At 46.0% G+C, this 71,764-nt stretch overlaps 1 protein-coding gene and 1 pseudogene across 7 annotated transcripts; one reads left to right on the top strand and one right to left on the bottom strand.

Annotated features, from left to right (window-relative positions):
* Nucleotides 1-5,406: 5,406 nt before the first annotated feature.
* SMARCAL1 (SWI/SNF related, matrix associated, actin dependent regulator of chromatin, subfamily a like 1) lies at nt 5,407-55,308 on the bottom strand. Of its 7 annotated transcripts, none has more exons than XM_057745480.1 (18): nt 55,122-55,308; nt 53,996-54,032; nt 52,757-53,625; nt 52,159-52,209; nt 49,070-49,318; nt 46,728-46,778; nt 41,734-41,920; nt 37,663-37,813; nt 35,879-36,037; nt 33,972-34,037; nt 26,524-26,664; nt 21,649-21,867; nt 16,072-16,142; nt 12,721-12,823; nt 10,817-10,999; nt 9,682-9,782; nt 8,638-8,734; nt 5,407-5,674 (listed from the first exon to the last, which is right to left on the bottom strand). In XM_057745480.1, exons 3-18 carry the CDS (start codon nt 53,565-53,567, stop codon nt 5,456-5,458), a joined length of 2,859 nt encoding a protein of 952 aa, XP_057601463.1. In that variant the 5' UTR covers nt 53,568-53,625; nt 53,996-54,032; nt 55,122-55,308; the 3' UTR covers nt 5,407-5,455. The 7 variants fall into 7 exon arrangements, with proteins under 7 accessions (XP_057601463.1, XP_057601465.1, XP_057601466.1 ...); XM_057745482.1 differs by having other exon boundaries at nt 55,046-55,308; XM_057745483.1 differs by lacking the exon at nt 55,122-55,308 and adding an exon at nt 54,995-55,024.
* On the top strand, nt 22,291-25,284 carry LOC130858364 (tetratricopeptide repeat protein 23-like; annotated as a pseudogene).
* Nucleotides 55,309-71,764: the final 16,456 nt, after the last annotated feature.

Here is a 71,764-nt window from a genome sequence, read left to right on the forward strand (position 1 = left end):
TCATTAACTTATCATTACACAGGAGCTGTGTAATAATTACACATTTTTTAGCTTGTGAAATACCAGGCCTAACAATATTAACTATGATTAGTTCAGTTCTCTGAATAGTCTGTGAATTGTTTGGTTAGTCTGTCTGTCTGTCTGTCTATCTCTCTTTCTTTTCTTTTTCGGTCACACCATGCAGCTTGTGGGATCTTAGTTCCCCGATCAGGGATCGAGCACGTGCCCTCTGCAGTGGAAAACACGGAGTCCTAACCACTGGACTGCCAGGGAATTCCCCCTTTTTTTTTTCTTTTTCTTTTTTAGTTTTAAATTTTTTTCAAGACTATAATTTTGCACATAACTTTCGAACTGTCTTGAATGTACTATTCCTCCCTTAACCCATCATTATGAACATTTCTTAAGCATCCTTTACGTTTTAAAGTAGAAAACAGGGGCTTCCCTGGTGGCACAGTGGTTAAGAATTTGCCTGCCAATGCAGGGGTCACGGGTTCATGCCCTGGTCCGGGAAGATCCCACATGCCATGCAGCAACTAAGCCCATGTGCCACAACTACTGAAGCCTGCACACCTAGAGCCTGTGCTCCACAACAAGAAAAGTCACTGCAATGAGAAGCCCGCGCACTGCAATGAAGAGTAGCCCCCAATCGCCGTAATTAGAGAAAGTCCACACGCAGCAACAAAGACCCAATGCAGCCAAAATAAATAAAATAAAATAAAAATAAATTAAATAAAAATTTTTTTAAAAAGTAGAAAATAGAAAAAAAAAATGGACATGCACCACATTTTTTATTACAAATCTCTGGGGTTTGGGGTAAGGTAGGAGTTGACAAACTTAGAGCCAAATCAAGCTGGCTACATGTTTTTGTAAATAAAAGTTTACTGGGCCAGAAAAAAAACGGGGATGTCCACTCCTCAAGCTGCATGATGTAGGCGCGTGGAGCAGAGGCTCTGGAGAGGCACTGGGGCCGGCCCAGAAGAAATACTCCTTTCTAAAACTCTCTCAGGATCTGTGGTCCAAAACCTTTCTGCTTCTTGGCCCTTAACGCATTCCTAACGATTTTTCCCTAATGAAGTGACTCTCTTGTTTCCACTAATGAACCCCCAAGACTGCGAAAATCACATGGGCAAAGCTGATATAGGATTGCCAGCATTTCTTTTTGCATAGGTTCTGTCCCTTGGGCCACCTCCCAGCAGGCCATCCAGTGCACAAGTGACTGTGTCCTTCTCCATATCTGCATTGCTTACCGTGTCCACTGCAGGTTATGAAACTCCAAGGCCAACAGCCATGAAGTGGTGATGTAATTGGCTTTTCAGAGCTCCCACTCAGGAAGGGACTTAATACAGCTTATTTGATGAAACAGCAGCTGTATGTTAATCACTCTTAGGAAAATATTTAAGTTCCTATATAGGGGGAAATTGTAGTAAAATTTAGATAGACCATCCTTTGTCCTCTGGAAGCTTCCAACAAGACTAGTCATTGTTCTAGACAAACGTGTTGAGCTAGGACAACTCACAAAATTAAAAAATAAAATACAGAACCGGGAGTGAGATGGTGTGAAACAACTTCTGGCGGCCCAAAGGAGAGCCCAGATGAGAGTTCTCTCCCAGGCTTTCGGCCTTGGATTTTCTCCAGACAACCATGGGTCGTTCTTACGTCGGCAGGTGATAAGGAAACAAAAGTCCTGATTATTTGTGGAGCTCTGGGGCCCCAGCCGAGCGTCTCACAGCAGGATAAGCCGGCAGATGCAGGCTCAGCTGCTAATCTCCACAATCCTCGGAGAGACAGAAGAAGCAACTCACACCCCCTTCGACTTAGGTGTTCAGGCTGGACTTTCTGAAGAGCTCTGACTCTGCGGGAAAGCCAGGAGCAGCAGATCAACACAGTGATTAAGCACTGTCACCAAAGGCCAAATTTGATGGAGGAAAGCAGAAAGGTCAGCATCTTCCCAGTTATTTCCTCAGGTTGGGGTTTACAGAGGACATGACCCCCAGTCCAGGCTGTGCTGAGAGGTCAGTAAGCCTGAACAGCGGTGAGGGGGTTGGGGGGCCCCCAAAGATCCCCTCTCTCAACTGGAGCTGTCTGGGAGCCCAGGAAAGGGCACTCAAAGGGATGAGAAAGGGGTGCATTTCAGGGTCTTGTTCTGGTTTGTGGAGCAGAGAGGCAGCCGGGGGTCTGCAGGAGGCCAGTGCAGGTTCAGAGCCAGGGCTGAGCCTCTCGGGAGGGCGGCCGTGTGCCAAACTGTTCACAGCACCTCCCTCCCCTAAAGCACTGTGGGCCTCCTGCCGTGGCAGAATGGCACACCGACACCTAGAGTGGGCGCTGGGGCGGGGGGGGGGGGGGGGGGGGAGGGCGGCGCAGGGTGGGGCCGCCTGGCTGCAGGCTCTGCTCTGCCTCTTCCCAGCTGAGATGCCCTCAGCTCAATTTCTGCATCTGCACAATGAAAATTTACCTTCCCCCGAGGTGGTGTTCACTGTGTCAATACATGATAAACGCTCAACCTGGTCAGTGTCCCGCCATCTCGGACACACTGCAAAACCATCCGGGGCTAACAAACAGTCCACACACCATCACAAGGCAGCTTTTGCTGCCGCCAAGAATACTGGGCTCACTGCAAGCCCTCGCTTACACCTGGCCCCCCCGTCTCCCCACAACACCAATTAAAGCAGCAACTCCTTCGTTTTTGAACACATATATATAAAAAAAAAAAATCCCCTCCTGGACACCCATTCGGGTCTCCTTCTCCTCTTCCCAAGCTTGGCTTTCGGTCACATCTGCTTTTCTCCTGAAGCTACTGGACCCTCAGATGATCTCATCCAGCCCCATGACTACAAACACCATTTATATCAGGTGGAGGCAGAACCGGGAGACTCAGATACCCTACTGCCTACGGAACATCTCCGCTTGGACCTTGCTACAGGCTGGGTTTTCCAGAAACACAGAGATGGAGTTTGGGGTGCAAGATGTTTACTAGAGATCACCTGTGAAAGGAAGGGGGGAAGCAGGGCAGGGCACAGGGCAGTGAGCTGCGAGGCAGGCCTGGCAGAGCCGCCGACAACCCCGCATGGAGGGGGAGCCCTGCGGTGTCCCGCATCAGATCCACCTCTTCAGTCACCGGTGCAGGCTGCCCCGGGAAGGGCGTAACTTCAGACAAAGTGGCTTTCTGCGGCCTGAGACTACCCAGAAGTTGTGGCCAGGTGGAGGCTATTTGCTGACTGCACTTCTGAGGCTGGGCAGCAAGTCCCTCCTCCAAGGGGAAGCTGGGCGGGTGTCTGCAGGGGCTGCCACGGATTGTCCAGTGGCCACCTTAAACTCAGCAAGTCCACAACCAACCCTTGATTTCACCCTGCCTCCCAACTTTTTCTCCCTTTTTTATTTTAATCTCAAAGTGGCCAAGAGCACTATCACTTTGCTGAGGCAAAACACCACGTCTCAAAACTGACTCTTCCTCAAATGCCCATGGGCAATCCAAGTCCTTTCAGCTTCACCTCCAAGACACATCCAGATCCCAGTCACGTCTCACCTCCCGCACACTGCTCCCTTTGGCCCACCCCAGCAGCTCCCCCGCGGTCAGCTGCAAGAGCTCGGTAGCCCCTCCTACCCAACCAGTCCCTCTGCTTATCCTTCCTGATCTCTTTCCTACACACAAACTGGTTGATTTTTTAAAAATATAATCGGATTGCCTCATACCCCTGCTCAAAACCAGTCAGTGGCTTCCACGCATGTTCAGAATGGAATCCAACTCCTTACCAGGACCCAAGAGCACTTCATCATCTGGCCCGTCTCGCTTCCATGTCATTACCTTACTCTTCCCATGTGATACTCTACTCCCCTCACCCCTCTCTAAACCTGCACTGCCAACATAGGCGCCACCAGCCACAAGTGGCCACTGCGCACTTGAAAAGTGGCTAGTCCAAACTGAGGTGTGCTGTTATTGGTGTCAAACACACACTGGATCTTGAAGACTTCCTGTGAAAAAGAGAATAAAATTTTCTCAATAATTGTTTTAATAGTGCTTATGTTGAAATGACAGTATTTTGAATATACTGGGTTAAAATATTACTAATTTGATCCTTCTTTATTTATTTATTTTTATTTATAATTTTTTGGGGGGGTACACCAGGTTCAATCATCTGTCTTTATACACATATCCCCGTATTCCCTCCCTTCCTTGACTCCCCCCCAAGTCCCCCCCACCCTCCCCGCCCCAGTCCTCTAAGGCATCTTCCATCCTCGAGTTGGACTCCCTTTGTTATACAACAACTTCCCACTGACTATCTATTTTACAGTTAGTAGTATATATATGTCTGCGCTACTCTCTCACTTCGTCTCAGCTTCCCCTTCACCCCCCGCCCCCTCCCAAACCTCGAGCTCTCCAGTCCATTTTTCGTATCTGCGTCCTTGCTCTTGTCACTGAGTTCGTCAGTACCATTTTTAGATTCCGTATATGTGAGTTAGCATACAATATTTGTCCTTCTCTTTCTGACTTACTTCACTCTGTATGACAGACTGTAGTTCTATCCACCTCATTACATATAGCTCCATCTCATCCCTTTTTTTTTTGATCCTTCACTTTTAAAAATAAATTTTTATTTTAAATTTAATTTAGGAAATTAAAATCGCATATGTGCCCTGTGTTAGATTTCTATTGCACAGTGCTGCTCTAAACCAGGGGTGAGCAAACTATGGGCCAAATCCTGCCCTCTGCCCGTTTCTGTATGGGCTGTGAGCCAAGTAGGTTTTACATTTTTAAATGGTTGAAAACAAAAAACTAGTCATTTGTGACACATGAGAATTATAAGTTCAAAATTCCATGTCCAGAACAGAGTTCTACTGGAAAAGAGCCACATCACTTGTTTCTGGCTTATCTGATGGTTGACTTTGCACGATAGCAGCAGCGCTGAGTAGTTCCAACCCAGACATCCTGGCCCGTAAAGCCAAAATTAATTACTATCTGGTTATTTACAGCCCTGCTCTAAACCCTTAGCTTACTTTATTTTTCTTCATAGAACACACAGCTATTGCCTCTCCTGTTATATGATAACCTTGGCAAAGGCGTGTACCCTCTTCTTTTGTTTAGTGAATTGCTGCCAACACCTGGAACGGTGCCTGGCACATATTAGGTTCTCTATAAATATTTGTTGAATGAATAAATTTTAAAGACTTAGATTTCAGGGGCTGTGTAGAAAGCGCCTCGTTAATTAAAGAACATGAATCACCTCCACTACAGCCTAATGTCTATTTCTCAGTAGGTTAAGCTAAGGTTAATTAAGACCCAAGCAAACCCGCACATAATGAAAGGAAATGCTGACACTTGGCCTGGTAATCCGCTGGGCTTGGAGACAGAGGTCAACACTGTGGTAATGACAAGAGGACCGACCATAGGCTTTAAAAAAAAAATGGCTTATTTTATTTTAATGAATTCCATGATTTTTAATGCTTTTTTTGGCTGCTCTTACAGAGGAGAGGTAAAGCTGTCCCAGTTATCAAAAAATTCAAATCTCCTCTTTTTCAGTGAACTGCCTGTCAATGTGCTTTCGTCCAGTGTGTCTCCCGTGTCCTGGGAACCACTTCCTGGGTCAAAGGACTCTGCTGCCTCCAGGAGCTCCACATCGTTTCCGCCTTCCTCAAAGGACTTCTGCAATAGGTCATAGATCTTCTGCTGCTTTGGGTCCTTCATCAGAGGAAGGAAAGACAAGACATCAGCACCCAGGCACCAACACTGACTCTCCCGTGTCCAACACTGTGGGACCAGCTCAGCAAACTATTTATCACCCAAGCAGCCTTACTGCCTTCATGTCTGACTTCTTATCTTCTCTGTTGCTTGTTGAGTAAAGACGGGAAAAAAAAAAAAAAGAAATTTATGGTGGGAATGTTTCCTTCCTTCTAACTTTACAAAGCTGTATTTCGATACTGAAATAGCTCCCAAGCCCTCACTTCCTCCAAAGCCTTTCTCCACCGAGAGGTTAGTTAAGCTGTAATTCAACTCCCAAATTGGTGTGTTTAGCCGTGGTTTATACTTAATTTTCAGAGCGGTTATAAAACACACACTTAACATATTGCTAAGTAGATACATGCACCCGTTTCTGACTACCCTAAAGTTACGAATGATCAAAATGCCCTCCGGCTGCATCTATGCATTGACAACGATGGTGTAATACTAAAATCACGCCCAGCAGTTACCACCACGGCACACGATGGGCTTGCTTTCACCCCTTTGCTGATCTCTCCTCTGTCTAAATTCCCAACCTTGACCACCATTCAACCCAGAGGCACATATCTGATATCTCCACTGACCTCCCATACGTCCATAAAACTAAACCTGTCTAAAAACCACATCTCTCATCTCACTCCTACATCCCTGAACCAGCTCCTGTTCCCTAGTTTTGATGGTCTCCCACTATTCTCATAGTTCCCCCAGCTTGCAATCACCAGAGCATCCAGACTCCGCATCGCACACATCAAACCGCATCAGGTTGGCTTCTCCCTCTGCTCCCTCCCAGATACCTCGCAGGCAGGCTCTTTACATGGGCCACATGGCTTTGTGGCTGCCTGGGTCTGCAGTGGCTTCACTGCACTTCCCGCCTCAGGCCTCTTCCCATGTCAGCTGCTCACCAGTCTTTCCCGGGCTGATTTTCCCCTCCAGACTATCCTCTAACGAGATTTTCCTGTCACATCACTGGACACCTGTGTGTCTACGTCATCAAGTCTAATGCCACTTCCCTGGCTTTCCAGGCCCTTCGTAGTCGGGTCTCAACCTAACTGGCCACTATTTCTTTGCTTTCACAGAAGCCCTCCACACTGGTGAAGTTCTTGAAAACTGATCCTGTAAGGACTCTAGATTATTCAGTAACCTGTACCCTACATTCTCCTGCCTTTTAGGATCCCAGCTATTCAGATGGGGAGGGACATTAAAGGTCATTAAGGTCAGCCCCACACCAGCCACGTGTCCTCTACGATATGTCGTCAGCTTCTGTCTGAGCAACTGCAAGGTCAAGGAAATGCCTCCCACGAGGCAGCCTCCTCCAGGTAGAAACAGTGGTCCACACGCACTTGAGAGTGTGATGGCAAAGCTCTGCACTAACGTGGAGTGCGCATAATTAAAGGGAAGCAGGCTCCAAGATCAGACAAATATTTCACTTCCCGCTCAGCACGCGGGCAGACAAGACCGCTTTTGCTTTTGGCTCCTATACAGGAGGTAACATTTTCTTCTCCTAATAGCTGATAAAGTTTTCAGCCCTATTTTAATTTTTTAAAAAGTGATATAATTATTAATCAAAATAAATATTCTTAATTAATTCAAAGCAACTGAGGGTCAGGCCAGTATAAATAAATGAGTTACAAATAAACCTATTCTCATTAGTTGAGAATCCTTTAAAAATAAGGCTCTTTCTTTTCAAAGGGCACATAATAACCAAGGCTCTGTCAAAACAGTCACCCTTCAACTGAATTAAAGAGTTCTTAAAAAAGTTTAAAAATAAGGTTGTTTTAAAATTGGCTTATTAATTTTAAGGATAATTTATACTGTTTAAAAATATGATCTCCCCCGAGTCTTACTTATCCCAATAATAATATTCTGAAGAAAGACTTTAGTTGCAAGTGAATGTAAATGAAAGATTATATCCTCAGACAAGTCTTAGCATCACCTACAAGATTGTGTTGACTTAGCTCCTGACGCTCAGCTATTCCACAGCAAGAAGGCACCTCAGTTTCCTGAAGAGTAAGGCCACCTTTCTGCACAAGGCTCAGATCTCTGTCCAAGCTCTCTCATTAGAAACCATCCCCTCAGGGGTCGCCCTCCAGCAGGCAGGACATCCCAAGTTCTCACCTTCCCTGTCAACCACCTGAGCTGGTGAAAGAAGACCAGCCTTTGGAAGTCTCTGCACCTCTGGCTCCTCTCTACCCTGTTTCACTGAAACGGAGGAGGAAAGGCTGTGGCAGCCAAGGGGCTGGAGAGCTCGGCCAGGGTAGGCCTGCTGGGCCCCGGGCTGCCCTCTCCAGAGGCAAAGGGGCCTCCCCTCAGCACCTCTGACAAGGCCCACCTGGTCACGGAAGGATGCTCACTGGTCTCTTACTCTCCTTGACAATAAGCGAGGCTGTCACATAGGGAATGCTGGCCGAGTCTAGAAGCCTTCTGCCTGGGCTGGCTTCACGTGACCCATGACTACGGGCCAGTCCTACTGCTCTGCAAATCTCTGTTCACTCCTTTATAAAATGGGGAGACACTGAGGATAAAATGCAGCGACAGAGGGGAAAATATGCTACATAAAAGAACACCCTATGTGAAACACCCCCCATTCAGTGCTGGGGACGTGTTCTGGCGGCAGGGCTGCTGTGTACTTTTTGCAACAATTCGACAGTTGCCGTGGGGAGCTGTCTGCCAGTTTCTAATGGCCTGATGAAGGCGGCAGCATCTGGAGGCCCTGGTTTTAGGAGGACCTAGAAGGGCACAGCAGAAGCAGCAGGAGTTAATGCCAGCACTTCTCCGTAAAGGGATGCACACACACGGATTGACCCGAGAAAGACCACAGCTGTCATTTCGGCTCCCGGCTGGAGGAGGTCCCCAGGAGTGAGTCACACCTTCCTGCTCAGGACCTCAGGACGCCCCAGTGGCTGGGAGCCACAGGCTGGTGTTACCTTGTAGACGTAATCTGTGGCTTCTGTCATTTCTGAAAAATTGGTCTCAGAAAGTCCAGCTTGACCCAGAATTTTAATCTTCTCTTGAATCAGGGGCCTGTTGGGGAGAAATGAGCTACAGTGGAAACAACCTGCACAGAACCAGCAGACTGGTTACAACGAGACCACCCCCCTGTTCTCACGGGACACCCTAAGTTTCACATCTCTGCATCTCTCCAGGCACCAACGCCCATCCTGAAATACTGTCCTCCTCTCTACTGTAAACCAACCAATTCAGGGCTCACATCTTCAGGCTCAAAATTCTTTCTACTGGATGTGTAGGAAATAAGTGCTATTACAACAAAATTTTGAACCTGGCACTGTTATGAGCTGCCCAGTTAACAAATCCACTAACAGAGAGGGAAACAGGGGCAACCCACATACAAAATAAAGGTAAGATGCCTTAGTGATAATGCTGGAAACAGAGACAGGGAGTGGAAACTAATGAGATAATCATGAAACTTAATACCAGGAAGGGGGAAATGGACCTGGGGAGGGAGCATTGGGGGAGTCTGTGCTTAAGTAATGGACATGAAACCCCAGAGTTAAGAATTTGACCCCACCTCTGCTAAAGAAGCACCACATGGCACAGGGTGAGCCACTCTTCCCGAAGGCCCAGCCGAAGCACTGTGAGATGTGGCCTTACGGTCGTGAGGGGGCAAAGGGGGCCGTCCCCCTGACTCAGCAAGTGCCTTCACGTCTGGGAACACAATGCTTCACAGACAAAATTCCACCTACATTTCATCCCAATAAGTTCTCCTCCCTTGTCTCAGGTCAGTGGAAAGAAGCCACATCCCCTTATTGTTACAGGATTTCCTCACGCCCCCTGCAGCCGCCAGGAATGCCATGCAGGAGCTCAAACAGGGTCATGACGACAGGGGGAGGGCACTACTAGTGGGGCTTCCGTGTGGATCCCTGGGGGCCTCCCCCAAAGCACAGGCTCTTAGGAAAAAGGAAGTACGTCATCAGTGTCAACCCAACTGCTAGGCCAGCCAGCAGCCTCACCAAAGGTAGTCGTCAGCCGTGCCTCTGGCCACCAGGTAGTGGATGCCTACGGAGCTCGACTGCCCGATGCGGTGCACCCGGTCCTCAGCCTGCATCAGCACCTGCGGGGCGGGGGGATCCAGGTGCCTGCAGGTCAAGGCTGCTCAGCCCACCAGAGCAGGCGGGCTCCTGCCCTCCACAACCCTTCCTCCTCACTGCGTGTCACGTGGCAGGGGGCCTGTGAGCCTCCACTCACAAACAACCTGTCATCTGACAAAGGGCAGAAACAAACACAACGCTGCTCAACAGGGGGCAACTCAATCTGCAGCTGGGTAGCTGTGAATGGCCCTTCGGGGCTGGGCCCTACGAAGGGGGGGCGAGATTCAGCTCTGACACCAGCTGTGACAACGGAGACCCGGCTCACTTCCACTCTTCCTCCACGGAATGAAAAGTTATCTACTAAACAGATAAAAATACTGCACCCAGGGAGAGGCCATATATGATCGGGGGCTAGGGTGGCTTTTTTACATGGTGGTAAATCCTATAATAAATAATGAAAACCAAGAGCATGGTTTCCTATAAAATGCCTTCAGCCTCCAAATCCACCCATCATTATGGCCACTGCTGATGTGTGGTCAATGAGAGCCACTCCGCATCACAACATCGGAAGGGAAAGAACTTCTTTCTGGAGTTGGGCAGAAAACTATGAGTCCATCTGCTGCCACAGCTGATCAGATAAGGCCAGTGGGCACCCTGTGCACATTCAGGGAACACCCGCCGGGGTCACCCTGTTGCAGCCCCATTGGTAGAGCGGCTCCCGGGGGTGGTTGATAAACGGGGCTCAGGCTGGGAAGCCAGAGGCCCGGGGTTGGGGCTGCCACGTGCTCCCCTTAAGAGACAGCTATGCTCTTGAGCTCTCTGCACCCCAATTTCTTCACAGAGAGATGGATCCTGAGGTTCCTTCTAAACCTTGTCTTCCCCATTGATAATAAGATGGAATCGATAACCCTGCAGGTTGTTGTGAAGACCTAATACATGGCCAATGGATGTGAAGACAGAGTTAAGAAGATGACGCTGGCACCAGGAACGGCGCACAGAAGCCCCTCCCACCCCCCAACTCGCTCCCTCCTCCAGCAGCCCGGAGGATGCCCCTCACCCCTGGGTTCCAAAACAGCTCGGCGAACACCACCAGGTCAGCCGAGGAGAAGGTGAGGCCCATGTTGGCAGCAGTGATGGACAGCGCAGCCACGGCAGGCCCCTCCGACAGCTGGAACTGCTGGCACAGGTCCTCGCGGTCGGCCGAGGAGGTAGAGCCATCAATGCGGATGTGCTGCACGCGCTGCGGGAACAGGGGAGGGAAGTGAGGTGGGTGCAGGTGCGGGGCCTTGGTGGCCACACAGCTCCAGCCACAGAGCCCCGCGCTGCTCTGGCTCCAAGCCGGGCAGAGCATCAAGCTCGCCACTCAGTACTGCTTTCTGAGCTTCTTTTCTGGTCTTTCCTTTCCTTTCAAATTGAAACTGGTGTTGACATAATTGTAGATTCACATGTAGTTTAAGCACTAATACAGAAGGATTCCGTGTACGTTTTGCCCAGTTTCCCCCGCTGGTAATATTGGTAAGACTATAGCATAATATCACATCCAGGATACTGACTTTGATATAATCCACTGACCTTATCCAGATTTCCCCAGTTTTACTTAAACTCATGTGTGCGTTCTATACAATTTTTGTTGCTGTTGTTTTTTGAAGAATTGTTTTATTCAGATAAAATTCACATAACCACACAATTCTCTGGTTTAAAGTGTACAACTCAATGGTTTTTAGTGTATTCACAGAGTTGTTCGACCATCACCACAATCACAATTTTATCTCGCATGTGGGTTTTCACGTATCTGCCTTCACTGTCGAGACAGTAAACGGTTCTAACCACACAGGGATGCTCTGTAGCCCTTTTACGGCCCTGCCCATCTCCCTCCTGCTTCCCCCTCACCCAACAGGTGAGTGGATAAAGTGTGGTGTATGTGTACAATGGAATATTACTCAGAAACAGGAAGGAATGAGCTGTTGATATATGCAGTAACGTATGAATCTCACAATATGTTAAATCCGACAAAAAAAAAAAAGAGTACACACTGTATGATTCCACATTTATATATGGGTCTAAAAGTGCAAACTAATCTACAGTGACAGAGAGCAGATCAGTGGTGGCCTGGAGATGGGAGGACAGGGAGAAACGGGGATTACAAAGGACAGGAGGAAACTTCTGGAGCTGACGGATATATTCACTACTGTGTGGCTGTTAGCATGACTGGTGCCATCTTGGGCCCGTTCAGTTCCTCCTGTCCTTCCAGTGACCTCACCTAGGGCCATCCTGTGTAGTAAATCTCTTCTCTGTCATCTAGGGCTTTGTAGCCAATAGATATTGTTTAATGATTCTTAGGTCCAGGCGGCCTCTATGCTCGGTTAGTTTCCAACGACGACAACCTTTGCTGACGCACTCCCGACGCTCACGAGACGAGTAACCCATCACAGACCTTGACTTAGGAACACACTTCCTGTCTCCAGGCACAGACGCCCACACGCTAGTAGGGTGGCTCCTCGGCATCGCGGAGTGCAGCTGCAAGTGCTCTGCGTCCCCGTCCACCCACCTACCCTCCACGGAAGTGACCCTACGATACACGGATCCACTGATCATATGGAGCTGCCTGCCTTGTTTTTAGGTCTCAAGATACCGTCTCAGTTCGGTGGGTACTTTTCGTTCCCTCTGTGCAACAACTATCTCCATTCTTACTCAACTGTATACTTCAAATATGTGCAGCTCATTGCATGGTACTTATACCACAGTGAAGCTATTAAAGGAAAACATTTTTAAAAGATGGGTTAAAACAAACCTGTTCATGGTTCTACAAGCAAGGAAGATCCTTCACTGTGTTCAGCAATGTTTTTGGAAACCTTCATCTCACTTCTTTGCTCAGATCTGACCTCGGCCTGCTCATAACAACTCAGCAGCTGACACGCAAACAAGCAAAGCATCCTGTGCTGAATTTCAAAGGGAGCTTACCTTCCTCTCAAGCTCTTTAGTAATTGCGTCCAGAACCACTTTATGGTGTGCAAACACTAGAAACTTTTCTCTTCCACTTTCCAGTAGGTCCAGGATATATTCACTGCATTTGACAATGACAACACAATAAATTAAAAAGTGACAGCATCAGTAGCAGACACCTTTGGGGTACCTGCCTCTCCAGCCCACCCTCTCCCTCCTCTGAGAGCTGACCTCTCCCCCTTGCCCTCAGCAGCTGTGCGGAAGTCACCTTCTGCCGTAGAGCTGTAGGGAGGAGAGTCACACAGTCAGCAGACCCCAAGGCTTGCCCTGGCACTAGCGCCCTGCGGAGGCTTCCCAATCCCAGTACAGGTCACTGCTCCTGCACAGGCGGCGGGATGGTGAGCTTCCTCGGACAGGACACAAGGAGCCCTTGCCCTGCCTGAGGCCGTCCCCACACATGGGTGTGTCTGGGCAGGGAACAGACATCGATCTCCTTGGAGAAGAACAAATCTCCAAGGTTTCCTATTATAATACAGGCAGGTGGTGGGAAGGTTTAAGTGGACTGTCTTCTAAACATCTAACAATTATTTTCAAACAACATGATGGCCAACCACCGTATGGATTTGAGTTCAATTTGTGAATTGTTGGTACTAATGGAATCTAATTAGTTTGAGACATAAAATTTGCCATGATATAAGCAAAAAAGTTGACTGCTACAGCATCAAAAAGTCACAAGGCCATAAAATCAACTTGGCCAGCTCATAAACACCACGGCCCCCAATTTTCCTAATGCCTCTCTCCCCTCTGCGTCTCAAGACATGGCACTGCTGTTCTGCCCTTCCTGTCCCTGAGCTATCAGACTGGAAATATTGGCTGACCACAATAACCTTGGCTTTTATATTGAAAGATGTCCATGCAAATGAAAATGAACAATAGCAAAAAAGGAAAGAAAAGCAACTATCAGAGGAAATTGGGGTTTTAAGATTTATGATCTAATTTCCACTTACGAGCTGTGTGATTCTGAAGTTTAGAGATTTACATGAGATTTACTCGGTTTCTGCATTTTAACTTATTTTACTGATCTCACAAAGAGGCTGTAAATGTGAAATGAGTTAATAGATGTCAAAACTGTTGGAAACTATAAAGCACTATTATACTTTATCATGGAATTTTGATAAAGCATGTATAAGGTATGTTATGGACTGAATGTTTGTGTCCCTGCCCTCCAATTCATATGTTGAAATTCTAACCTCCAATGTGATAGTACTGGGGGGCAAGGCCTACGGGAGGAGATGGAGTGTTTTTTTTTTTTTTTAATAAATTTATTTATTTATTTATTGGCTGCATTGGGTCTTCATTGCTGCACGCAAGCTTTCTTTAGTTGTGGCGAGCAGGGGCCACTCTTTGTTGTGGTGCGTGGGCTTCTCATTGCAGTGGCTTCTCTTGTTGTGGAGCACAGGCTCTAGGCGCATGGGCTTCAGTAGTTGTGACACGTGGGCTCAGTAGCTGTGGCTCGCCGGCTCTAGAGTGCAGGCTCAGTAGTTGTGGCACACAGGCTTAGCTGCTCTGCAGCATATGGGATCTTCCCGGACCGGGGCTTGAACCCGTGTCCCATGCACTGGCAGGCGGATTCTTAACCACTGTGCTACTAGGGAAGTCTGAGTTAATGTTCTTATAAAGGAGACCCCAGAGGGCACCCTTGCGCCTTCCACCACACCGAGGACACAGCGAGAAGATGGCTGCCTACGAGCCAGGAAAAGAACTGTCACCAGACTCTGAATCTGCCAGCGCCTTGAACTTGGACTTCCAGAAACACATGTTTGTTGTTTAAGGCACACGGCCTATGGTATTTTTGTTAGAGCAGCATGAACATACTAAGTCAAGGTATTTCCAAAGTTTATGTATAAGCTGGAAAAATGGTTAGATTTAAATTTCTAAGGGAAATGGGTGGCTCTGGGCCCAGCACTCAGCGAAGCCTGGATTTTGTAGGTCACACGCTGAGGGAGTGAGGAAAGGGGGCTCACAGCCTTGCCGTCGGCGACTCAGCAGCACATGAGAAACGGGCTGGGGGGGCGATCCAGATTAGTGTCTGAGCGAGAACTTTCCAGGCTATAAAAACCACATCTGGGGTCCGCTGGTCTCGTCGCAGTACCATAAACCAAAGGGCAGTGCCCAGGGGGTGAAGGGGGGCTGTCCGATACTCAGCGGTCTCTGTGGAGGGTCTGCGGTTTGAAAGATGTAGTGAACTCACTCTCCGACCGCATTTAAGGGTGCGGAGGGAGAGGCCGGGGAGGCTGGGAGACGCAGGGGCTGAGCGAGAAGGCGGGCCAAGCTGTGCGTCTCAATCTATCCCCGGATCTCGGTCCCCACAGTCAATCTGGGACCGCTCAACCCACACCGAATTCATTTCACTGTAATTTCATCGCTTGGACCATTACCCTGCCTGAGTCTCGCACGATGTTAAACAATAAAAAATGAGGCTTGTTAGACGTGCTTCAAGTGTCTCTAACAGTGACATGTGAACAGCAGTGGGTTTTTCTCTCTTTAGCAAAGGCAGATGAGTGAGATCTTTTTCAAGTCACTGAATAATTTTAAAAATAGAAATTATTATTTCAGCTTTAGTTTACAAGGTGGAAGGAGAATCAAGTGTGGCTACTCGCCCACATGTTTTTTTAAAAAATTTTATTCATTCATTCATTCATTCATTCATTCATTTATTTAGGTTGCACCAGGTCTTAGGTGTGGCACGCGGGCTTCTTAGTTGCAGCATGCGAGCTTCTTAGTTGCAGCATGCATGTGGGACCTAGTTCCCTGGCCAGGGATGGAACCCAAGCCCCCTGCATTGGGAACACAGAGTCGTACTCACTGGAACACCAGTGAAGTCCCCTTGCCTATGTCTTTTGAATGAATGTTGATATTCACCTTCTTTCTTTTAGGTAAATGACAGCTGAAACATGATGTCTTTGGAGAAGATCAAAGAATCTCCATAAGGTAGCTTCTCAGTCTTCCGTGAAACCCCTAATTTTTTCCTACAGGCAAGTGACCACAGCTCTCCTAGCAAGAGGAAAACTTCCCTTCAGTGTTTGGGTCACCCCACCCTCCTCGTAAGTGGCTGCAGCTTCAGCTCACTTGGGTTAAGACTGGATCTCGCAGGGAACCCAAGCACATCCTGGCAGTGCTCCGGGGACAAGCCTATTTATGCCTCTTGCATGATGAGGCCATGGTGCCCTAAACTTCATATTCAAGGTAACCATCTTTCAAATCTCTAATCATTTCTTACAGAGCAATAAAACCATCCTGATGGACTAAGGTAATAGGTGTTTCTTTTTAAAAAAGAGACAGAGAAGTTGACACTTGGTGACCACTTACATGACAGATGGGATTTTAGCTTCAGCAGTTCTGTTGAAGAATAGAATGAGGGCTTCTTTTTGCTGCTGTTTCTGTGGAGGGAGAAGTCGAGGGTTTAGTCTCCCACTCTGAGAACTCTGTGACACACTGATGTAATCATCGCCACCACGAGCTTTACAAATCCCAACACCAATCTCCAGAGCCAAGGGGCCCTGGCTTACCCGCTCGCTTTAGCCACACCATTGGAACTGTCTGGACTCTGGTTTTGTCCTGGGAGATGTGGCATTATAGCTACTCTGTCATCCTTCGAGAACTGCTGTGAGAATCCAACAAGGCAAGGAACACGCATGCTCTTTGGGCAGTGCTTCACCATCCATACCAAGCTCACGTGCTCAGCTGGAAGGCAGCCGTGCTAGGCGCACCTATTTACTACAGGTATGACAGCCTAGTGACAACTTGCATAGGACACTGGCCCAAGATGTTCCCCCACCCCTTTCCTCCTGCCAAGTTGTGTCCTTACCCAACTGACTAAGGTCAGCTCTAAGACTTAATCAACTCCAACGGATCCCCAATTAGTCGATTCTAGTATCATCTCAAAACTGTTATTCACATGTTTCTGGCCTGTCTCCATATAACGTAACTGACTTTCCTGGACAGGCAACTGATTTTCTTTATAGTTTGCATCTAAATACATTTCAATAAGAATGCTGACACAGGAGGTGCTTAAATAGTTTCATAACAGTATGAGACAACATCTACCATTACTCGGCTTCCCAGAGATGACAGATACTTACCAACCTTGGTAGGGCAGCTATTCCCTTCCACTAGCCAGCATGGGCTGATAGATGCTCCTACATTTTCGGCCTGGGCCCTGTGAGGCCAGTGATTGACATGGAAGCTTCCTCATGGAACACAGAGGTGACCCAAAAGTAATAACACCTATGCCTCTGAACTCATTAATAACTCAGGAAAGCAGCCACAGCTGGCCTGTACCTTAAAGTACAGACACCACAGATGGTGAGAAAAGCTAGGGTCAAAATTGTGTTTTGGCTTTAAAAAGTGTCTCTCCTCTAGGCCTTGACAAGAAAGAAGAAAGAGACCCAGGAACCACAGGAATTCTTGGGGCAGTGACGGGGTAGTGGAACCATTTCATCTCTACATGTGTCATGGCAGTGGTGGCCACCATCCCTTCTATTTTGTGGCAGCAGTTCAATTTAACAACTCAAACTTCCTGGAAACTCACATTGAAGATGTGGTTGTATGTGTGTATATCTTAACTTGTTTCTCAGCCCCAGGTCCAGTCAGGACTCTGGATACACGCACAATTTTGCGAGTGGCCCATGAGCTCACATGGAGTCCACTGTGTCCCTCAAAGGGTCCCCTGCAGCAGGTTAGGCCTCCAACTGAACGCGTCGCTAGTAGCATATGCCGAAGGGAAGTGTCAGGCTCCCATCTGACGACCTCACCCACGGTGTGTACGCCTCACGCAGCCTGCACCCCACCCGTCCTCAATCCACGATCAAACTCCTGTGTCCTTCAGAGACTCTTATCAGGTCCTTCCCTCCCACCCACACTCATTCCACACTTGCTATGAGAAAGGGAGAGGGCAAAACAGAGAGACAGATGGTAAAACACTTTTGGAAATCTTTCCCCAAGATTTAATACGTAGAGCCAATGTGGGTATGAGAAAACAAACATCCTTATTACACATGGCGGGGGGGATGGTATCCAGGGCTAAACCTTTTGGGGCTGATTTATCAATATGTACCAAAAGTCTTCAAAATATGCCCATACCCTGTGATGCAGAAACTCACTCCTAAAATTTATCCTTGGGATAGAATTGGAGGTACACAAATTCAGACTTAAACTGCTTTTTCAGTGTAGTGTTTCTTAAAATAGTGAACAACCAAAATAACTTCAATGTCCAACTACAAATGATTGGCAAAATTATAATACAGCCAGGGGAGAAAACATTATGCAGTCTTCAAATATTATGTTTTAAAAGAATACACAACAACATGGAAAAGTATACAGATATAGTTTTGTAGCTTGCTTTCTTTCCCACTTGATGTATCTTTATAAGATCCCAATGCTGCTTTTAAAACACATATGTTGCTTGCTACGTATGTTAAGTTATATATATTGATATATAAATACTATATATTTTAAAGCAAAATACACATAAATTCTATAGAAAAAATACCCAAATGATACATGCCAAAATTATATAATATAAAAAGATGGGTTAATTTTTTTTTATAATATAGTGATAAAAAACATTTAATAAATGTTACATACTATACTTTTCTTTCTTTAGCAGATTTTATACAATAGATACCTATTGTATTTTTAACGTGGGAGAAATCAATAGTTTTATCTTTAAAAAAAAAAAAAAAGCTCCCCAAACTGAGTAGACATAATACTAGCCCATTAACTACCTTACTTCTTTTGCCAGCCGTGGACTGGGAAATTTTAAGTAACCTGCATTCTTTGTTCCTGCCTCTTAGACTTTTATTAAATCAGATCTGTTGGGCTCTGAATTTATTTTTCTTTGTTGGAAACTGAATGGATTGTTGAACGGCAGAAAGGTGAGCTGAAACTGTCACCAGGAAGTCTGCATGGACCAGTTCCATTTTTCGGTTCCTGGTCTTGCTGATCAAAAAACGGCTTTAGACAAAAGATGATTAGAGTCGGCTTTTCTTAGCCCGCAAAGAGCTAGCTATTATTTCGGCTGAAAATGAGAAAAAGCTTTCGCTGTGCATTATGTTTTATAAATTGGCTGCTTCACCCTGGCTTCTGTGATTTAAAGCTTTTTAAAAAATGTCTTCCTCCAGATGGGAAGGTGTGAGGGAACAAAGAAAGAATCACTTTTTGACAGGTCAGCTTTGCTTTGCTGGAGCTGCCATAATGTGTAAAACTGCAGGGAAACTTGAGGCTATAGAGTCACTGTAAAAATGGTGGTCACGGGGTCCTTTCTGTAGATTCACAGACTAAAACAACAAAACCATGATTCTCTATTTTAACTCTTTCAGTTCAGGATTTCACAGCCAGTCAGGGCTTGGAACACATGTTGATGGCCATCTGGTCCAAGGCCGGGCTGACACTGGCTCCCCTTCCTGGGTTGAGCTGGGAGGGGGAGGTGCTCCCAATTGGATCCAAGGTTTGCAGATGCACCAAATCTGGGGCTTTACAGTAAGAAAGGTTCTGATGTTCTAAAGGGTCATGCACATAAATTCATCTGCTACCTGGATTTTCCATTATAAAAATGAATCTACATTAAAGAACACAAAAGAAAACCAAATTTTCAAGAATTTATCTTATTATCAAAAAGCATTTAGTGTCTGGTTTGAGCAGGACGCTGAAGGCAACCTGTATCTCTTCAATTTCTCTCTCTTAGGGACAAACTTAAATTTCCCAAGACGCCAAGGAAGCACATAGCAATTTGCAAGCACTGGACTGAGAAGAACTCAAGGGCCCTTCTCCACTGGATTCTTAAAGAATTACACTGCAATTTAGGGTTTGTTTTCACAATCTGCAAAACAGTGTTAAGACTCCGGGGAGAAGAAGCAGAAACAACAATCACACAACAGGTGGGACTCAGAGCACTGCCACCAGCCCTTCGTATTTTTCCAGCACCAAGCATATGAGGCTCCCCTTTCAAAGAAGAAAATACCAACAAATCCCAAGGAATTTAAGGGATTTGCCTAGCTTTGGGGAGTTATAAACACCCAATATTCCTGATTTCCAAGGCTCAGCCTAGTCAATTTCACATCACTGCCTATAAACTCAGAACTCAAACTTGCAGGTTACATCTGAAATCATCTTTGGAAAGAGCCACTCACCTAACTATATACATTGGCGGAAAGTTTAAAAAATGCTTTCAAACCTTGCTGCACTAAGTTCAAAATTCCCATATTTTTTCTTTTTGGCCATACGGCACAACTGACAATTGCCTCTTGACCACTTAATGTGACTTTCCTCCTCAGTTAAAATGCCCACAGATCGTTTTGTCAGTTGTCTACACTGGCTGCTCTCTACCTGGCTCAGGAGATGGACTGGGTGCAGGTGAGGGTGTTCTCTGGGGACTCCCACGAAATACTGATAGACTTTCTTCCATCACACACAAGGAAGTAAAACATAGCATTTTATAAACTTTCAGACCTTTGCATCTAAAAATATCATACATTTGAATTTTTTCCATTAATATTACATATGCTATACATGTTCATTGGTTTTCTTGTCTGGTGGAGTTCGTTGGTGGGCAAAAGTTGGTGGACATTGAAGGCTTAAGAAAGTTCTAAGAAAAAACTTAAAACTGAGAAAAAAATTTTATTCATTGAGTTTTTAACTCTAGAAATCAGAAAAAGACCACCAATGCTGATTTTAGCAACAGAACACTCTGGTTCTGCTCATGGTTCCACTAAAATATAATTTGAGAACCACTGGTCTGTATGTCCACATCAATGTTATGGAATTCCATTTGAAAACTCCATGGCAAACAGATTATGCCTGCTCACTTCTTCCAGGCCATCTGATTACTATGTATAATACAGCATAAATTAAATACGGCTAGAGAAGTTACCAGTGCATCCTCTACCCTACACTGTTTCTTAAAAGTTACTAGCCAGTCTTGTTCATCACATGGTAAAATAACATTAAAAAAAATCACACGTTCTGTCTCTTGTCATCTTCTTTATTTTGTACTCTCCCAGAAGGCTGGTATCTCATCTAGATCTAAGTTTCTGTATCCAGGGTAATATCAAGCCCAGATGATGCTTTATGATAATGTCAGAAAATGTCAATGACTGTTACTTTCTTGGGAATGCAAACTGCAATGTTTTAATCCCAAGAGGACAGAAAAGGAGCTGGTATAGATTACTTTACAGCACTTAGCACAGTATGACACTAAAGACAGATATGAAATGAAAGTGTTTTGAAAAGAGAAAGTCACCATAGTGGAGAGAGCCCTAAAATATAGCGCTAACAGGCTTGCTATAGCCTCAGCTCTGCCAAGGAGCAGCCATCAGACCTTGGGCGAATCGCAACCTCTGTGAGCTCCAGCTTCCCTCTCTATAAAATGGAGGTGCCAACTTCTTGCCAACCACAAGTGACTGCAACAAGGATTAAAGGTTAAGAGGGTCTGAAAACTCTTTGTTGCATAAATGTCAATTTGTTACTCCTACTAAAGCAAATGACATGGGATGGTTACAGGGTTAACATACGTAACAAATGCACTTAGGACTAATTTCTAACAACTGTGACTAAAGGAAGTCAAAATATACTAAATATAAACTCCAACTTTCTTCCAGGGATTCAGAATATATATCACCATCCTGTGGCTGCCCTGGGGTTTATTTCTATGACTGCCGGTCAACAGTGATCTACACAAGCAGAAAACTGAAAACTAATGAGAGATTTTGGAAGCAGACTAGGTAGGCTGAGAAATGAAGTGGGCCCACCATCCTGCGCGGGGAGGTAGGCAGAAGCTACGGCAAGACAAGATCAGGGGACTCTGGGTCAGCTCCACAGCGCCCCTCCCGGCAAGGAACAGCTGTGCACACAGGGACTTCCAAATTCCCATCTCCAGCCCCGACTCACAGTTCTGTCTTTGGTGGTCATCTCCTTGGCCGCGGCACTCAGGGCAGCTCTGGTCCTGGCGCTGATCTGGCCGGGGGCGACCACCACCATCTTGCGCTGTTTGGCCGGGAGCTGGGAGAGGACGTCGCCCTTGAGGCGTCGCAGCATGATGGCCTCCTCCAGCAGGAGCTTCAGCTCCCCCAGGTTGGAGGAGCCTGAATAATCCCATCCCCAGGGCAGCTGCGGAGGCAGAACCGAGACATAGCTCGTGAGATTCCCCAGGGCCCAGGAATGGAGCTGTCACCTCTGGGAATGGCCTTCTCACAGCCCTCTCTTCCCTTGGCTTTGTTCAGAGAATTTCAAGTGGCTTTAAGGGATGACTAAAACCTCACAGAATATAAATGAGAAATAGGAAGGAAAAGAAAGTCAGGAATGAGGTGAACCAAAAATGTGTATCATGGCGTCCCACAATTTGGCACTAAGCCTTCCAGCAACAAAGACAAGATGTCAAGTGGTCTGGTGCCTGTTATATTCAAGAACAAATGATACACTCAGCTTGTCAGACTCTTCCCATATACTAAATGCAGAAATAATCCTCCCGAGCGCTTACCCTACAGAGCCTGTTGCACAAGCTGACAGATGATGCTATAATATCTGTATCTGATGGAGTTTACAGGGATTACAAAGCTGTTCCCCCCCAGTGTGGGTTTCACCAGGTGTGACCTGGTGAATGCCATCGCAGAGGCCACGGTGGTGGGGGCTGAAGGGAAGAACCCAGAACACAGGTACTGCAGTCTGGCTGAAATCAGAGGTGGGTGTTAGAGCGCCCAGGCAGTCCTCCATAAAAACGGTTCCTTCATTTAGCAGCTCGCAGGAGGCAGTGAGCAGGAACGTCTACTTCCTACCACACAGCTGGAGAAGGTGCTACCAATTAAAATAAAAACGCCGTCCTTCACTAACAATCTTACTGGCAGCTAACTTCTACGGTCCTGTAGAAAAGCTCTCTTGCGGGGAGCCAGGGGTGTCTGCTGCCTTAGGGTTTCAGCTGCTCATTCTCCCTTGTGCTCCACCCCACCCTGGACTGTGAACCACCGAGGGCAGGGGCTAGGCTTGATCATTTCCGAGGGCCAGTGGACCTAGTGTAATGGTGGAGACGTGGTAGGTGTCCTATAAACCTTTGCTAAATTGAAAGCAGGAAGAGACAGCCAAAGGTGGAGAAATAAAATGATCAAAAACTGCTTCTTCTTTTAAAAAAATACACTCTGAAATAAACTGGAAGTTCTCAGCAAATGCCTTCACCCTATGGGGTCGTAAATGAGCTCGGCATGGGGCATTCTCTTCAGTGGCTTCTCTTAATGCAAGAATCTGGCCACAGTTTAAAAAAAAAAAAAAAAGTAGCCCTGGCCAACCGGCTGCATTATATAAAAATCATGCTAGGAACAAATGGATATCATAATTAATTTAGGTATCATGCTCCTACATTCTCATATTATCAGTTCTTAATCTTGCAGGTTAAAACCCAATAATATCAAAGGTTTTAAATTTAGAATAATTACAATCCAACAAGCTTTTATTGAAAACTCATCATGGAGCAGGCACTGGGCTAGGTGGAAGGAAGGATACAAAGATGGGGAAGGCACTGTCTGTTTTCTTGGGTGCTGGGGCATCAGGAAGAGGAAAAGGGCAAATCTGAGGACGGCGTGGGTGACTGTGGAGATGGTGGCCAGAGACCGGGAACACAGGGAGGGACAGTGTGCCCGTCAAGGCAATGGCTCTGCCTTCAGCCCCCACCACCCCTGGCTAAACATGACGTCATGGGCTCAGACAGCTGGGGAAGAGAAGATCCTTTCCAGAAAGCAAGTTGTTTTGAGGAATCAAGTCAATTATGTACAGTCGAACTTGGACTGATCCATAGGGAAACTTTGTTAAAGGAGTGTATGGCTTTAAATACATTTAATAACAGAAATTTCCTGCCTCAATAACCAGCTAAAATTGGTTTGCCATTAACTTTGCAAAGCACCACAAGTTACATTATAAGTACTTTGTTTGAGTGTAACTGGATATTTTTAAAGTACTTGAACAGTTTTTTTCTTTCCAAAATATGTTAAAATAAGGCAGATGATCTTATTTATATCACAAATTTGCACAGCAAGGCTTTTCTCTCCCAGGTGGCATGGGTGATGAGTGAGGGGCAGCCACTTCTCCAAAGTGTCAGTGCTTTTGATGCAAACAGCAGCTCGACACATTTGTGATTTGATCACAAGACAGGAATCCTTAAGGTCCGAAGTAATAAGGCTTTAGAGTCCAGCTAAAGCCTCCGCACAGGGGCACTGCCCACAGGAAAGAAGCCAGGGTGAGCTGGAGTTGTGGCTTCAAGGTTACAGCAGAACAAGTGGGGAAAAGGAGACGTGATTTGCACTTGAGAGAGGGGCCAACACTTGCCATTCTAACTCAGGGCCACGTGGAACGTCACGGGAACAGAGTTGAGGCGTCTGAGAAGTCTACCTTGCCAGACACAGGATGACTGCTGAAGGATAAATCCATCACCCTAGTCACATTTTTGAACGTAGAGATTAGGAAGAAAAGTGAGTAACTCCCCCTTTCTGGTTTTCAGGTCGTGGATGTTCTAGAGCCTGGATCAGAGAGAGCTACTCGGGGCTCAGGAAGAAGATTCAAACCGGCCCCACCACCTCCCCCCTGTCAGCAGTGACGCCGACTGGGACTCCTGCTCCACCCATCACAGCCAACCAAGGTCCCAACACACCAGCAAACAGATGAGGTAGATCCCACTGGTGGGTCTGGAGACAGTAAAGAGGGCACAGAAGCCAAGAAGGAGGAGAAGGCCACAGACTGTGTCTCTTCCTGAAAAGAGAACAGCCCAGTCCCAGAAGAACACAGCTCAACTGATTATGGAAAAAAAAAAAAAACTCCTAAGTAAACAAGGAGCTAATTCTGTGTGTCATCCTGTCTCAGGTTATCTTGGAGAAGAACACGAGAAATGTGCACAGGCTTTGGCCAACCTGTCTACGGCTGCCGGACACGGAGAGGCCCCCCAGCTCGGGCCAGGAAACATGCTGTGTCCACCAAGAACACGCTGCTGAGCTGCAAGGGAGACACGACCGCAGACAAGGAGAGCCAGGAATCCCCGGCAGCTCTGGTCGTGCTCCACCACGCTCTGGGGGTGGCCCGGCTCCTGCTGGACCAAGGCAGAGAGGCCTGCTTCAACCGGCAGAGGCAGAGGGAACACGACGGAGCTGAAAGAACTACCTAAGGGAGGCGTTTGTGGATTACCAGTCCTGGAGAAGGACCTACTGTTGCTTAGGGTGGGGCCGCCTCGGCCACCCCCAGGTTGAACACAGCTCTGCCATGCTTTGAAAAGGCACTTGGCAATATTACTACTGCCGAGGGTGACAGGACGTCAGATGTGATCAGTCTACAGAGGAACCACACCCAGGCCCGCCAGCACTGGCAGCAGGCCCATTCGACCTGTGTTTCTTTGTTCACTGACTCAGCCCCCAAACCGCAGAGGTGAGCGTGTCACCAGTCGAGGCCTATGCTGTGTCTGGAGGGACCCAGCGCAGGGAATCTCAGCCAAGTTCACCTGCGAAGTGTGGAGATCACACCTGCTATGCGTGGGACCTGCGATGCCTCAGCTGACAAGGAGCTCAGTGAGAAAAGAGAAGAACATGGCCCTCCACCTGTTTCCTCTACCCTCTACCTCCTGACTCTTTTCCTCTGGTTTACAAGAGAGATGGTGGGAGCAGCCAGAATTTTCTTCATCTGTATTCAAAAGTGAGGTACTGGGGGATCTAGAGGAAAGTTCAGTGATGAATTTGTCCTTCAACAGGAGCGCTTTGTCTGGTAAGGTCATCCTTCTGGAAGTGGGTGGCTTTGGCAGAGACACCGAGGCATTGGTGAGGAGGACGTGTCCCATGCTCAGCTGGCTTGGTCAGGCCGATGAACACTAATGGGGTCAATGGCCCGTCAGGGAGAATTCCGGATTTGTGAATAATGTAATTTAAGTATTTTTTCAAAATGTTGACTTTCTTACAAAAGCAATCCATTTTGGTGTACATTATCTTCCAGTCATATATGAGAGAGACACAGGGGGGATGAAGGAGGAGGAGGGGGGAAGAGAGGGAGAGAAAGAATGAATAAATAATTAGAGGGAAAGTTTTGCATCCTAATTTTTTCCACTCTTTTATTCCCCCATGTCATTAAATAAACTTTTTTTCTTCAGTTAAAAAAAAAATTGAGGTTTTAGAAATGGCAATTTTGATTGCAATGGCATTTGTTTATGAAGCGTTCTCTGTCATTTTTGGAGAACGGAAGCTGTGCCAACTGCAGCTCCAGGGGCAGCTGCTCCGTCGGCACCGTATTCGTAGAAATAATTTGTAGGTCAGAGGCTTCTGGCCTGCTGACTAGGCACGATTCGCTATAATGAGTCAACATTTACGAGCAAAGGCCCACTGATGAGAGCCCACCAGGGCAGCCTGAGATCATGTTTCCTATTCCGCCTGTTCAAAGGCTCCCTCTGTCTTTTCTGCACAGAGTATGTAGGGCCTTGGCCTCACCTGGAGCTCACCTCAGTGCTCTTCTCTCGGGCAAGAGCTGTTGGCTTTCAGAGCTCCAGGCACCTACATGTTAGCCACTGGTCGCTTTACTGGAAAACACTAACCTGGAACCACACCAGCGTTAGAACTAGGAGGGGCTGGCTCTTATCTTATGCTAGAGGACACTCCAAGGTCAGAGTTAGGGGCAAAGCAGAGCTAAAATCTGAATCCAGCTCCATGGCCAGTGCTCTTCTGATCACACCACAGCAGAAAAGAAAGAAGAGAAAGGAAAGAAAATCAGAGTGAGGGATGGGTGGGGAAGAGAGGGAAACAGAATAAATACCCGCTTGGCACCACAGTAGCGAAGTCCAAAGGCATGGAACTGAGGGAAGAAGGTGGGCCTGACGGCAAGAATCTGCGTGTAGAGCTCTGCCGGCCGGGACATGGCTGGGGTGCCCGACAGTAGGATCACCCTCTTGGCGACCTAGAACACAAACAGCCGAAGATGCTGAGACACAGAGAAGACACGCAGGGGATATCCCCAACGCCCCCAGGAGTTGGAGCTGATGCCCCTGAAACAGTAGGCCCCTGGAATCTTGCACGAACACCTTCACTTCTGGCACTCTGATCAACAGGTACATCTCAAGTTCACTCACCTTAGACCCAAAGTACATCTAGATGCCAAAGACACTAAGACTGGCCTCACTCCAGAGCTCTGTGTGGCCACAACCTGAGAACTCTAAGCAAAGGCACAATGACCAGTGAAAAAGAGCACGTGTGCTCCAAGAACCTCACGGTGTGACCCATGTAAGAGGCTGGGCGTCATCTCCTAAGCTGCCTCTGCCCGACCTGTGTCCAAGTCTACATTAGGACTTAGACCCCCACACCGAATTCTATCTTGTCTGGCTCCCTCGCTAGACTGTAAGCTTCTTGAGATCAAGGACTGGGCTGTCTTCACCTTTGTTTTCGTAGCACAGTGGCTGGTACAAAGTAAGCAATCAATAAATATTCACTGTATGCCAAAAAATATTCACAAGGATGCTAATTAGTGTCCTAAGGGACATGGAGTAAACTCAAAGAATCCCGCGTGGGGATAGGAAGCGGAAGTAGGGGAGACAGCAGCAGGTGTGACCTTTTTCCAGGATGGACTCTGGCACCCAAGCTGAACCTATGATCAGACAATGACACCTAGAACCAGCCCTTTTTCAATCTCAGGAGGAAGCGTCAGTGATGGCCTGTGTAAAAGGCTGTCACTAACTCAGCTGCACAATGCTTTGAGCCTAGAGATCCCTGATGCGAGCTCGTTTTGCAGTTAATAAGGACTTTAAAAGTGGGACCCAGATCCACCTACCCTAAACTCAGCCCGGGCCCGCAGCATCCCGCTCAGCTGAGGACAGGATGGGTGTAAGTAGTTGGTCGATTTCAAAGACAGACTTTGGGTTCCTCCTTAACCTGACACCAACCTGACCCATGGAGACCAGACCCAAGATCCTACCTCTTACTCAGATGAGAAAGAGGGTGAGGTAAAAAGGGAGGCACTTCCTACTGTACCAGAACATGGAATGACCAAAGATCACTGGAGGTAAAATCCATTTCAGCTCTGGGAAGGGACCCTGCCGGGGGGCTCAGTTGTCTAGAAACAGCTTGTTAACCACTGTAACCCTGAGTTAATGAAGGCAGCATGACGCACTCGCATGCAGTCAATCACCTCACGGTGGAAATTAGGCTTTCAGATGGATACACTACCTCATAAAAAATAAATAAATAAAGGTGCAACAGGGGGAAGAAAAATGATTCTTTATTATAAATATACAATATATACCACTCTCAAGATGCACTTCTGCCCTCTCAGCAACCGCCAATACCTAATTCCATTATGACAGGAGAGCTGTGAATTTCTCCAGCTATAATTTTCCACAGTTCAATTACCCGGGCCTTCTAATTTCCTGCACGCTTTAATGCAGACTCATTAAAATAACAATGAGCTTCTTGAATGACGCCTGTAGCGTCCTCGCTTGCCTTGGTTCAAGATCATTTCAATGAAAAGGGGAAAATGAAAAGTCTTATCAGTAGGAGAAAATCGGCTCATCATTGCAAACCTGTTCCCCATGCCATCATCATCATCGTTGCTGCAGCCTGCGGACGGAGCCTGGGCAGCAGCTCACAGATCCGGTGATGGAAGCAAAACTCCAGGGTTCTCTGCCAGGTATTTATAGGACAGACTTAACATGGAGTCAGACCTCCCATTTACTGTCCAGACTAGGTGCTGATGGGACCATTGAAAATGGATGCTTGTGGGTGTTAAAAAGCAGAGGCAGCATTATGGGAAAAGAAAAGGGCCAGCTTTGAAAAGAAACCAATACAGCATCTCACCTATTACAAAAGGATTTAGCCTGCTCAGCCCCTCACTGTCACCAGTAAGGCCTGGTTGCACATAGTTTATATGTCACCTTCCACCTCTGACAAGTTCCAGTTTAGGAAAATATAAATGCTTGAAACTACACAAATCAACACTAAATTGAATGCATTAACACTTCTAGCACCCAAGAAACCCACAACAGAACAATGCAAAGAAAAGATTTTTATTTAGTGTCGGAGTGAAGTTAGGTGATTCACATGAGCAGGGGTTCCTCCTGCAGCCTGCCTGATCACACTGGGGAGAGAGCAGACCCTCCAGCTGACACCACCCCGCTCTGGCCTGAAGAGGCAAAGAAGCATGTCCTCAAACGCAGAGGGACCAGGTTTTCTCTTCTAGGTGCAGAGGAACTGGGTTTTCTACTCCCTGCTGTGTATCACATGAAAAGATGGCCATTGCAGTACTGTATATAACACCCAAAGCCTGGTTACAAATCCACCAAAAGGGAACAGATGATACACATTATGACAGACTTATACAATAGAATATATTTGTAAGAATAACCTCTGGTCATCGGGAATGAGGTGGCATGATTACCATGATATACCATTAAAGGGAAAAAGAAAGGTGCAAAACAGTGGTTGTAGAACACTAGGGAGGGAGAAAGGAAACACACATGCACATATTGATGTGGGCACAGACTAATTTTTAAAACTAAACCCAAATATCTGCTAACTGTCGCTGCCTTGGAGGAGAGTGGCTGCTTTACAGGAGAGAGCTCAAGGGACTGGGGATCCAGACGTGGGAGAAAGTTATTTTTCATGGTACATCCTTTTGTATTATTTGAACATGTCATCTAGTGAAACTAATGAAAAAGGAAACGAAAAAGCTCACACACCTTAGACCACTATTCTCATCTCATCTAGTCAATTGACAGAGATAAAAGGACTCTACTCACACAAAAAAGAAACAGCTATTCATTAGGAAAGGATGGTGGCATTCTGAGGGCCTTTTTCCTCTAAAGAAATAATCTAACTGGTTTAACAATAAAAAGTGCTATAGCAGCCACTATGGAAAACAGTTTGGAGGTTCCTTAAAAAACTAAAAATGGAACTACCATATGACCCAGCAATCCCACTACTGGGCATATACCCAGAGAAAACCATAATCCAAAAAGAAACATGTACCATAATGTTCACTGCAGCACTATTTACAACAGCCAGGACATGGAAGCAACCTAAATGCCCGTCAACAGATGAATGGATAAAGAAGATGTGGCACATATATACAATGGAATATTACTCAGCCATAAAAAGGAATGAAATTGAACTATATGTCATGAGGTGGACAGACCTAGAGGCTCTCATACAGAGCGAAGTAAGTCAGGAAGAGAAAAACAAATACTGTATGCTAACACATATATATGGAATCTGAAGAAATGGTACTGATGAACCCAGTGACAGGCAAGAGTGGAGATACAGAAGTAGAGAATGGACTTGAGGACACGGGGCTGGGGTGGGGGGCGAAGGGGAAGCTGGGACGAAGTGAGAGAATAGCATAGACATATTTACACTACCAACTGTAAAACAGATAGCTAATGGGAAGTTGCTGTATTACAAAAGGAGATCAACTTGATGATGGGAGATGCCTTAGAAGGTCAGGACGGGGAGGGGGAGGGAGACGCAGGAGGTAGGGAATATGGGGATATATGTATAAATACAGCTGATTCACTTTGGTGTACCTCAAAAACTGGTACAAGATTGTAAAGCAAATATATTCCAATAAAGAGCTTAAAAAAAAAGTGCTATAAATAAAACACCAAAGGAAACACAAACACACCTCACTGCTCAAAACGGAAAAGTCTGATACCCTTCAGGGTGGGAATCACGTGGAGAAAAAGACCGTGTGATTCAGGCTGAGTGGGAGTGAAGAGGGTGATGTGCAGCCAGACTGGACGTCAGAGGTAACTGTCAAAAGGTAAAATTACGACACAGAAATCCTGAGTGTAAGCATTCGTCCTAAAAGGACAAAGTATACAAGCTATGAATACACGGATGATGTTCACTTGCAGAATTATTTACGATAGCTAAACAGGGACTTCCTAGGTGGTGCAGTGGTTAAGAATCCACCTGCCAATGCAGGGGACATGGGTTCAATCCCTGCCCCAGGAAGATACCACATGCCGCGGGGCAACTAAACCTTTGTGCCACAACTATTGAGCCTGAGCTCTACAGCCCATGAGCCACAACCTTTGAGCCCATGTGCCACAACTACTGAATCCCACGCGCCTAGAACCTGTGCTCCACAACAGGAGAAGCCACCGCAATGAGGAGCCCACGCACCACAATGAAGAGCAGCCCCTGCTCACCACAACTAGAGAAAGCCTGTGTGCAGCAATGAAGACCCAAGGCAGCCAATAAATAAATAAATGAGGTTATTTAAAAAAAATAGCTAAATAGTGTCCAATGCTAAGGGTTAAATTAGGGGATGTGTTCATACTACAGAATGCTCCCAAGCCATTAAAAGTGATCTTGCCCTACCACTGACATGTTAGAAAAATAACCAAACTGTTAACAGTGGTTCTCTGTGTTGGAGGATTAGAGGTGCTTTTAGTTTTGTTCTTTCTAGCTTTCTGTCTTGCTTCCTTTCACACAGCTGACACCTGAACAACATGGGTTTGAACTGTATGGGTCCACTTAAGCAGGTATTTTTCAATAGCAGATACTCCAGTACTGCACGGCCCAAGGCTGGTGAATAGGAGGATGTGAAGGGACCACAGATACAGGGGCCAACTAACTATAAGTTAAAGGCGGATTGCACCCCACGTTGTTCAAGGGTCAACTGTAAATGAAAACAGAACCACCCTGCTTAGCAGCCCAGGGAAACAGTGCTGTAGGGGAAGAAAGATGTCACATTTCCCAGGGGATAATGACACCAGTTTCTTACAATCTAAGCAACATGTCCTCTGAATGCAGCTACTGTTTTCATTCACGAAACCCACATCACCTGGCCTGGTTATCTCACAGACAGGAGGATATAACCTAATTACCTCATCACGAACACCTGCTGAAAGTATCTTGACATTTTAATTATCAGAATATAGTTCTAAGAGATGCACAAGTTAGAGGAACAATCAAGTAGTATTAAATTAGGCCCTTATGTTAAGGCTTTTCGAAGGCATTATTTTTTTCCCCCCCGAAGGCATTATTTTATTTCTTCCCAACTCTGCTCTTATTCCAAAAACACCTAGATTCACTCAATTCCTTAGAGTAGCTAGATCAGTGGTTTTCAACAGAAATGGGGAGGAGTAATTCCTCCCACCTCCCCCTGGGATGCTTGGCAATATCTGGAGACAATTTTGATTATCACAGCTGGGGGTACCAGCAGCATTTAGCGGGTAGAGGCCAGGGATGCAGCTAAACATTCTATAATGCCCAGGACAGGCCTGTGGATAATAAGGAATTATCCAGCCCAAAATGTCAATAGTGCCAAGGTTGAGGAACTCTGATCTAGATGAACATACAGCAGAGAGATGAGAGGTCTGACTAACAGAATAATACAGGATGCCTCATCCTCCGCCTCCACTCAATGATGCCAACAGCCCAGCATCACATGAAGTCAATCTTATGGACGAGAGCAGCCTGAAGACACCCATGAACAGGCTATATTGACGGGTCCTATTTTGAAATGTTAATTCACCCAAGTTCTACTGCAAATGCAGAGTAATATATACTAGTTAGCACTTACAATTTTGTTTTAAATGTGTCACTTTGAAATATACCCAAGTTATGAAAAATGTAAATGCTGATTTAAAAGGTCTGGCTCAGAAGCACGTATTTCAGAAACCAATATTTGAGCCCAGCTTGCCTGACCAGGCAATAAGTGCATTAACAAGACAGCTGCTAAGAAGCTTTCCAATTGTATCTTTAATGATATCATCTATCTACTGTGCAATTTCTTTTGTCCAAACAATCAGGGGTACAGATTTAATTTTAGTTATGGCTGTAATATTGGAAGCATGAACCAAGATCTATTAACATTTTTCAAAAGAAAACATACTGAAACCTCCCCCAAGAAGGGTCACCACTCTGGGAAAAACATTTCATTTAAGTGTGTCCATAAATGGCTCTCAACCTATAAACATTTATAGGTAATTTGAGCAGAGGATCAAGCTTTTTAAGTAAAGGACTTTTAAGTTTGGAGCAAATAACATCATCCTGCTTTTTGGAAGATGTATCATATTATTTCTTTATTCTGAACACAAAACAAGCTTGAAATGAGTAGATACCTGAGTGTGTTTTGTGGGGAGCTGGAAAAAATTAAGTTAATTTTCAAATGCTAATAAGTTTCACCAACATTTAGCATATTTGTTTTCCCTAGCTTAGGTACAATTTAAAGCTTCTTTTAAGCAATAAAAGCCGCAGTTTTAAAATGCTGGTGCAACCCAAAGGCCCAAGATAAACATGCATTTTTGTATGCTCAGTCCATACAAACCAAAGGAGATTACCCCAAGCTTATCTGTGAGATATTTCTACCTTGTTATAAGAGAAACGACTACGTTTCTAATCGTACAATTTTTTCCCCTAAAGTAGGAAAAAGCTCACTACAAAAAAGATGGAAGGAAATTTGGGGGCCTTCTCTCTGTTGGGGGCACAAGGGCTGGGGACACAAAATACAGACACGGAAGTGTGCGCCACACAAAGCAGCAGGTCAGAATACAGTGCTTTTGGATAAAGATTTGAAGCTGCACGTGCATGTGTGTGTGCGCGCGTGCAAACATACACACACACACACACCCCTTCTGCTCTGAAGCCAATACTCAAGCAGCCACAGTACTCAGCATGGGTTTAGACCACCCCAGAAAGGGATGTGGATGGCGGACCTTCCTGTTCACAAAACAGCCTTAGGGTGGCCCCAGAAAAGGGCATCACTTTATCTATAAAGCAGGTCTCAGCTTTGAAGAGCCTCGTGCTGATGCCCATGGCCTGGTTCTGAGTCTGCGTAACTCATCGCCCTTGGTTCCCAGCACCACGAGAGCTTTGCCCCACAAGCCATGTAGGAGACAGACAGTTCCTCCTGGGCTGTTTAGAGGACATGCTGCTGGAGGCTGTCCCTCTGCCTTGTCCAGGAGGAGCCTGAGGAGGGTCCAGAGTGAGTCCTGACCTGGCCTGTGACCTTCAACGAGTCTTCATCTTTGAGAGACAGATGACTGCACTGAGCACTAGTTTCTCAGCAGGATGTTGGGAAGAAAAACGAATCTGGCACCGAAGTCCTAAACAGAGATGCCCTGGGTCGATGCTAAGTCACACCCATGATCCACAGCCCTGGACGTGCAGCCCCTGCTCCCCTTGGACACCTGTCCAGCCCGAGCAAAATACAGAGGGTCTCAGCGCCGAGTGGGCTCAGGCACCAAGTCTGTCTGCAGCAGCACTCACCTTGAGGACGGGCATAGCTGTGCGACAGCGGGCAGTCTTAATGTTTTTGAGGAAGTGAGATTCATCCTGAAAAGAAGCAGTCATGTAAGCGAACAGGCCAGACCCTGAGTAGACGGAGAGAGAGCCCATGTCATGCTTGACCCTGGTACGGCGTCGCACTGAGGCTGCCTCCTTTAGCACTTTCTCGTGCAAGGGGACGGCTGGGGGCCTGGGTGAGGACCAGGCTCTGGGGCATCTTCTCTACAACACTGTGGGCAAGTCACTTCATCTCCCTCAGGGAGAGTTTTCCACCTGCAGATTGGGGCTGGCGACTCCTCTGCCTCGCCCACCTCACAGGCTGCAAGGAACAAACCCCTGAAAGGTGCTTCGCTGGTTTATAGGATGCACCTCACCCCTGCACAGCACTAACACAGTGTGCTGAAGACCCGTGTGTGCCCTGAGCTGGCTCGAGGCTCTGCGGCCCAGCCTGTGCCTTCTCCTTCCTTTCCCTGAGCTCCCACAGGCCTTGGCTCCCACGTCCGTGACGGCGCTGGAATGGACTGTGATGACCTGCATGTGTGTCTGTCTGTCCTACTGGACTGTGGCTGCCCGGAGGCCAGGGGCTGAGCCCCCTCTCTCCACACCCTTGGTGCACAGCCCTGTGCAGGGCACGGAGCTGGCTTCAACCTCTGGTTATCTGAGCAAATGGGTGAAGGCGCCTCCCTCGCAGTCAGCCCACTGCCGGGAAACCCAAGGCAGGGTCTTCACTGCGGTCTTATTGATGCGAGTGACTCAGAGGCTCTCAGAGTTTTCTAAAAACCCCTTCCTTCACTCCTTCTAGATGAGATGTGCACTAGACAAGATGAGCAGCAAGATCTGGGAAGCCACTGCCGGTAGAGAATCCTGTTTCCAGAGGAGGACAATACCAGTGGCTTTTCAAGTCACACATTTGAATAAAGAACCTATCATGTTACCTGGAGGCATCGGGTTTCCCTGTTCTGCCAGGAGGAAAAGCGAGGATAAACTTCCCCTGGAAATCACTCACTGCACGCTTTGCCCCGGAACGTCTGGTACCTGCACTGGGGGTGGGAGCTGGCCGGATGGGGGCAGGGATGGGAGAGACTCACACCTTTTCAGGGCTGTAGTAGTGAGCCATGTAGACACACTGAGTACTGACAGAGGAGGCTGGAAGCCGTCTCTCTAGACTCTCCTTCTGGAGTGTGAGAGGTGTTAGAAGAAGGAAAGCGGCAACCGAAAGACAGATCATCACATCTGGGAGCAGGACTCAAACTCTCAAGCCGTCTTTAAAAACACAACTAGGGTAAAAAGTGCTTTTTTCGTGTGGGGAGGGAATGTCTTTATGTCGGCTGGGAGGAAATCTATGAACTGTTTGAACTGCACATGTCTGAGTCATGCCAACAGGGCAGCAGATGGAGGCACAGGCCTGTGCTGCCCAGGCTGTAGCTCTGGAGCCCTGGGCAGCCTGGGGTCCACATGCTCACCTCCATCGTGACCTCACGTGGGGAGAGGTGGGCTAGAAACCCCCAGCACAGACCTAACAAATCAAAGCTTTTCAAAAAGCCCCCCTTGGGGCTTCCTAGGTGGCGCAGTGGTTAAGAATCCGCCTGCCAATGCAGAGGACATGGGTTCGATCCCTGCTCCAGGAAGATCCCACATGCCACGGAGCAACTAAGCCCGTGTGCCAAAAAAAAAAAAGCCCCCAGAAGATCCTAATGTGAAGCCAGGGCTGAGAAACACTATTTGAGAGAAATGAAATGTCAGTTGCCCGCAAAATAAAGCCAGTGATGTCTATGCTCCTAGAAGCCTAGTGAGGCTCCCCGAGGTTACAGACATGGACATCCTTGGAGCTTTCGAGCAGAAAGCTTCCCCAGAGATAAAGCACTTAAAGACTTTGCCAAGTCACTTACAACAATGACGACTTTAAAAGGGGGGCTTAGTTGCTTTTCTAACTTGCTCAGAAGATCAAAACTGACAATGTTGACCAAGCCAGCGGCCAGGCGGTCCTTCCCGGTCACCACGACGTTGATTTGGTCTGGGCTCAGAGACGGCAGCCACTGGCGGAAGGCCTGGGGGTGACAGGAGAGAACAAAACCCAAGTGAAGATCTGGCCCAGCAGCCGCCAGCTGTGGCCCTGCCAACCACCGCCTCTCTCCACGTGGACCAACGTTAACACTCTCTGCAGATAAACTAGGCCTCTTCCCTCCCCGCCCTCCCGCAGTCGTCACACCCTCGTCCCACGAACAGCAACTGTCCTCCTGTTCCTCTCACCCTCGTCCCACGAACAGCAACTGTCCTCCTGTTCCTCTCACCCAGCCACTGCCCTTCGCTTTCCACTAACGTGACACGTCCCTCCTTGGTAAGCAAGCGCTTGTGAGCAGTCACTTTGGGGTGTCTGTGACCTCTAGCTAGATGGCAAGTTTCTGCAGGGAAAGAATACAACTCTTTTTAAGAGGAATTTTATAAAGGAATTTTCAGCAGAGCCTGGAATGCCAAAGGCGCTGATGATGGTGAACATATTCACGTCAGCGTTTTCAACAGTACAAAGGCACCTGCGCTCCCCAGAATCTTGCCATCTCTAGTCAAAGCCAATACCTGGAGCCAGTGGACAGCCACCAGGTGCCTCTGTCATCGGCCGGGGTCTGTGCGCCTGGGCTGAGACAACTCTGACACCAGAAGTGCCAGTCCACGGGTTGTCCTACTCCTACGCACCTGACCATCTGCCCTTCCCTAAGACTTCTGAGGGTGCTGTGGGACTCTAACGTGTGCTGAATCATTAGTTCCTAGAGGCTCTAGCACAGCTGAGATCATGAGGGCAAGGAAAGAATGAGGATCTGTTCCAATGTGCACGTTTCTTAAGTTCTGCTTTCTCTTGGGTTGGAAGGACATGTCTGGGCATCAGGCCCCCTGGCTGCAGACAGAGCTGCCTCTTCCCTGAGAGCGGCTCACGAGGGCTTTAATAACAAGCTGAGGTGTGAGAAAGCTGACAGCCGCCTCGAGTCGCATGAAGCTGGGAAAAGCTACGGACGATGGACCACGTCTTCCTTCCTCACCGAGTTTGCTTATGTAGAGTTTTATTCATTTCACGGGACCACTTTGATCGCTGGATTTACGGTAGACAACGCTCATGGCTGAGTGATAATACAATGGTCATGTCAGGCACGTCAGCCATAGAGGTACCTGGTAGACCGTGAACATCCTGCCCATACTGCCTGCTACCCTGAGCCCCAAGTCAGAAGGTGCGACCTTAAGGTCCCGGAACCGTTCCTCACTAGAGGCAAGCATGGTGCTTAACCTCCTTGAGAGGCCATTTTCTCATCGGCCAATGGGATTAAAATCTTGAGTCTACTGCAGACGGCTGTTTAAGGGTTAAAGGAAATAAAGGAAGTAAAACTATTTGGAAACTTAAGTGGAGTGGAGGTGAAAGGTGTTCTTAGCAGGGCACCAGAGATGCTCAGGAAGCGGTTGCTGACAGAAAGAAGTGTGAGCTCAGTAAGGCCTTGCCTGTCCTCCCTAAAAGCCCAGCCTAATTCTAACTCAGAAATCCAGGCGCCTGGCCTCAGGAGGCTCCCTTCCTCCTTCAGCTGAGACAGATCTTTTCAGCTCCCCACGTCCTGTCCCCAGAATGTCACTTGATGACCTGGACACTGAAGAAAGCCTGCCTTGTTAAAATCATGGCACCAGGAGAGCTGACCTGCTCCCAGGTGAAGCGCACAGATGATGGTACCACCACCAGGAGCGGCCACTCCTTCTGGTAATAGGCAGCTATGCAGATGGCTTGGACGGTCTTCCCCAGGCCCATGTCATCAGCAAGCAGCAGGCGGCCTCTTTTCGCTATGGCAAAACTGAAAGAAGACAAGGTCAGGACAGAGCACAGCACCCTTCCCAGAGCAACAATTAACTCGCCATTGCGACGCCACGGGAAGCCACATGGCTGCTCGGTGTGGGAAACCTGCTCGCAACAGACCTGCTCCCCTGAGAGGGAAGACTGGGGCCAAACAGGGGAGCAGAGTAATAAAAACCGAGAGAAGACTATGTATAGGGACAATGTGAAGTGTAGTCAAAGGGTAAGGAGAAGCTCTAGAAGACACTTAGGTCGTGGAAGCCAAGGGAGGGAGCTTCCAGTAAGAGGAGTCACCCTCTGCCCAGTGCAGGCGAGGCCCGGGGATATAAAGGAGAGTGGGAAACAGTCCTAACCAGGGGCTGGGAGGGGTGTACTTGTCTCGTGAGGGATCTGCCAGGAAGGAAAGGGAAGAAAGAAGAGATGGTGGGGTTGAAAAAAGGCTGTCTCAAGATCTGAGAGGAAGGCTTTCCCTGGTGGCGCAGTGGTTAAGAATCCGCCTGCCAATGCAGGGGACACGGGTTCAATCCCTGGGCCAGGAAGAGCAACTAAGCCCATGTGCCACAACTACCGAGCTTGTGCTCTAGAGCCCGCAAGCACAACTACTGAGCTCACGTGCTGCAACTACTGAAGTCCATGTGCCTAGAGCCCGTGCTATGCAACAAGAGAAGCCATCGCAATGAGAAGCCCATGCACCACAATGAAGAGTAGGCCCCACTCGCCACAACTAGAGAAACCCCGTGCACAGCAACGAAGACCTAATGCAGCCAATAAAAAAAATTAAATAATTAAAAAAAATCTTAAAAAAAAAAAAATCATAGAGGACTCCGTATGCCTAAAGCTGGCAAAGACAGAAAATGCTGGAGTAAAGGAAAATGGTCAGAGAGAAGGATGGAGCAAGAGTGTTTGTCTAAGAGAGGCACCAACCTCAGCACATAATGTGTCTCATTACCTAGCAGCCTCCAGGGCAGCAGCCCTTGCTAACAGTTTGTGAATAAGGCATGGAATTATTATTCTACTTCTGGCCTGGGTTGGAATCCCAATTCCACCACCTTTTCCACCACCTGGGAGCCGTGTGCCTTTATGCAAGTTATCTGACCTCCTCATGCCTCAGGTGTAACGTGGAATAAGGACGGGTCCTACCCTAGAGACTGTTGCAGGAGCTCATAACGTTTAAAGCACTTAAAACAGCGCTTGGTGATATCGTAAGTGATGGGGAAATGCTTCTCTTGTAACCATTATTCCCCCAAAAGGAGAAAAATAACCAAGATACAAACAGTGACGGTGACTTGCTTGACTTGCATGATGAATCAGTGAAAAGCTAAAAGGATCCCGAGTGCCAGATGCCTGGTCTCCTGCTCTGAACACCACTCCTCTCTCATCGGAATTCCTGAAAAACTGATCATTTGCTCAGGAATCTGAGAATAAGCCAACTGACTAGCTCTTCTCCTTTCCTTCTCACATAGAAAAGACAGAGGACATCCCCTCTTCTGACCAGCAGCTGGTATGGCCTACAAGAATTCTGGGCTGCATGTGGCCTTACTGGACTGCCTGGAAATGGCATTTCTGCCCTGCAGACGCTAGTGCCCAACAAAGGTAGGAAAGTGAGCAGCAGGTCTGCGGGTGACATAAGCCCAGGATGTCCAGGCTCAGCAGATGACAGGCATCCTGTCGTGGTCCTGGCACTTCTCTGCCCTCCCAGCTGCCCCACGGCCCACCTGGTGACAGGTGGTTCTTCCTCCCCCACTACGTGGCCGTGGCCACCAGACTCTTGCAGTGGGAGGGAGGGAGCTCAGCCTCCCCTTGTCACCAAACCTCGGTGAAACCTTTCGGACCATTTCCGGGATCAACTCATGACACAGACAGATGTGTGCAGAGAGGCAAGTATAAAAGACATTTTTTACATCGCTTTCTGATTTACAAAACTGGTAGCCAGGATGGCCGGGGCGCCTATGCAACAAACCAGGGAGGGCCTTCTGTTACAGCCTCCGAGGCGTTGCTACCATTTACAATGTCCACATGGCTTCATCCACCTTGTCATTTCCAAAGCAGAACAGACCCTTGAATTGCATAGCTTTCCTTTTACTCTGCCTTGAGGTAGCCCAACCAAGGAACAAAGTGATCAAAACCAAGAACAAAGATGTTGCCTGGATAATAGAGAAAACAATCACACAGTTGAATGCTGTTTTCGACAGGGTAGTTTGGTATCACAGAAAAAATGCTGTACTTATCATCAGAAGATAGGATTTCAGCCCCAATTCCAGTTTCGGAAATGAAGCAGCTTTAGGCAGGTGATTGTCTCTCTTGGTCTCAACTCACTCCTTTGTTAAAAGGAACTGTTTAGATAGCAGGCTGACATCTATCTAAGAGATTTTGCTCCATATATTTAAGGGAGCTTCCAATCATAATACTTACATAGAAAACAAAACAAAAACATGGAACTGACAACCCTCTTTCCTTAACACCAAACTCCTCCCCTTCGGGGAATGAAAGTTAAAATCTGGATCTAATGGAAAGTTTTGAAGAAAGGCTGTAAGTACCATCAGCAGTTTCAGAGCCATAGAGAAAAAGACGGAAACAGCTGACTGTCCTCTGGCTCTGATGTACATACGCTGGGGGGCTCGCAGCCACTGTTTTTCAGCAGGCACCGCGTGAGCGGTGAAGGAGACATGAAGAACTTGGATTCTGAAGACGGGGGCTGCCCAGGAGCTGGGGGTGGGCAACCTCTTACGGCATTAATGAAGGAGCCAGAGGAAGAAAGATCAAAGGGAAAACCCACCTTGAGCCTGGGTGAAACAAGGCCCAAAGGACATCTCAACAGACGAAAGACTGAAACAGCAAAGCGCGTTATCTAACAGAGATGGCAGCTGGAAGGCAAACGAAGCAAAGAGTGTGGGCAGAGCCGGGACCGTGGGGATGCAGTGAGGTCCCACTAGGCCCAACTGCACTCAGAGAACAAAATCCCGCAAAGAAAGCAGCCAAGCTTTAACCAAAACAGCACAAGCGGGCTGCACGCAGGCAGGCTGCCTTCACAGGCCCCGTCCACTGACAATCCAGTTCCTGCATGGAGCTCCATCTCCAATCACACGGCCTGACATCAGATCTAGCTCTTATTACTTCTACATGGAGTCTCAAGCCAGCCTCCTGCCTCTCCTCCACCTCCCGTCTTTCCACTAGAAGGCAAGTTCTGGGGCAAACCTGTCATTTTGTTTCTCCCAAGAAACTCTGGAAAAAGGGACAGGTCAGGACATGGGGTTATCTTTTTTCTTCCTATCAATATAATAAGAGCACTTTCTTATGGAAAACTACCACCTTACATTCTCAGTCCAAGTAACTGGGGTGGGGCAGCCCCTAGCCTTTCACTCCAGGGATGGACCTGTCACCTGGTCTTACCAGTAAGACCTCCAAGCTCCCCAGACCACAGTAACTGACCAGTTCAAGTGTCAGCACCAAATTTCAGTGTGGGACCCACTAGGAAAGAGGTGCTTCCACTGGATTGCAGAACCGATGGGGGCAAAACAGAAGCCCCTGCTGCCCCAGCTGCCACACCTGAGGAGCACCTGGCTGAGAACAAAGCTAACTAACAAGAAAGCAGAGCTGTGAGGGGGACAGAGTCCTGATGAGCTCCTTAGAGGTACTGGGCTTCTACTTCATGCACTGAAAAACCTCTTCTCTTCCACTCCTTTGAGTGGGGTTTCTGCACACTTGTAATCCAGAGTTCTGATTAATTTATGGAATTTGAAATCAATGGTTAGAATCAGGTTTTGGTGACAGTGCGCCTGGGCTGTTTAATACTAAAACCAAGATGCTTCTAGGCAGCTGTGAAGAGGAGCGTTCATAAAAGAGGGAGCATCTGATCCCAGGCCGTGGTGAGCGATGAATCTGAGCAGGAGAGAGCAAGAGGAAGACAGAGGAAGAACCTACTTGACTCCAGTCCTCTGAAAGGGCAGCAGGCTAGACACGAGCTTGGAATCCACTCTGGACAGGTCTGCCTCAGGGATGTCTGCCACGGGACAGAGAGCCGTCTTCTCGAGCTGAGTGGCGAAAGCCAGGGTGACGGTCTTGGGCAGAGGATCCAGCTGAACTTGCGGGAGGCTGCGCACCCTTTGCACTAGAAAGAAGAACAGAGGCATGTGAATTGGAGTGTTAATGCCCAAGATTTCCAGGGGAAAAAGAAGGAGCTCTGAAATACAAAGTGCAATGGCTGGAATTTTGCTGCAAGCCATTTTCTCCACAAAGTAACTGGAGAGAAAACTGGGTACTGACAGATGCATGGCAGAGAACCAGTTTTTCCTCTCTATTCCTAGTGTCTGCAAACAAGAGGGCACTCAGTAATGCAAAACTGATTTTCACTACACTATGCAAACACTGGGAAGAACTAAAGTATTTTTGTGACCAATCTTTTTTTAACCTCAAGTCATTTAAAAAATAATCTTAGTATTCCCATTCAATAAATAAGGACCTGTATTCTTCAAAAATCAGCCTAGGAAAAGCAAGACTGAGAATGAATGAATCTTGTCCTGTTTCCATTCTCCTCTCATTTTGGTTTCGATGTTTGAGAAGATGGAGAGCTTTAAGCTACATGCTGTCAACAGGCAAGGAAACACTGTGGTCCAAGCAGAGAAGCTGTTAGGTGTTTCTAAGAAAGATCGCCAGGACAGCAGTGCTATTTATGGACAACAATAAAGGGCAGAGTCCATGCAAAGGCCACCCACTGACAACAATGCACATGGCCCTGCACACTTTTGATCTTTTCCGTAAAAGAATAAGCATCTCCTCTTGAGAGAGGTGAGTCTTACAGATGTCGGCAAGCTAAGACCTGTGGGCAAACCAGTCTCTTACCTGCTCTGGTAAATAAAGTTTCACTGGAACACACTGGTTCCTATTTGTTTACGGACTGTCCATTGTTGCTTTCATGTCACAGCGGTGGAGCTGAGTCGCTAGGACAGAGACTGCACGGCCCACAAAGCACAAAATGTTTACTATCTGGCCCTTTACAAAAAAAGTTTACCAACACCTGCTAAGCTTAGAGTCTAAACTATTACTAAGAGTAGCCATGACTTTCAATTAAAGCTTATATTTAGGGGTCTTTACTTTCTTTCCACATGTGCTGGCTCCAGATCTCAATATAACAGATGGGGATATCTCTTTTAGGCAGAGTCATTAATCCATGTGGAAAAAATAAATGACCTAGGATCTATATGGAAATGAAAGGAAATTAATTTCACTGATTTTTCTTTTTGAAGGAATTTAGCTTCATCTGATTTTGAAATTGAGGTTAAGAAAAAAAAAAAAACCTTTATTTAATAAAGAAAAAAAAATAACTAAACCAGAGATACAAATAAAACATAATTCTGGGGGGTGGAGAAGGCAGGAGAAGACAAGTTAAAAATTTAAAAGTTAGAGAAAAGGTGATAGATCTAGAAATCCCTGGTAGTAGAATTACTATTAAAGTACCAATCACAGCCTGCTGCCCTATGGTTGTAGCTTTCAAGACGTACTTCCCTTTCATCATTTCCTCTGAAAAATCTAAGAAAAGTGACCATTGTTTACAGATTTTCAATCACTCTCTATCCTTTACCTTTTCAGGGGTGCCCTGGGATACTCACAGTAACCTACCAAGGGGCTAACTGGATTCTCCAGGAATCCAGGAGAAGGAATTAAACAGAGAATGTGGGTCTATTTCATTTCTACGCAATATTACATGAAAATCTAAGGTTGTCAGTTCTCTATTCCATACAGTTGTGTGCTTTCTTAACCTCCACACAAGGTATTCCAAAAGTCTTCTGCCACAACCATCACTTGGCAATTGCAAATGCTGATGTGAATATGGAGGGCTGAGCCACCTACTGCCACCTTAAGTTGCCTGCATTTTCAATATATTTAAATCTATCTCTGTCTTTCCCTAAACATAGTATCAGTTATTTCTGGAAACAGTTTGCATGAATAGAGTCACCGTGATAAGAAACTAGGTAAGGTTGAAGGCTTTAATACAAAAGAGAGTGTCCACACTGGTGCAGAAATACATTGTCTGCTTCCAAATTAAATCTGAGCGTGCTGATTTCTGCACACTTCAAGAGACTGGGCCCTCCGTGTGCTTTCAGAACCCCTTTTCACTTTAATCCTGGTGACCTTCAGCACCCAAACACCTGATGAAAGCTGAGAAAGGGCTGCCGATCCAGCTGCTGTGAGATGCGGTGCTGTGTAAGCATTACGCTCTTTCAGCCACTCAAGAGGAAGAAGACCACCCTCTACTCTTGCTTCCTATCGACTACTGCCTCCCGAAATCCCATGCTGCTGGTTCAGCCAACTGAGTGTGCTTCTCAGACAGCCTCCATTCGCTGTTAATGACTCTCTGCTCTCCCTTCCCCGTGCTAGGAGATGACGGGAAGGTGCTGTCTGGCTGCCTGAGTCATCCAGAAGTCGTGTCTGTAGAAGAGCTCTCTGACAGAACGCTACCGCTGCTGGGCCACACGGTAGAGAGACGTGAATGTTTCCAAATAGCGGCGGACAAGACAAGATCGTTGAGGGGGATGCGGAACCCTTCCGGACTGTGCCAGGCGGGGGCGGGGGGAAACAGAAGGCCTAGCGCCAAATTTCACTGCGGGCAGGAGGCCACAAGCCACTCAGAGGAGAGGGAAGAGGATCGCGCTGAGACCGGCCTGACCTGTGACAGTCACTGCAGCAGCAGTGAGCAGGCGCGCACTCAGGTCTCACTGTCCTTTCTTAACCAGTTTCATACACACATGGTCATGAGCTCAGGTCAACAGTCTGATTTCTCATATGAGACCTAGGGGTGAGGAGACAGGTGCAAACTCCCCAGGTTCACCATCTGTTAACAGTGGAACTGGAACTAAACTGGGAACCGCCACGTTCTGCAGCACCTCATCGCCTCGGTCTCCTAGTTCATAGACCTGGGCTTCTACATTTCCTAGAAATTAGAAATCCAGGAGATTTCTAATTTCCAGCAGCCAGATTGGCAGCCCTTTCTTAGCTTTCATCGGGGGTTTGAGTGCTGAAGGTCACCAGGAGTAAAATGCAAAGGGGTTCCGGAAGCACAGAGAGGGCTCAGCCCTCCATATTCACATCCGTATTTGCAATTGTGTGCGGGTCGCATCACAAACTCAGAATCACAATTTTAGTCAGACTTCATCGTGCCCTGCAAGGCTCCTATCAAGGAAAACAACTGTTTCCTTTTTCTGAGTCCAAATTTTTCCCAATCTATGAAATGGGGAGAATCAGCCTTATATTCTACAAGACATTATCATTATAATAGAGATAGAATGCAAAAAAGCAACTGGAACTCCAACTCTAGAATTCTTCCCTCAAGACCCATGGAACTATTAATATCAAAGGCAAAATCTCATGTGTGGCTGTTATGTGCATTTTTGCTGAGTGAAGGATGCATTGCTTTCATCAGATATTTCAAGGAGTCCAGGCCTCCCAAGACTTGGAACCACTATAACGCTATGTGAGTTGCAGGCCATGGTTTTCTAACATTACATTCATCTGCTAATGCTGTGAATATCCTGCTTTCTGTTGTTCCATACAAGTCAAAGCCTTTATAGCTTACATGTTTATATGTCTTTCTGTGGTTGAAAGACAAAGGGGTGAGAGGGAAGAACTCACTCCTACCACTCATCAAAAATTCAGCTTTGGCCAAATAATCTGCTCTAAATCACAAGTTCCAAATAACAGCAGCCAAGGGGTCTCAGATCCACGTCAGCCATCCTTCCTGCTTCAGCTAGTGGTTGATGATACTAAATACCTCATCACATTCAAACTTAACCTTGAGTTTGCAGCAAGTCTTTCCTCAAGGAATCAAAAGCTCTTTGCTTGTATTTAATTTCTGTCAGGAAGGCAAATATGGATTAAACACCGCCCCCCCTCCTCTTTTTTTTCTTTTACTGAAGGGACAAATGGGACCCAGAATATTGAATTATCTTCCTGATGTTACATAGTAAGTCACATAAGGAGGAGACAGAGGGAAGAGACCCTCTTCCTTAAAGCCCTAGCCTTGTGGGCAAGACAGTCAATGACCTGGGCCCCCCCCACCCCCACCGCCCCCACTGAGCTGAAGTGTGTCTCTCCTGGCCTGACTGGTACCAACCCTGGTACCAGAAAGTTCTCAGGGGGTCAAGCAGGAGGAACCTACACTGTGCCAGCTCCACACCCACTGCAGAACACCGACAGTCTGGAAGATGGGTAACAGACCAGCACTCTAGGGCAGGCTGAGCTATGACCACACACCCCGACCCCCTTTCTCTGGCATACTGGAATTCATTCATTGCCCTGCCCAAGCAGAGCACAGAGAAGAAAAATGATACACTCCAACTGGCTTCTCCTTCTTGTAGTTATATCTGTACACATGGCCCTTCCCTTGGTCAGACTCCAAAGCTCTTATTAAATGCTAATGCACCCTGGCCTTGGGTTCTGCCTCTGGCAGAGCTCAGCCCATTATGAAGCCTGTAACCACTAAGGCTCTCCAACTTTCACAGACCATCTGGTTCTAGAAGTAAGCTGACAGCCTGGTCTTAGAGGAAACCTAAAGTAGCTTCCATCTAAGCTCAGCAATCCTAGCTTGCCTCTGATTCCCAAAGTCCACAAACACTCACTTCTAATATTTCTATGACGGGTGGGAGGTTTCACGGGCCTCTAGAATTTGACTACCATCGCCTCACCCTGACGGAAGATGAGGCCCTGTGTGTGCTTGGGCTGTTGTAAAGCCACCATCCCAGAGCACAGGGACACGGCTGCCTGAGACCAACTTCACCTTTACTAGTTCTGTACGCAAGCATGTGAAGTTATCGTAGTGGAGGGGAGGAAGGAGGTGATTCTTGCAAAATATGTTAAATTTAAGGCACATAATTAAGGCTTAACAATAGCATGATATAAAACAAGCAAAGTGGGCAGCTCACTTAGTTTATTGTACTCTTCCAGGAGAAAGTTCCACTTCCTCGTCTTGACATCTGCAATAACAAGAAACAAACAGGCAAACGTGATACCCTGCCCTCCTGCAATGTGACCGCACTTATTCACTCCCTGGTTTTACAAACCCCCAGGGAACTCGGGTGATGTGGCTGATCTTGTGCCTGAGAGTACCTGTAGTCGAGGCTTTCACAGAATTCAGGGAGGAAAGACAAGCAGACGTAGAGATAGCATTGGGTTGTGAGGGTGGTGATAAAGGGCGCTATGGGGACCCAGGAGTGGGAACGGCCCAGCAGATCAGAAACACCCTCAGCCTCCAAGGTTGGGATAATATCGTAGCTTGCACTTATCCAGTGCTCATCTTAAGCCAGACACGGTGCCAAGAGACATACACCATCTCCTCGGTTCCTCAATATGCTGTAGGCTGGGCACCATTATTAGCTCCATTTTGTACATGGAAAACAAGCTACATCTGGTCAGAGCGGTCGAACAGCCTATGTTCAAATCCCAGGTCTGCCACTTCCTGGCTGTGTGACTTCGGGCAAGTTAGGTAACGTCTCTGTGCCTCAGTTCCCACATCTGAAAAAGGAGGATCCTATAGCCCCCGCCTCACAGGGTTCTTGTGAGGATTACATAAAATTTAAATGTAAAATGCTATGAAAGAGTGTCTGGCAAAGAACACACTCAAAAAAAGGGAAAAGATGATGAACTATTATTCTTACGATGCCATCGTCTGATTCGTGTGGCGGGGCATAAACTACGCACGACGTTAACTGCGAAGGGGGAGCATCCTGCTCCCCAACGTCGACTAAGTCCTTAGGTTTTCCTACCAGTCAGCCTCCTGAGAAAATCAAGCAGCCTTCAACTCAGTGAGCGCTTTCTGGGCAGCAAAAAAGAATTCTTCTCTGCCTGGTCACCGAGGAAGCAAGGTCGTTAGGGAAAAGGCATCATGGGCACCGTGCGTCCACCTCAGGAAAGAAGCAAGGTGGCCCGGGTGTCATCTGACAGAAAGGCCAAAAGCAGACGGACGGCTCCTGATGTGGTAACGGTGCAGGAGACCCTTTCTGAGGACAGCCTGATCCTGACAATGGTGGGGCCGCAAACGTGAATAACTGCAATGGCCAAAAGAAAGAATTCCAATCATGGTATTTGGACATCTAGGGTCTGGGCAGGGTTAGGTGTAAATAATTTCGCTGTTCTCATTCCTCCCCAAACAGCAGATCATGTCAGGAGTGTGATTTCAAAGACCACACTTCTCAGAAGACACAGGTCCCCGGTACTTGTCGTTTGGGGACCACCCCAAGAGGAAGCCGAGCACCCGAGGGGGCAGGGGAGGCCACGCTCTCCGGACTCAGGCCGGGCCCTGCGCGTGGCGCCCAAACCCGACTCAGCAGCCTACTCTCACCAGTCAGAACTCGAGCCACCTACGGGATAAAAATGCAACAGCCAGCATCGCCCCCTCCCACAGGAACCCCCGACCTTGCTGAAAGCTCGTGGAGCAAGTCCTTCCACAGAGGCTTGGTCCGTGATGCTGCCTGAATGTGATGTCTCAAAGGCAGGAAGTTTTAAGGGTTTGCTTTCGACTCGCCTAGGGACATGCTAAAACCATTTCTAGGATGGGACTATGAATACATAAAAGCCATACTGTTTTGTAAAATGACATGGCCCAAGCTAAGAATGAAACCCAGGCGTTCAGGGGCTTCCCTGGTGGGCAGTGGTTAAGACTCTGTCTGCCAATGCAGGGGGCACGGGTTTCATCCCTGGGCCGGGAAGATCCCACATGCCTCGGAGCAACTAAGCCCGTGTGCCACAACTACTTAGCCAGAGCTTTAGAGCCCTCGTGCTGCAACTACTGAAGCCCACGCGCCTAGAGCCCGTGCTCCGCAACAAGAGAAGCCACCACATTGAGAAGCCCACGCACCACAACAAAGAGGAGCCCCTGCTCTCCGCAACTAGAGAAAGCCCACGTGCAGCAACAAAGACCCAATGAAGCAAAAAAAAACAAAAACCCACAAAACCCAACACCACAAACCTAAATGGGTTGAAGTGGCTGAAGCAGGAACTTACCTGCTTCTACGAAGAAGACACTACCCAGGCGACTGGGGAAGCAGTCTTCTCTTTGGGAGGCCTTTAAGGACAAAGCAGGCCCCACTATGTGTTCAACTATCTGGAACAATTTAGGGAGCACCTTTCCACAGGAAGAGGAGCAGGTTAGGAAGACTCTACCAAGAAAGTCATTTCTGAATATTTAAAGAGAGAAAAAGAAAACACCCTCCTCTGAGATCACAGGCCACTCTGCATCCTGGGAATCACGCAGAGGCCGACTACTTGCCGTATTTGCTGGAATCCATCTGTTTAAACAGCGCAATCAGGTCTTCTGAAAAGCCAATGTCTGCCTCGAAGCGGGCCCGGGAGATGAGCACGCACTGCCCTTTGACAAAGGCAAGGGAGGGAGCTGCAGGAAGGCGCGTCGGGGCCACGCTGCTGCTGCTGCTGCTGCTGCTGGCGGGTGACCCCACGTGGCCCTCGGCCCCTTCCAAAGGCTGCAGGGTGACCGCCGGGAGGCGCTGGGCTGCTTTCACTGCCGAAGAAGAAAAGGACAGAGGTGATGATCCTGGCGACTGGCACATGGCCCTGGGATGCTCAGGCAGGCAGAGGAGGAGGGCAGGAGCAGGGTGAGCAGGAAGTTCGCTGGGCAGGCAGGAGAGAAAGGCGTAGTTAGATGGGGGAGGCATACAGGTGAGCTTCGATTGGGGCTTCCGGGAATTTCTGGATTTCCTGAAACGGAACTTAACTCTTCCATTCCTTAGGTTTTCCAATTTAAAAAACTTAGAATTCAGAAATGAACAGGGGGAAGAGGGATCTCACCAGGATGAGTAAACTTATTAGATAATTTCTGTGGCCGTGTCAGAGAAGCCACTGAAGGAAGTCAACAGACTAGAAATCACCCCCTTCACCCTGTTCCTAGGTCACTGCTCCGTCTGCCACTGGGGGGACAAGAAAGGGGAAACAGGACCATCAGGCCACAAATGCACAGTTTTGAACCTTATTTTCTCAATTACTGAGGCATTTTATAGATTAATAGATTTGATGACATAAAACTAAACTGTCAAAAAGCACAAACTGAAATGAAAGGCAAAACTACTGAATAAACACCACATAAGAGGTGGTCTTTATAAAAAGTCAGGTAACCAATTCAAAAGGGGAAAAATGGCTAAGAGACATTTGGAGAAATGTGCAACTCTGCAAATAATCAGAGTAATAAAAAGCCATTTTTCACTTATCAAACTTGTAGGATTAGAAAAATAGATATCTGCAATGCTAGATAGGAATAAAACCTCTGGGAAAACAATTTAGCAATATACAGCAAGAGCCCTAAAAAGTGACTACAATGGTTTAACTTCTAGGAATCTATCTCAACTAACACAAACTGAAAACAAAAATTTATAAACCAAGGTGTTCCTTACAGCTTTGATACTGGGAAAACTGGGAGCAAGTTAATATTAAACAAAGAGAAAATGATTCATCCAATTTATGGCACATTCTTACAATGGAATGTTATATAGCCATTAGTGGGGGTTTTTTTTTTTTGGAAGAAATTCTGGAAAAGACAAAGATACAAAAGACAATATTAAGTACGAAAGATTTTTTTGGAGGTCAAAGTGGTTCAATAATAGACATGCACATTTTTGTCACTCAGAATGAACTATTTAACATGCACCATTAAAATAAAAATGCTTTATGCAGGAATACTAAGTAAAAAAAGGCAAGATACAAATTACATTACATATATAAAATGTTGTATATTTCAATGCATAAGAAAAAAGGCTGGAAGGAACAAAACTAAAATGCTGATAGTGGTTAAGTGAGGGGATAGACAGGGCCTGGTTCTTCTCCTCTGCACACTGATACACTTTCCACATGACCTGCAGTGAGCATGTGGTAGGGTTAAAAAGGCAAAATTCATAGGTGGACCCAAACGAGTAACAGAAAGACCGACAGTCTTCATATGTTATATTAATAAAAAGTATACTCTACTAAGATGACATAGCAATCATGAACTATGTGAAAGTGAAGAAACAAGGATAAATGTGCAAATCCACAATTGTTGCAAGAGTGTTCAAGGTGTATCTTAGTAGAGAGCAGATCGAGCAGAGAGCAGATTGAATGTGACAAGGATACAGAGGAGCTAAACAATTCCTAATCAGCAAAAGTCACCTGAAAGCCGTAGAGAGAATTTTGTACCCAACAGGCAGTTAAAGAAAAAAATATGTGGAGCAATACCAAAACCAACCGTACTGCACAGAAAACCTAAATGAATTTGCAAAAGTGGAAGTCATCTGAGTTACCATGCATTGTGGTCAGAGAACAGGAGTAAAAAGATGACAAAAGTGGAAATCAGTGCTTTAACACAAGCAACAATACAACACCAGATATCAAGACCTGCAGTGTTAACCCAGGGCACTGCCTCTCCTCCTCCTAACACCTAATAAATGGATTAAAATAATGGTAAAAGCCTTACGAAACCTAATGTCCTACATTTCAAGCAGTGAAGGCCAAGGAGAGAAACAAGAAGCTCTGCAGGGAGCTGTCCCATCACCCCCAGAAACTATACTGGTGACTCCAGAGAATTCTACCTTGTGCCCCAAATCTATGGAGGAGTAACCTCACCGTGCATCCTCCGCTTTTCCCTTTTTGAACTGGGTGGAGACAAAGAGGGCACAGAAATGGCTGCTGGGAGAGAAGAGCAGAACAGGAGATGAGGACACTCAGGGCTGACTCTAACAGAGGTGCAGGCTCCAACCACTGGGAGAAGGTGACAAAAACCTTGGTGTAGGACAGTCAACAAAATCTCAGAAGACAGAGTGGTGCACCGCTGGCCCCAACCACCACCAGACACAGCATAGGCTGGAGCCAGCCTGGGCAACACCCCTTTCCCGCACTCTCAGGTTTGTGTTGTTTGTTGAACTGTTACCCTTCCTGGGAGCAGGGCCACCACAGCTGCCTGGTGCAGCTGCAGCCCGCAGTCCAGTGGGAATATGCACTCTGAAGTCAGATGGCCTGGGTTTGAATCCCAATTGTACAACCTATTGGCCGTGTGACCCTATGCTAGTTACAGAACCTCTCTGGACCTCAGTTTTCCCATCTGTAAAATGGTTGTTATAAGGAATAAAAATGCACATATAAGGGGCTTAGAATAGCCTAGCATGTAGCAGGTTCTAAGTGCTAGCTTTTGTTAATACGACTGGTGACCTCCTCCCAAGGACCTGCCTCACTAGGCTGGCCATGGGGAGAAGGAAGAGGAGCATTGGGATGGTGCCCCAAAGCCAGCTGAACCACAAGCTCGACTACATCTGCTACTCAAGGAACTTTCCAATACCAGTATCTCTCTGCATGTGGGGGGGCCACACACCTACTTACTTAGAGTACCGTAGTCGGTCATGCTGAAGTTCCACGTCTTGGTGGCAGGATCTGAAATGAAGCAGAAGTATCTGGTTTGCCCACAATAAGGTGGATGACTGTTGGTAGGAGCTGTACTTGGACATTCAATAAAGGTGCATTAAATGAACGAATGAATGCTAAGTTCAAAACAGTTGACTGAAAAGCCTCTACTGCTGTACAGAATCCCTGTGGAGGACAAACAGGGCTCTGCCCTGGATGAACCAAGCTGAGCATGCCGCTTCACCTGGCCAAGCCAGTTCCACCGCCTTTAAAATGGAAATAACATCTTATCGCAAAAAAACTGTTGTTATGCTTAAGTATTACACTGCATACAAAGCACCTGGCAGGGAACTATTCATCCATTCTCCACGTGCCCACGTGGCAGCCCCCAAGCATGGCAGCTGTTTGAAGGAACGTCTATTATAGAAGGAAACATGAGCTAAAATAGAAAATTTTTAATGACTGGATGGACATAATGTGCCAATGCACTCTCTTCATATTGATGAGAAACTGTTAGATTTAAAGAGACTAGAATTAGGAAAAAACATCTGAAAGAACTAGATGGAAGACTCATTACCGTAACGTCTGCTGGGCAGACTCTTAAACACTGCAATGAGCTCCTCATTGTATCCGATCTTCACCTGGAAACGATCACCGATTTTTATGCATGCTCCCTGCTGGGAGCCTGCTGCTTTGTGGAGTGGGGTCCCCGATTTCTGTTGCAGTCTTCCTTCTACACCAGGCATCACACTCCCTGAAATGTTCTGCCCAGAGGTGGAGGGTCTCACCATCCTGGCCTCGAACTCAGGATCCCTGGGAGGCTGTCCAGAGGAAGAAGCTGCTGTCTCCTGGAAATTCTTTGCTCTGGCCAAAGGCTCGAGAGTTGTGTTAGCAAAGGGTGTTGATTTGGTCTTGTGTGAAGCCTGAGGATGACCCTGACCTAACTCATAACCACAGAGCTGTTGGCTGGGGACCTCTGGAGGACTGTTTGCCAAAGGAGGGGAGATCCCAGCGAGAGTCACTTGTTTCGGTGGGCAGTGGCTCGGGCAGGCTGTGGGCATCTCTTCTTGCCTCTGCCACGTCCCCTCTGCCTGCTCAGAGGTGCTGAGTTGAAAACTGTGGGAATTTTGAGGTCTCTGCTCGCCGTTAGATGAACTCCTGGGATTCTGTTGCTTGAAAACGACACCATGGCTCCCTAACTTAGAAGGATCCCCGTGGAGGTTTTGGGAAGGGCTCTGCCTGGACTGGGAAGGTCTGGCAGCAACGGAGGAGCCCAAGCCTGTGTTCTGATGCTGTTCCGCTAATAATTTCTCAGCTCTACGCGCCAGAGCCTTTTGCCGATTTTCTTCAATTTTTTTCCTCTGCTCCTCTGTAAGAGGCAAGGACATTTTAACAGGAAAATGCTCATGCAGGAATGTCAATCTTTATTCGGAAACTTGGCAAAAGCTGAGAAAGAAAAACAATGTTGAAATAAACATTAAATGTATGGATTTGATTACCTTGATTTTAACAAGCTTTTGTCCCAGGAAATGCACAAGGAACATAACCAAAGGATCACACACACACAGACAGTAGGTAACCTGTGCCAAAAACCATGACCCTCACAAAAAGCAAAAAGCAAGGTTGATCAAATCCAAAGCTGAAAAGGTATTTCAGCTGCAATCTTTTTCTCCCTCTCATCTACCAGCCACCATGAGTTATCAGATCCCAAAAAGTTACACAGTGCAACCTAAATCCATCAGATAATGAGAAGGGCGACATTTCAAACTAGAAAGGATAATGGATTAGACTGACATAGACCAAAACAACCACATACCATGGCATGACGCTTGCTAAAATAGCCTCTTTCCAACCTGGAAGAAGGAAAAAATCATTAGCATCAGATAGACTGCACAGGAAATTCACCCCTCGAATTCAATCCTTTTATCATTCCTGGCAAGTCAATCTGCAGGTGGTAAACCCACCACCATGGAACAACACAAGTGACTCTTTTGGAAAAACAAGGAAAAAAATAATATATGGTCACTGGACAAATTCAGATGCTACATAAAGATGTAAAGAAAAGAGTAAAATTAATCTGTAATCTCACCATCCATCAATAACCACTCTTCATAGTTTAGAGTATACTATAATTCTATTTTTTTTCGATCCATATCCAAAGATACAGGTCATGTATAATATTTGGGAGACAGACGAATTTATTACAAAATATTATCATTATATATGTTCTGTTTTATATTCCGATCCCTATTTTTTTTCCAATTAATTTACATAGGTCATTTTTCTATGAGCTGAGCCACTTATTTACAGTATTCTAGACCCAGGCGCTAGACACCAATTTCTCTGTCTTGATTCAGAATAAGGAACCGCTACTCATGTGACGCTCCGTAAGGCTTACGACGATGACAAGGGGGCGCCTCTGAGAAGAGCCCGAGGATAAAAAGGTTTCCTTCCTGCTGGGACTCTCCTTGATCAGAACTCCTAATATCTATCCCCAGAGACCCTCCACTTCCTCCAACCACGAGCAGTTAAGAAGGGGCTGGGGAAAGGCTTTGTTCCCGGGGCTCGGCTGAAGTTCTCAGGCTCCCTGGGTAAAACACTCCTGCCTTAACTTTCCAACCATGGCTCTGCTGCGCCTCCAAACTCTCCAGGTCCAAGGCCTGGTGCGCTGCCTCCACTAGCCGGGGGAGACGAGGCCATGGGATGAAGTCCCCCTGACCTGCGCCAAAACATAAAGCCAGCCCACTACATGGACGCCCCTCCTCTTTTTGCTGCTTGTGTTCCACCCCATTTTGGGGGCGCGCGTCTCCCCGACCTGGCAGTATGGGAGTGCCACTCCCACCCCATCATCTCCACTTGGATTCACCCTTTCCGTTGTCCCACTCCCTGCTCCAGGCTGGCATTTGGTCTCGTCCGCCTCCTCCGCTTTCCTCCCAGTTTACCTTCTCATCCGGTGAGGCTGAGAACGCGAGCCACATTCGCGCCCGACCCCGAACCCAGGCGCGTCTCCAGGGCCCTCCCTAGCCAGGTTACTCTTCCGGTGGCCGGTTAGGCGCAGGTACTCGAGCGCTGCCAGTTCCCTCGCCTCATTTCAGCACCGGGGCCTGAGACATAGTGTTGGTGATGGCGTACGTCGCTACCGAGGAACTACACTTCCCAGTGGGCAACGCGGTCCTCGTTACGTTTCAAAAAGCGAGAGGCGTGAGACGGGAGACTGGTGCTGGTCTTCAGGGCCTTCTGGGATTTGTAGTTTGAACTCGGAGCCTGGGGAGACTAAGGAGAGGCGCAACGTCGAGGGCGGGGCTGAAGTGGTGGACCCTGGGAATTGTAGTCCTCGATTCTCTCAAAGGCTTCACCTAGCACCGAATCAAGGAAGTCTGGGTTGCTGATGTTTCCAAAACTGGAATCTCGCTATCAACAGTTAAAAAAAATTTTGTTTTCCATGCTCCTCCTTGTTTTTATTAGCAACCAGGAAGGAAGCAACATGAGCTGTGCAAAATGTGCAACGTCGTAGTAACACGGAGTTTGATTAGACAAGCCAAAGAGACTGCATGTGTGGCTAATCTCATAGTCATACGGAGAGACGGGCAGACAGATTTGGTAGCTCTTAGTAAAAGTATCCCCTGGGGCATCCATTCCTGATACTGATAACACTGCAATTTAAGCCCCACCTGCCTTTCCAACCCCGACCTGACCTTCCTGGACCAAAAGAGAATTAACATTGTCGTCACTGCCATCGTCCGCATCATCACTGTCACTATCAGTCATTGTGCTGAGCATTTAATGTGAATTATCTCATTTCATCCTCACTACAACTGTATGGAACGCGCGGTTTCTGTATCCCCCTGTCATCAGTGTGCACATAAATGTTGCTATTCTGTTTTCAAACATGGTCCATTTAAAAACAAAGAGGTAGATCTCTGCTTAAGGATTTGGAAAAACAGCCAAGATATACTGTTAAGAAAAACAAAGCACATCAATGTGTATAGTATGATCCATTTAAAAAAAAAATCCGTACTATCAATGCATGTAAACTCATAGTTCAGGACCAGGGGAGGACACTCTTCTACTTTTTAATCTGTATTTTTCTGAATTATTTGAATTTTCTTATAATAATCATATAGAACTTGTGTGACTTTTGAAACAGTAAATTGGGTTTTTTAAATGACAAAAAAGACATTGGCCTGTCTTACAGGCCTTGAGTGAAGTTCAGCACTAGATAGTGTTCAAATCTCAGCTCCACCCCTTTTATTGGCCACATCAACACAGTGGCCATGCCTCTAAATTCTCACCTGTAAAGTTAGAATGAGAAAACAGTATCACCTTGCTAAATCTCCTTGTTGTGGTGAGGATGAAGTTGAGAAAATACGGGAGAAGCACTTAGGGAACTGTGAAATCCCAGCACAGATGGGAGAGGGGTGTTGCTATTATTTGAGGTCAATCTTCTCAGGTCTTTCATTACTCTACACCCAGCAGCCATTTCCTACTATCTAATGTGAACAGAAATAAACAAACATCTTTCCCTGCCCTTCCTGTTCGCAGCAGACTCAATTAATTTGCTAAGAAAGCTGGGCACTCCACTCACGTCTGCCACCGGTTCATATGACAGTCACTGCCCTTGGCTGTGCTCAGTTGGCTCACTTGTAAAATGACATATTGCCTTTTGATGTGTGCTAAGAAGGCAAGTGGACCAGTGGAGCTTGGATTCTAATATTCCTATAGATTCGTGAGATCAAAATCCCAATTCAGGAAGTCTGGATTTGAACTAAAAGATGTACTTACCTTTCTAGCTCAAACACTCTGAAATTCTAAGAATGGGAAATCAGAATAAGAGTTCAGTTAAAAAAGAAACTTGTCTTCAGAAAGTAAGCTAATCAAATACCACTCATTGTTCACACCTGCTTTGTCAGCAGCACATTTACTGAGTATTGATATATGCAAGGCTTTTTTGTTTAAATTTCTATACTTCCAAAGTTCTTCAGGTAACTTATAGTAAAAATCAGTTCATTGAAAAGATTTAACACCCTTGAAGAAAGCATGGGAGCCAAGGAATGGAGGGAGAGTAGAGACTAATTGTAGCAGCTGAGCTCCAAATTAACCCAGCGCTTCCTTGCAAAAAAAGTGAAAAAATCATGCAAGGGCTTCAAATAAACACCACACAGCTGAAGCTCCCAAACACAGATCAGCTGGACAGTGCCAACCGGTTTGAAGCATCACCCAGTTGCCTTAGATGCACACAAAAGGACAATGTGATAAGTATCTTGTAAAGTAAATTTTTAAATGATTTATGTAATTATATAAAATTACATAAACTGGCTTGAGAGTTCATCTTGTAATTTTTAAAGTTTAACTGGCTTTTCTTTAGTAAAGTGATGGATATCATAAATGCCTTTATTTACCAAAATAAAAGTAGCTTTCCTTTCAAATATGTCAATAATATTTAGTCTGTGAAATCCAAAGATCTGGCAGACACAATTGTAAAGGATTCCAGAAATGAATAAGATCCAGTTCCTGTTTCTCCAAAAAATTACAGTATTTGGAGGATAGAAAACAAATAGCTAAAATTGTCAGATTTAGCAAATGTCCCAAATATTTGTCACCAATCTTGCATGGGACATACTTATATTTAAAAAAAAAGTATTATTTGTCTGAAATTTAAATTTAACTGAGGGTCCTATATTTTATCTGACAACCATAAAACCAGTCCTCTCCTGTTATATCAGTGGGCAGCGAACAAATATGCATTAATAGATGATTCATAGATATATTGATAGGCCAAATTTTAAAGCTAGAATGGACTATCTGGTTTTATAGGTGAGGAAACAGAGGGCAGATTAGCTGCTAGTTCAGACAGAAACTTTGTGTGTTGTAAAAACACACCCAGAGGAATTAGCTGGACCAGGCAGAGCCTGGGCTGGAACGGACAACATCAGTCCCACTGTAGGACTCTTTCTGACACTAATTAAACATACAGATAGTTGTTTCATGCTTGCCCTTGCCTGACAGTATGTCTGCGTACCTACTGCAGTCCTCTGCCTGGAGCTTACATGTTAGTGGTGCAGGCACTGGGCTTCCCTCCATTTCTGATCCCCTAGAGAGGGCTTGACAGCCCTTTGGGAAGGGAGTTTTTGACAGGCACCTCAAGGGCATGTCATCACTCCAGTTCATTACACCTAGAGCACTGTGATAAGATTTGGGAGCAGATGGAAGACTTTGGGTGGATAAGGAGGCTGTTCCTTCCTCGGGTGCTGCCAGTCGGTAAAGGTATTTGCATATCCAAAGCACAGAGGAGCCTTGTGAAGGTTTATAAGCCAGGAAATTCACCTTCCTTAGCGGTTGTTCCGTTCTGATGGACTTAATTGCTTTGAATCTGACAATTCAGTTTTTCTCCCTCCTCTCATCTGCACCCCCATCCCTCCTCCCCACAGAAGCTCTAAATATATTATAAAGACAGAAACTCAGTATTATTTCTATACCACGCTTTCCACAGTTTGGTGTGAGGGTTCTCCAAGCATCTTAATTTCTCAGACCTTTTGGCCTTGGTGGCTGTGATTGATTCACAAGCCTCTCCCTCAAATCTGGCACATTTTCTGCTGGAATGGCTTTGCCAACAGCACCCCCATGACACCCTGCTCCAGTTTTCTAAAACCTGTAAAGTTTTACTTTTCCTGTTTCTACAAAATCACAACTTCCACTTTATTCATCCATTCACTCCTTTATTCATTTAGCAACAATTCAAAGACCTGCTATGGGTCATACACTGTGCAAAGGCCCTGGGGTTGCAATAGTCGATAAAAGCCCAAAGATGTCACCCTTTCTTTTTAAAGTTTACAGTCTGGTTGGGGAGGTACGCGCGCACACACACACACACACACACACACACACACACACACACACACGGAAACAAACTAAATGATAAGTGCTTGAAGGATATAAACAGAGTCCTTTAGGAAGCTATGCAAGAGTCCAGACCAGAGAGCATGGTGGCCTGGCGAGATGGTCACATTGGGAAGCTGCCTGGAGGGAGACAGCATCACATCTCCTTCTCAGGGAGCCTGAGGTATGTCTGAGTCCAGCACATAACACACAAAGAGAGCCCTGTTGCTCACCTCCTTTTGGCGGCCATGGACGTGAAGCTGCTTAGAAAGCTGCAGTAGTAAACAGAACTTTCTTATGGGCTGCTGGGTTTTTATTTGTTTTGTTTTTGTTTTGTTTTGTTTTCTGTATACTAGACAGCTTCTTTACAGAGATATGAACTGGGAAAATTGTGTTCTTTCATGATTATTAAAGGAAATTGGAGGCAAAGAAGAGAGAAGTAGCTTGTTCAAGGATATAGGTAACATTGGAGCCCAAACTCCATCTCAGATGTCCTACCTCCTACTCCTCATCTAGTACGCTGCTCCATAGGAGCTACAACAAGGGAAGAGCCACCAGACTTTGCTCAATAGTCTATTCTTGATTTAAACTAGATAATCCATCCCTTGGGAAATTGCCCGAGTGGCGGCACCCCATTTGTGTCTACAGATGTGAAAATTTAATACTGGATTAGAAGTTATTGGCTTGGTGCAATATCCCTGAAGGCCACCAGGGGGCGAATAATAGTCCGTGATCCCAGCTGTTACTGTTTCCCATCACTCTGGGCTCCTCTCTACTCCTTGGTTTTCTATGCTTATGCTTTGTCTCTCCTTATCTCTTCCTTTTTCATCTTATATTACATTTATCACCTTTTCATTCTTCCTTTTTCTCCCCTCTGCTCCTCTAACCCCATATCCAGCCTGCCCCCATTGCAGGACTAAAACATTTTTAGTAGTTTGTTTCATGTGTTGAATTTCTCCTCATTTTCAGTTCTGAAAAACTGCAAGCATAACACTTTATATTTCCCTCCCCTAGCCTTTCCCCACTCGCATTTTTTGATTTTTACTTCTGTGGCCAGCTACCTTCGCCTCTTCTAAGGAAAAAGAAGGTGTATCTACTCCTGATTCAAATAAAACATCATACAAGTCATTCATTCATTAAGGAATTTCAAAAGTAGGGGGAAATTTAAGTGGCCTTGAGGACTGTAACTAAGACAGCATCTAAATAACCATCCAAAGTGTGGGGTTCCTATAGATCCTGGGAACATGTTACTCCTTTCTTTCCTTATTCCAGTAGTTCACATTTCTTAACATTCAGAAAATTCTCCTTAGTGTCCATTCCAAATGCTCTGCAAGTCCAGATTTGTTGTGTCTACGGGAGAGAGAGATATGGAGGGAGCTGCCAGCTGTTTTATGTTCCTGTTGACCTGAGGGCTTGCGATCAATCCCTTCCACAGAGCCATGCTGCAAGCTGCAGGTTGAGGCATTACGGTGGTGAGGATGCAGGTTGGCCATCTGCTGTGAACAGAGCTATTTCCATCTGCATTAGAAGGAGGCATGCTCAGACTAAATCACAGAGAAGGAGCAGTCCCATTTATCATGAGGGTAAATTATCCTAATTGAGCGGTTAAGAGAATGAATGCTTTCTAGGTAGTTTACAGTAAAGGACCTCCTTCTCCTGGCTGCAATAATAGAAAACCACGGGCCATCAGATCCATTTGGGAAAGACCATTAGCATCCAGTCCACTCACCTCCTTGGTCTTCCAGCCCTTGTTTCCAGGAAATCAACCTCCCTCTTAGCAATCAGTTCAATATGATTTGGTTGAGTTTTTATTTTTCTCTCGTAAGCTTCTGAAAGAGCAGGGACTCTCCCTTAACCCGACTTGTACAGAAAGTGATGTGTAGTCCAGTAAGCATTACATACTCAAGCCTTTTAGACTGCAGGCACGAGTCTCTACTTTGAAATGATGGAGGCAAATCCCCACCTTCCACCACCCCATTTCCATTAAACAGACAACTCCAGAATTCCTTCTCAGCACCCTCTCTAGCTTCCTACAGGCACCTCCTTCTCTGCTTACACACAAATGAAAACACTTAGTTATTTGCTTTTTTGAACAATTTAAAAGGCCTGTTTCATGCTACCAGTTGGAGAGATAGCATTTAAAAATATTAATTAAAAAGCTATATATGTTTTGAACAAGTAATACAGTCACATGATTCAAACTCTCTATGCATGTAAGAGCACATACAGTGAAATGTTTTCTTTCAGCCAGAAGCAGATATAACATGAAGCTATATGAGCTTCGCCTTCAGGGACCCTCATTTGCATAGGCCTCTTCTAAGGCCCCGTACCTAATTCTGTATTCATTTTGTATTATTTTTTCTTTAAAAGCTGCCGCCTCCCAAATTGAATCTGCCTCTGCCTGCATCCCTGTCTTTCAGCCACCCCATTCCCTGCCCAACAGGAAATACATGTCATCACTTTTTCACATACTTTTCTGGGTATAGTTTATGGACATGTAAGTAAAAGCATATTGATCCCTCGTTCCTTTCTCTATAAAGGGTGACATGCTGGACACATCGTTCTGCACTTTGATCTTTCCATTTGTATTGAGGCAAGTTAATTTCTTCCTATTTTGGCTTCCTCCTGTACAAAATGGAAAAATTGGGCCCATCCCAGAGACTTTCTGTTAGGATTAAATGAGATCATGTAAAGCACTTAGCCCCTTGCCTGGCACATAGGAAGTGATCAATAGATATAAGCTAATATTCTAGGGTTAAAATTTAAAATGTGCTACAAAGCTACGCTAATGAAAACGCTGGTGATGGTGCTAAGGTACTAGAAGATGGATGAAACAAAATAAGAAACCTCTGCACCTCTTTATGGTTTGCTTGCAAGATGCCATTGCCCATGATTGGAATACAAACACTGAAAAGAAAACGTTTGTCTCCAAGAGCTAATAGTCTAGGGGAGGAGAGGAGATGTGTATAACAAAGGTGAACGAACTGCTGTGGGGATCAGCAAGGAGCTCATTGCTGGCTGCAGCCGTCATGGGTGCAGAGGGCCCACAGGACAAGGAAGGTGAAGTGGATGGAGTGGCACCTGAACTAGCCTTTGAAGGACAGGTAGGAATTTAGTATCCACGAATAACTGGGGAAAACAGTAGCTCCAAGGATGATCCAATCTGACAGAATCACAAATGCTGAGGAAAATTTGGTTAATTAAATGAAAGAACGTTTAGGAGAGAGAGTTACAGATTGACAGGATGTTTTCCTGAATGACATGATCTTTGGGGTTCTTGCAGCAAGTCTGAACGAGTAAGGGAGAGCCAAGAATCCCTCGGTAGGGGGTGTTATGTGGGCTTTGATTGAATTTGGCATCTCAGTCTAACTCAGCTGCAGTTGAAGGGGGGGCGAGTATCAATATTCACAGATCCAGTCCCTCCTGAACAAACTCAAAGTTTGAATCTTTAGCTAACATGTTATCAATATCATGTTCTAATTACATTTGGGGCTTTGAAAATACCTCTCTGTATGATAATTGCTGTGAAGCCATTTTAATCACAGGGACTTATACATTGTAACTGTACAGAAGAAAGGGAGGGCTTATTGAATTGTATCATTTGATTGCAACTGCGGAGCTAGACAATGCTTGGAACAACAGGAGGCCCCAACCACACCCCCTCCCCTGCCTGGCCACCACCCCTGTGTATCAAGTGTATAAGTAGCATTACATATGCAAAATGGCCCATAGGTCATCTAACCATTCCCCAAGGTCAGATGGAGCCTCAGGGAAACTGAGTGCCAAGCCACGTGTTAGATAAAATGAATCTTATATCTTCATCTCAGAAATTCAAGAGCCCTATGGCTGAGTCAGCTTTCAGATAAACACAGGACCCAGAGAAGAACCAGTTCCCTAAGGCTCTGTCATTGGCTTGAACACGTTTCAGACCTAAAGAGAGAGGGAGCCCCTGAAACTGTCCCCCACCAGCATGTGTAGGATGGGCTTCTTTTGCCCATCTGGCACCTCTTTTTTCCAATTCCTGCTCTCGGTCTAGATTTCCCTTGGCCCCCCAATCCTGGCCCAAACAATGCATGCTGCCTGTGTGATCAGCAAGTCATTTAGGGAAAAGCCTTTTAATTAAGAGGAGAGCAACAAATTATTAAATCAGAGTAATTTATTACCCAACCATCTGGCCAGGACTCCTCCTGGCCACCTTCTCCTCTGAGCCTGTGCAGGCATAGAAAGAGACAAAGAGGATAGAACGTGGGAAGGTTGGTCCAACCCTTCCTGGAAGCAGGGAGAGAGTTTTAGGAGGATTTCTTGGGAAAGTTTCCATACTGTAGAAACTAAGCCTCAGTTTCCTTACCTGTAAAATGGGGGCAATAATGCCTACCTCAGTGCTTGTGAGATGCCTGGCACAATGGCTGGCATAGTGGAGGTGCTCAGGAAATATAAGTTGAACCTGAAGCCTGTAAATTAGGAGTAGCAGTGGTGGCAGGAGTGAGGCAACGAAAGGCTTCCCCTGGTAAGCAAGCCCTGGCTGATTCTCTTTCTGTTGTGACCCACAGGGGCATTCCCTGGACCTCTCCCCCAAAAGCCAGGGAGCTCAGGAACTCCATGACCACCTCTTGCTCCTACCCCCTGCAAACCTGGATGTCAGGCTTTATCCTAAGGGAAATGCAGCAGGAGCCTTCTGTGTCTGGTTTGGGCGTGACAAGAAGAGGGGAGGGGAGAGACTTCGAGTTGAAAGAGGCTAGAAATGCATATGAAACTTAGGGATGTATTTCAACAGGTAACAGTTCAAAGAGGACTCCACTAGAGGATGTAGTGAAATAGACGTTAGTTCCTAAAAGTAAAATCACCACAATGTCACAGCTCTGAATGAAGACTAATACAGGGATACTGAAGACTCAATTATCACAAGTAGCTTTGCTATCAGTGACGTGACTTTCCAAATTCGTGAACAACTCCTGGTAAAGCACCGAACAAAATATAAAGTATAATCTTTCTGCAATTTACATAGTAGTTCCATTCTTAGGGTATACTCAGCATATATTAAAAGCCATTTTAAAAAATCCTTCTGTTTACATGTAAAACAAAGTTACATTCTAAAGCTCAGACGATTATAAATGAGTTTCTAGCTCTACAAATACCTAGCGGGACATTTGAAAGCTGTGTGGAGCATGGGGTGAGGCATGTGCAGAATTGCTGAGGAAACAGCAATAAATCAAGCTGCTGGGGTCCCAGGCTCTCCTTGCCGGGAGCGAGACCTCTACCCATCGTTGGGGCAAACCAAGTCACTCCACACTTTTCCAGAGTGCCTCTAGGGGCGTGATCCTATGCTAGGCTAAAAATTAAAATGTGAATCAAATTAAAGTAAATGTAAAAAAAAAAAGACAATCAAGAAATTTTAAATGTAAAACAACACCTTGATACAACTAAGATGTTTTGAACTGGATATTAAACGAGATGAAAGAATTTTTGTTCATTTTGCTTGGTATGAAAACAAAATAACTATGTAAAAAAATGGACAGATGTGTATACAATAATGCAAAAAAAGGAAATTTCAGTGGTGACCACCTAAGTACAATATGTCTATGAGCTTTATAGAAACTAGTTCCTGGGGTGGCTGCTCAACTCACAAAGACACCCTTCTCTGGGAACGTCCTCTGTACATATTCAAGGTGAGCCCTCAATATGGAGTTTGTATCACAAACTGCTCCCCTGCCCCCTCCTCACCCCCAATCCAGGTGATTGGTCCACGTGGGGGTGGGGCACACCTGACCTTATCAGATGCTCATTGACAGGAACTTGGCACCTTGAACTGAGAGCTTGGGGTGTGAGAGCTGTTCACATTAACAGCGCTCCCAGAGAAGACCTGTAGGCTTCAGATGCTCAGGTCTCCACAATCACTTTGTTTCCTGTCCTTTGGGTTTGGCAATTCAGTCCTCCCATAGCTTCTGAGACACTGTAGAATCCTTCCCCCAAATTCCATTTCTTTGTGCTCAAGGCAGCTAAAGTTGATGCCTGCTATTTACAACTAAAGAATCTTAGTAAGATTCTTTCATCCTGGAGACAAATAGCATATCAGGAGAGAATTTACAGATTAAAGATTGACTGACATAGATTAGGCCCCTTGGAAGTCAGAACTGGAGAATTATTTCATTCCTCAGTGTGGTTATATTTAGACAAACCCTGCAAAGAAAGATGCAGTTGAACATGACAAATCACTTGTCTTTGCATAGATTGGAAATTATCATTTAAATAGAATAACTATGGTAGCCTGCTTCCAAAAGAGCCCCCAACGATGCTTGCTGCCTGATGTTCACATTCTTGTTCAGTGCCCTCCCCTACTGAATAGGGCTGACTTGTGTAGCCCATAACATATGGCAAAATATTGTGTACAGAGTATGACTGCTAAGGCCAGGTCATAAAAGACTGAGGTTTTCACCTTGTTCTGTGTTGGGTCCCTCTCTGCAAAGTGGGGCTGGTCTCCATGTCATGAGGACACTCATGTGGTGAGCAGCTGTGGCCTCCTGCCACCAGCCAGCCCCAACTTCCCAGCCACGTGAATTGTCTGCCTTGAAAGTGGACACTCCAGCTCTACTCAAGCCCTCAGATGAATATGGCCCTGGCTGATATCTTGGTTGCCGTCTCCAACCTGAACCACTGAAACCATTAGGGAATAATGTGTGCTGTTCTTTTAAGCCACCATGTCTTGAGATAATTTGTTATACCCTGATTGAGAAATAATTCAAAACATTCAAACTTCTCATAATGATCCACAGAACCATAAATGGTCTGCCTGTCTGCCCCCAGTGACAGCTTTGACCTCATCTCCCAGTCTTCTCCCTCTCTTTATTTTGTTTCTTATTTGTGTTTTTTTGTTTTTTGTTTCAAAAAATTCTGCCTTTATTGACTTAACTGGCTTTTTATACTACCTCAAATTAGAATTTCTAACTAGTAAGTTACTCATCTATTTCTAAATAAGAACGGGTAATCTGCTGGTTTTGGATGTAATGTCCTATAGATATCTATTAAATCTAGCTGGTTTATCGTGTCATTTAAAGCTCATGTTTCCTTATTAACTTTCTGTCTGGATGATCTGTCCATTGACGTAAGTGGGGTGTTAAAGTCCCCCACTGTTATTGTGTTACTGTCGATTTCCTCTTTCATAGTTGTTAGCATTTGCCTTATGTATTGAAGTGCTCCTATATTGGGTGCATATATATTTATAATTGTTATCTCCTCTTCTTGGATTGATCCCTTGATCTTTATGTAGTGTCCTTTCTTGTCTCTTGCAACATTTTTTTATTTTAAAGTCTATTTTATCTGATATGAGTATCACTACTCCAGCTTTCTTTTGATTTCCATTTGCATCAAATATCTTTTTCCATCCCCCTTCTCCCTCTCTTTCATTCTGCTTCAGATACACTGGCCACTCTCATTTTCCTGGAACATTCCAGGCACCCTCATGCCTCAGATCCTCTGCATTTGTGGGCTTTTCTTCCTGAATCATTCTCTTCCCAGACACTCAAATGACTTTCTCTCTGACCTCCTTCAAGTTTTGGTTCAAAACTTACCTTCTCAGTGAAACCTTCCCAGATTGCTGTGCTCAAAGTCAAAACTCTTCACCTCACCTGACAATTCCATCTCCCTCTTCTGCTTTGTTTTTTTCCATATCTCCAATCCCTGTTTAACATACTGTATATTTTATTTATCCACCTTCTATATCTTTTGCTCCATGATGGCAAGGGTTTTTGTGGGTTTGTTCATTGCATCCTTAGGGTTTGGAACAGCGCCCAGCACACTGGAAGCTCTCAATAACTATTTGTAAAATGAATGATAAATGAATTAATCTAGTTAGCTTAAAAAAACAGAACACATTATATGGGTTCCTTGAAGAAAAATTAGAAACTGTGATAAGCTTTAAAAATGAAATAAGAACCACCATCTTGAAATATCCAATACTGATGTTTGCTACATATCCTTCCTGACTGCTCTCATCAATGCGCTTGGAGTTGTAAGGAGTGGAAATCCACTCTGGCTGCCCCAAGCTCTGGGATATTATCAAAGGCTGCAGTGGACTCCAGGGAACCCTTCAGGGCACAAGTTATCCCTGGGCCTCAAGGGAGCAACACTCCAACAGACACAGAAGCTGCACCTTCTGGCTCCCTGGGTCCTTGGGACCCCTTTCTCATGCATCTTTGCCTCGTCTCTCCACCCGCTCCAGTCTTCTCTCTCTGAAGACCACTTTCCTTGTCTCACTTGTTAGTTCACAGATGGTCTGCCTGTCTGCCCTGGAGTCCCGTGATTTTTCAGTCTCACTGGCTCAATCTTTCATTGTCCCAATTCCAAGTTCCAAGAAGACTCTAACTGGGCCACTTTAGGCCAGGCAGCCTGATCAGGTAGACAGGGCCACAAACCTGTATGAGTTTGCTTGGACCGTCGCAACAAAGCACCATAAGCTGGGTGGCTCAGTAACGGAAATGCATCGTCTTGAAGTTCTGGAGGCCAGAAGTCAGAGATCAAGGTGTTAGCACAACTGATTCTTTCTGAGGGCTGGGCCTCTCCCCAAGTTTCTGGTAATTTGCTGCAATCTTTGATTTTCTTTGGCTTCTGCTGCATCACCACGATCTCTACCTTCATTTTCATGTGGCATTCTCTCTGTGTGCGTGTGCTTGCGTCCAAATTTCCTTTTTTTATAAGGACAGTGTCCTATTGGATGATGACTCACCTTAATGACTACATCTTAACTCAATCATCTGCAAAGACCCTATTTCCAAACAACATCACATTCACAGGTATGGCAGCTAGGATTTCAACAGCTTTTTTTTGGAGGGGAGGACATTTTTTAACCCATGACAGTCACATGAACATAGTAGATCTGCACCTTCAAGTGGCCCTGAGTAGTGGAAGCAATGACATTTGTGTGATACCAACACTGTTTTTTGTGTAAATATTTTTTTCATGCAAAAATGGAATCGTACTGCATATGTTTCCCTTAACAATGTATTGTGAAAACTTTCTTATGTTGATAGCATATTTTACCTTGTTTTTAATGATTGTATATTATTACAATATACCATAATTTATTTAAACAATCCTTATTGTTAGATTTCTTCCCTTTTTTTTGTTATTTTGTGCAATACTGCAATGAATATCTCTGTCTCTAAATCTTTGTGCACACTGATAATTATTTCTTTCTGATAAATTCCTGGAAGCAGAATGTGTGGTTCCAGGAGTATGACATTTTAAAAGCATTTGATATATATTATCAAGCTGATTTCCAGGAGGTTTGTTGAGGATGCCTGTCTCCCAACATCTTTGCCAGCAGCCAGGAGACTATGTTTGGTCAACCAAAATCAAAGAGATTTCAGAATATCTTATAGTGATTTTAATTTCTATTTTTGGAGTGAGATTGAATTTTTTCTGCATATTTATTTACTGTTGGGAAGAATTGTCTATTCACTCACTTTTCCTATTTTTTTAAATTGGGGTATAGTTATTTCACAATGTTGTGCTAGTTTCTACTGTAAGCGAGGTGAAGTAAAGTTCCCTGTGCTATACAGAAGGTTCTCATTAATTATCTATTTCATAACTTTTCCTAATTTTCTTTTTTTTTAACGAATTTATTTATTTATTTATTTATTTTATTTATTGGCTGCTTTGGGTCTTCATTGCTGCACATGGGCTTTCTCTAGTTGCTGCGAGTGTGGGCTACTCTTCATTGTGGTGCACAGGCTCCTCATTGTAGTGGCTTCTCTTGTTGTGGAACACGGGCCCTAGGTGCATGGGCTTCAATAGTTGAGGCACATGGGCTCAATAGTTGTGGCTCACGGGCTCTAGAGCACAGGCTCAATAGTTGTGGCGCACGGGCTTTGTTGCTCCATGGCATGGGGAATCTTCCCAGAGCAGGGCTCAAACCTGTGTTCCTTGCATTGGCAGGCGGATTCTTTACCACTGCGCCACCTAGGAAGTCCCCCTAATTTTCTATTGGACTTTTTTTCTTAATGATTTGTATTACTTTTCTACCTTAGAGATATTAATCTATTACGTATCGGAGCTATTTTTTGTGGCTTCAGTTTATTTTTTATTTTGTTTATGAAGCTTTTGAAATACAAAAGTTTGAACTCTAACTTTCCTTTCTGGTTCCTTTCAGTTATTTTATGCTTAGAGAGTTTCCCCATCCACAGAGGGGATAAATAATCATGTATATTTCTTTTTATTTTTTCCCCAGTGGTTTGTATTTTTACATAAAATATGTTGATCTGTATGTTCTCATCACCTCTGGTAGATTAAATATGACTGCAAATTCTTTGCTGCTCTTACATTTGAGAGGTGGAGTCTAATTCTCCTTCTTTTGAATCTGGCTTTAGTGACTTGATCGACCAATAGAATGTGGTAGAAATAATATCCTGAGAATGCTGAAGCTAGGTTATACTCTTGTTGCACAGACTAATGGAGCCTCGAGTCTCCATGCAAGAAGTCTGATCACTGTAAGCCACCATGGAGGAGAGATTATATCTGAACACTTGACCATCTCAGCTGAGCCCAGAATTCCAGCCATTTGCACCAATGCAAATCAGATACCTCTGAGTAACCTCTGTCAACACTAAATGGAGCAGAAGAATCAGCCAGCCAAGCCTGGCCCAAGTTTGTGACCTATAAACTCATGAGATATGACATATACAGTCGTCATTTTAAGGCACTAAGTTGTAGGATAGTTTGTTACACAACAGTAGATAACCGGAACATTACCTCTTGCCTATGGTATTACAACAGAAGCTGTGAGGTACAGAAAAGTACCGGAGTTGCAGGAAAATGGAAGAGGCAAGAGCTTCAACAAGAGTATTCTCATCAATTGGTAATGACAGATGATATTAAAAGCAGCAAGGTTTACAGCTGACATGTACTTTGAAGCAGAAAAAAAAAGGCAAATCAATCCCAACCCTAGCACATTTTAAGAAAATAGCTTTTTTTTTTAAATAATTGAAATCCATGAAGCATTTTAAATGTACCATACAGAGCACTAAGCCCTTGACACAGATTTTCCTCATTTAATCCTCAACAGATTCCCTGTGAGTAGCTGCCGTAATTGTACCCATTTTACAGATGAGGAAATGGAGGCTTTGAGAGGTTCAATAATATACCCATGGTTACAGAGCTGGAATTAGGATTTGAATCCTTGTGTCTGAGCCTGTACACTTGGCCACAGGACTTACCTCCTTTCCTCTGCCTTGGAGTGAGGCGATGCTCAGATATCAGCTTGTGGAAAGTGCCCCTTTGCCGAGGGACAGGTCTGGATTTCCTCTTCCCCACCAGATCCTGCCATTTAGATGTCTCTAGGTCTGTAAAATCAGAGGGCTAAGCCAGACACTCTCCAATGTCTCTTCCAGATTTTGTAAGCCTGTGGTTCTTAAAGTTGAACCATGAGCCTGGCAACATGGACAATGCAAAGGAAACCAAGTGGTCCCTCTGAGCCAAGGATTTGGAATGAGTTTTCCTACCCAGGGTCCTCTGATTCCAGACATCTGGAGATATGGGGTAAAATTACTTAGGCAGGAGGTCCTGAGGGGTGGGATCTTGTCTAATTCATCCCTGTATCCTTGGAGCCCAACACAATTCTGGGTCCCTTGGGACATGTTTGTGCCTCAAATTACAGTAACCTCAGCTGAGACCCCAGCCCTCTGAGACCCTCAAACCATTTTGGAGAATTTCCTAGAGTGCTGCCTTACCCACGTCCAGGAAAAAGGCCATGAGGTTATTTCACTCTGCCATATCCCCAAGACACTGCCTTAGCCATTGACCTCCATGGTATTCCTACTGTGTACCACTGCCCTACAACTGCCACCAATTCTGTCTACTTCTCTGACCTCAAGGGAGGCGATGATGCTCACTGCTCTGCCCTTAGGTCCCAAGCAGGTGTCTTCCCTCAGCTACTACAGCATCACTGAGATCAGGCTGTAAACCTTAGGGAGACTTTTCGTTAAGTCTGGGATTAATGGAAGAAATTAGGAAAACTGAGAATTATCTGAATCTCTTGCTCATCCTTCAGATCTCTTTCCTGGCTTGGCTCCACTGACAAAGGGTAGCCCTCCTCCTGCTCCAAAATGCACTCACAGCAGAAATATTCTGGGGCTGTTCTTGTTCTCGGGGTGCCAGCTGAGGAGATATTCTACTCAGGGGAAAACAAATACTCTTTTTTTTTCTTCCTAATGTAAGTCCCTCCTCCTTACATCGTTATGGCTAGCATCCAATTAAATTCATGCCAGGATCATTGACAATGAGCATATCCCTTTGTTTCAAGGACAAGCCCTTCTGTCTTCCCCCACAGGGGTGTGTCTGGCTCATATAAGATAACCACAGAATGGTCTGACATTAGTCCATTCTCTCATTTGGTTTCTCCAGTCTTATCCCTGTGCATCTTGTTAATGAATGAATGAATGACGACGCAAACCAGGGTATCCACCCTGATTCCAATAAGGTCCTACACCAAGCCTCTTCTTAAGTATTCAGAGTTTCCCCTTCAAGAGCCTATAAATTCTTAGCACAGCTCTCAATCCCGTGAATATCAGCTTCCCCTCTTTTGGCTTTTGTCTGTTTCCTAAGCCCAAGATCATTAATCACTCTGCTGCCTGCCAGGCCCTTTCTGTCTGCAACTGATCCCTCTGACCCTCCCTGTCAGTCTCTCTCCCTGGCCCCAGCCCCTGACACAGCAGAGCAG

Source organism: Hippopotamus amphibius, chromosome 8, assembly GCF_030028045.1.
Source record: "Hippopotamus amphibius kiboko isolate mHipAmp2 chromosome 8, mHipAmp2.hap2, whole genome shotgun sequence".
In the NCBI taxonomy this organism is placed as follows: domain Eukaryota; kingdom Metazoa; phylum Chordata; class Mammalia; order Artiodactyla; family Hippopotamidae; genus Hippopotamus; species Hippopotamus amphibius.

Excerpts from the sequence above, each read along its gene's own strand:
- SMARCAL1 (XM_057745484.1), bottom strand. The coding sequence starts at position 53,567 with ATGTCCTTGCCTCTTACAGAGGAGCAGAGGAAAAAAATTGAAGAAAAT. Across the intron at positions 49,319-52,158 it reads GACCGACTACGGTACTCTAA|TGAAAGCAGCCCAGCGCCTC; the intron begins GTAAGTAGGTGT and ends CTTCTTCGGCAG. Across the intron at positions 9,783-10,816 it reads AGCTGTTTTGGAACCCAGGG|GTGCTGATGCAGGCTGAGGA; the intron begins GTGAGGGGCATC and ends CCCGCCCCGCAG.